General features: G+C 38.8%; 1 protein-coding gene across 1 annotated transcript; it reads right to left on the minus strand.

The window, feature by feature from the left end:
- Positions 1–19,236: 19,236 nt before the first annotated feature.
- LOC123037177 lies at positions 19,237–22,627 on the minus strand. The gene is made up of 3 exons (XM_044456799.1): positions 21,137–22,627; positions 20,082–21,058; positions 19,237–19,597 (listed from the first exon to the last, which is right to left on the minus strand). Exons 1-3 carry the CDS (start codon positions 22,625–22,627, stop codon positions 19,237–19,239), a joined length of 2,829 nt encoding a protein of 942 aa, XP_044312734.1.
- Positions 22,628–72,089: the final 49,462 nt, after the last annotated feature.

Consider the following 72,089-nt stretch of genomic DNA (forward strand, 5'->3'; position numbering starts at 1 on the left):
ACATTGTACGTAAACACTAAGCTTTGAACAAAGAATTATAAAATAAAGAATTCATTCTGATTATACCCGTTACTCGTAGAGTAAAAGGGTATATTGTATTCGTGCAAAAGTATGTAACAGGTAGAAGGAAGCGTTTCCGACCCTATAAAGTACATATATTCTTGTTCAGGATCACTAGCCGAGTCGATCTAGCCATGTCCGTCTGTCTGTCCGTCTGTCTGTCTGTCTGTCCGTATGAACGCTGAGATCTCGGAAACTATAAAAGCTAGAAGATTGGCATTTGGCATGTAGATTTTAGGAGTTCCTACGCAGCGCAAGTTTGTTTCAAAATGGTGCTACGCCCCCTCTGACGCCCACAAGCCACAAGCTGTGGCCACAGTTTTGATGCTATTATGAAAATTTTAATTGATATGTATTTGTTTCGTCAATACCTATCGATTGGCTGAATAAAAGTTTGCCACGCCCACTCTAACGCCCAAAAACCCATTAAACGCTTAAGCCTGGCCAGCGCCTACATTTCCGCCTTTCATGGCGCCATCTAACGGATGACTTTGGAACAGCTGGCGAAGGTGCTCAACAGAGTCAACGTTAATTCTCGATTAAGATTTCTATTAAAGGAAATTGCGATGGTTTTCATTTGTCAATACCGAACTATATCCCAAGAACTATGTAAATCAAATCAAGTTAGTCAAGTTGGAGGTCTGAGTCAAACAGTGGCGTATGTGTGTATGTTTGTAAGCATATACATATATGTATGTATTTACATTGTACACAGTTGCAATTGTTTAGCTGAGTAACGGGTATCTAATAGTCGAGGCACTCGACTATAGCGTTCTTTCTTGTTTTCAACTCGAAACCATCAACTACAATTAATTTATTTGGTCGGGTTATACCCCGGGACATTTATTGAAGAACATACTTAAGTTAACTGGCGCAGTCGGTAGACCTCCGGCTAAAGGACAGATTCTACCCAAGGAACTCAAGGAAGGATCTGTGACGGCGGAGGATGACAGGAATTTGCAACACTATAATTATCCTTATATTGTAAGAGTGAGTAGAGTGAAGTGTGAAATGGAGTTAAATAATAAATTATAAATAAATAAATCAAAAAATGATATAGAAAGGAACATATAAAATAATTAAATGGAGAAGGAATTAAAGTGCAAGAGTAAAATAATTAATAAAATAAAACATAAATAGGTCGAGCCACGTTTAGAGAAGGAAAAAGAGGAAATGTAACAAGAATTGTGCACAGTGTGTGAAGGTAAAAATAACGATGCTAATATTCGAAGCTAGGCAGTAAAGATCAAAAAGTAATGGGAATCAAGTGCGAGATTTTTTAATTTGGTTAAAATAAATTGCAGATGTCTGACGTCGGAGGACGGTTTGAGGTTGTGTCGAGCAGGGCGATCGAGCGGTCGGTTGCCGGGGGCAATGGATCGGTATGACAAGAGAGCGTCGGGCGGCGCCGGTAGACGGTCGGGGGTGCCGAGTGTTCGGTGCTGCGCAGAGCGGGTCGACCAAGCGGACGGTTGCCGACGAGGCGGCAAACGGTTGCCGTTGTCGTTGGTTCGATAAACACCGAGTGGCTTGGTAGACTAAAGATTGTGTTCGTCGTCGGCGGTCGGAGGCGTTGTGAATAGTTCTACGTCGACCCGAGTGGCGGCAGAAGGCAGCCTAGTACAGTGGGTCAAGTTATGTCAGAAAGGAGAAATTGGCTCGATCGGATCAAAGACAGAAAAAATAAGAAGTATTATCAAGACTCATTCACATGTATTAGGCGACGAATTGTAATGCACAGGGCGAAGCTTAGTATGGGATAGTTACAACAGGTTGAAAGTAAATAAATAAATAAATTGTTAAGGTCCAGGCACATGTATTAGGCGACGAACTGTAATACACAGGGCGAAGCTTAGCATGGGATGGCTGCAACAAGTTGGAAATAAAGAAATAAATAAATTGTTGAGGTCCATGCTTACGTATTAGGCAGCGAACTGTAATGCACAGGGCGATGCTTAGCTTGGGGGATCGTAAACAATTAGAAAGTGGCAAAGAACACCCATAGAGCAATGACTGTCCGCAAATGGTTGTGAAGCTGTATCGCACAGTGATCAACTAGCTTCAGCATGCGGGGTGAGAAAATTAAGGAAAGGCAGGCAAAAAAAAACCAAAGAAATAAAAAATGAAAACGAGAAAAATATAAGCAAATAGAAATTATTACGATCCATTTTACTATTTTATCCAAGTATGAGACAAATTACTTATTCAAATTAATTCACAGAACTCCATTTCAACACGGAAACTCGATGCCAAAAACACAAATTGCAGAAGATCACGACTATACATACATACCATACTTATTAAGTAAGAATTTGAAACAAGCTCAGAGAAGAGGTAGACAATCAAGGAAATTATAAGTAACATAAATACCATACATATTTAAGAAGTAAGAATTTTTAAAGAAAAAAAATAAACTCAGAAAGGAGGTAGACAGGAAGAAAATAAAAACAGCCAAGAAAATTACTACAACAGCTAGTTCAGGAGTTGGAATGACAGAAGAAAGAATGTCAACACCAATAGCAACAACGAGTGTATTAGAGGCCATCAAGGTAATAGACCTGGTGGAAATTATTCCAAACAAGAGAGAACGCTATAGTCGGGTGCCCCGACTATCAGATACCCGTTACTCAGGTAAAGGGAGTGCGAGGGAGATGGAGATAGAAACTTTGATCACGCATAACTTTTTAACGAATGGTCCGATTTGAAAAATTTCTTCTACATTTCGATAGGTATTGATAAACACAATAAAACTGCATTTTTACTTTTCCGAAATATTTAAATTTTTAAAATCGTATATAACCGATTGTGGGCGTTAAAGGGGGCGTGGCACCTTTTTGAAACAAACTTGCGCTGCGTGGGAACTCCTAGAATCTGCATGCAAAATGCCAATCTTCTAGCTTTTATAGTTTCCGAGATCTCAGCGTTCATACGGACAGACAGACGGACAGACAGACGGACAGACAGACGGACAGACGGACAGACGGACAGACGGAGATGGCTATATCGACTCGGCTAGTGACCCTGATCAAGAATATATATACTTTATAGGGTCGGAAACGCTTCCTTCTAGCTGTTACATACTTTTGCACGAATACAATATACCCTTTTACTCTACGAGTAACGGGTATAAAAACGAACGAGACTCTGGTAAATTAGATGGTTTTATAGGAGCAGTGGAGCAGGTATTAGGCCTGATCAAAGGAGAGGAAAGTTCGAATGTAGGGGTAATAGCCCTTAGAGCGGTGAGGAGTAAGATTGTAGGAGAGGCGGATAAGGCCCTCGACTTAGACGAATCAGAACTCAATTGGGATCAGATTAAGAAGGTACTAGTTACACATTTCAAGGATAAGAGATCCGAACAGGACCTTATTATGGAGCTGACCCATATTAAGGAGAGGAAGTTAGAATTAGAAGCACTGTATACAAAGGTTATGACCCTTAAGAAAGCCCTGGTGAGTCTGGTCAAGTTTAGCGAACAGGGCATACTACTGAGAAGCGAGAAGATCAAGTGGTATAAGGATATGGCTTTAAACGCCTTTGTTTCGGCCTTAAAGGGTCCTATAGGCGTTACTATTCGAAACATGGGGGTACCGAACATAGCAAAGGCTTATGAAATAGCCTGCAGGGAGAAGAATTTAGGTACCTTAGAAGAAACAGGGGCCGAAGTGGAAGCCCAGGAAATGACAGGTTCACAGGACAAAGAGGTTAAGGAAGCTCCGAAACAGGGGTTAGGGAAACGGGGCAACCCAGTGCCGGAGGCACAGACGGGCCCTTGGTCGCAGTATCGGTGGGCTGCAAATACCCAACCACAGTTTCAGATGCCGTTTTCAATACCCACCATGAATGGATGGCCATTATTTGGATTGCCATATCCAATAATAGGCAATCCATTCAGGACAGATAACATTAATCAGACAGAAGCCCCTAATTATGTTAGACCGTACCGTTATTACCACAACAGGAACACGAAATGGAATTATGGCCAAAATAATCGCGACAGGCAGTGGTATGGCAACAGCTATAACAACAGCAGGCCAAGGGAAGGTCAGTTAGCGATCCAGGCAGCTGGAGATGGAGGTAGTGGACAATCAAGAATGTCTAGGACAATCATATAACTCGAATAATTCGAGACAGTCGAATAATTCGATCAACTCCAAGCGGTCATACAATTCGGCCAATAATTCAGAGAGAGGGAAATAGGCAGTCAATGAACGGTCAACTGCATAATATCCAAGAGGATGAGGCAAATTTTTTGCAATCAGCCTCGAGCAACCAACAGGATATTTAGGAACAAGGAGGGGCCACTCAACCCTACCATATGTAATGATCAGAATTACCCAACACAAAACAATAAAATTACTAATTGATACAGGATCCACTTATTCTTTCATTCGTCCCGAATTAGCTCAACCACAGCATGTGAAAGAGCTGCATGACCCAATAGCCATTAAGACAATTACCCAATCGCACACGATTTTGCAGGAAACACACGTACCAATGTTCAAAGAATTCGGAGGAGTAGGAAAAATGAGATTATTGCTCTTCAGATTTCATCAGTTTTTCGAGGGATTAATTGGTATAGACTTGCTGCAACAAATAAAAGCCGTGATTGATATTGAGAAAAGTTGGTTCCGCACGGCGGACACAGAATTGCAGATACATTCCAATAAGTATAGACCCAGCGAGGTTCACTCAATAGAAGCAGGGACAAAAGCAGTTATTTTTATTCCGGTATGTGTACCCGATGGAGATTTCTTGCTAAACAAAACAATAGTAAAAAAGGATTTGATCATTTCAGAAGGAATCTATAGGGCAGTGGTTGGAAAGAGCCTGGTCGAGATAACGAACTATGCGGAAGAGGATCAGGAATTATTTCTATAAGAACCATTAGAAGTTGTCGAATTCGAAACTGACAAGCATTTCGAGCTCAACAATATGGAGGAGACAGATAATGGAAATAGGAAGATAACATTTTATAAGATCAGAACAGAACACTTAAATAGCGAGGAGCTTAATGAGCTGCAACGAATTTCTAAAAAATACCCGAAAGTATTCCATAAAGAAGGTGACCATTTGTCATTCACTAATGAAGTCAAACACCAAATTAGAACGCATGACGACATACCGGTGTACGCTAGGCCGTTCCCGAAAACTGCTTTCTCGGCGGAAGGGGGACACTTTGAGTATGTCCGAATGCCGTTCGGGCTAAATAACGCCCCAGCAACTTTTCAAAGGTTAATGAACAATATTTTCGGAGAGTTGCTAGGCAAATGTTATCTTATATATATGGACGACATCATGGTGTACTCGACGTCCCTACAAGAACACGTAACGGATTTGGAAAAAGTCTTCAAGAAACTTGCGGAGGCAAACTTCAAGTTACAACTAGACAAGACAGAGTTTTTAAGAAAAGAGGTGGAATACTTAGGACACGTAGTAACCCAACAAGGAATCAGACCGAACCCAGGAAAGATCGAAGCAATAAAAAGATTCGAGATTCCCAAGACTAGGAATCAGATAAAATCGTTCCTAGGTCTGTTGGGGTACTATAGGAAAATATAACAATAACAAAGCCATTGACAAAACAGTTGAAAGGGAAAAAGGCTGTGCAGATAGACCAAGAATACAAGGACGCATTTTAGGTATGCAAGACCTTACTGTGCAATGATCCAATCTTGCAGTTTCTTGACTTCGATAAACCTTTCATACTCAACACAGATGCAAGTAATTATGCTTTTGGCGCCGTCCTATCCCAGGGAAATTTGGGAACGGACAGACCAATAGCATACGCTATCAGAACCCTGTCAGGATCAGAAGTGAACTATGCCACAATAGAAAAGAAAATGCTCGCCATTATATGGGCGATTAAGCATTTTAGACATTACGTATTCGGCACAAAGTTCAAGATATTCACTGACCATAGGCCATTAACATGGCTAATGAGCGTCAAAGAATCCGATTCCAAACTTGTGAGATGGAGACTCCAAATGTTGGAGTACGATTACGAGATCGTATATAAGAAAGGTTCTCTGAATTTAGTGGCTGAAGCACTGAGCAGAATTCAACCAGAGCTCAATGTACTGGAGGATGCCTCAGAGATGGCGACCAATGGAGAGACAATCCACTCTGCTGGAGAAGATCTCCAGTTGGGATTCCCTATATCGAAAAAACCACTAATCGAGTATAACTTCCAGGTGGTCATACAGGAAGGTAGAGTAGCGGGAATACAGAAACAAATTCCGTTCAGGAATAAGTTGAGAATAATTTGGACAGATAACAATTTTGATGAGGAAACAGTTGGCCGGAAGTTAAAAGAAATCCTGAAACCTAAAAGAATGGTAGCACTCCTGATTCCAGACAACTTGGTGATAACAATCCAAGAGGCATATTGCAAGTATTTCGCTTTTAGTAAGTTATATAGGGCAGTAAGATGTACAGTTTTGTTGCCGGATATAACGGAAAAGAGTGAACAGGAACAGGTCATCAAAGACTACCATGAAAGGTCGAATCATAGGGGAATAGATGAAACATTAACACACCTGAAAAGGAGGGTGTTTTTCGTACACATGAAACAGGCAATTAGCCAAACAATTAATAATTGTGACAGTTGTCAAATACAGAAGTACGATAGGAAACCAAACAAGATCAAATACAGCCTTACAGAGACACCAGAGAGACCTATGGAAATAGTGCACATCGACTTGTATTTCGTAAACAAGAAAAGTGTGCTAACCATAATTGACAAGTTCTCTAGATACGCTTGGGGACTAACAGTCCCAGCAAAAGAAAGCGTAAATATCGTTAAGGCAGTAAAAAGTTTCATGGCCTTATTCGGGGTGCCTAAAAAAATAGTCTGTGACCAAGGAGTAGAATTCTCTTCTAACTTGTTCAAGGACTTTTGTAGGCAGTACGAATTAGAGCTACACACGACATCCTTTCAGCAATCATCGAGCAATTCTACAGTCGAGAGACTGCACTCGACGATCACAGAAATATATAGATTAATAGATGAGACCAAAAGGAAAAAGAAACTCGAAATCAAGCATGAGGAAGTCCTGGATGAGGCATTTATAACTTATAATAATGCCATTCATTCAGCGACGAAACTAACACCGCAGGAGTTGTTCACAGGGAGAACGCATAACTTCCTAAATAACGTGTCTTTTAACAACGAAATGCGTTTCAAGCAGAGCTTTATCCAAAAATTAAATAAAAGGTTCAGCAAGAAAAGAACAAAAGAATAGAGGCGGCGAATTGCTAGGGGAAGAACCGCTAGCGCAAATAAATCTAGGCGCTGCGAAGATAATTCAAACTCATAAAACATTAGTACACATAGTAAAATTACAAGAATATCAAGAGGCAATAGAACAGTTAGAACGAACACTCACAGAAGTAGTTGAAGACGCGGAAACAAGGACCTTGTTAAGGTTTTGCAAAACAAATTACAGATGATCAAGAACAGATTAGAGGCAATATGCCCCAGGAAGAGGAAAGCAAGGGGACTAATCAATGGATTAGGATCTGTAGTTAAATCCATAACAGGGAACTTAGACGCGGAAGACGCAGAAAGGCTAGAAGAATAGATAAGAAAAATGCAAGAAGAGGAAAGGAGATTGAAGGAGAATTTAGCCGAAAGTTTATTATTAGCAAAGATTGGGCTAATCTCAAAATGTATTTATGATAAAAAAGAAACAGCTAAATGCATAAAAGAGTTGGAGGAACAAGGAATACAGATCGTATCAGGGGAACATATGTATGATTTTTTGGAGCTAAGAACAATTATGAATAACACAGATATAATTTTCTCGATAAGATTACCAATGTTAAAAAAAGGGGAGTACTACTTACAGAGAATGGTACCCTTACCAATGAATAAAACAGAATTCATAATTGCCCAGAATATGTAGTAAACAATAAAGAAGAAATGTACTATTATAAAGATAAATGTCAGAAGATAAGGAATTTGTATATTTGTAAGAATGATAAGATTGTAAATCAAATTAATGAAGAATGTCTTAAAAGTCTGATTAGCGGAAATGAAGCGGATTGTGAAACAAGGGATGCCGGACTCGTAACCAGGATTTTCAAACCAGACCAACGGAGAAAATGTAAAACTGCAAACAGACTGTGGACAGAACAGAACCCTGAATGGGTCAGCAATAATCACATTTAGCGAGTGCAGAGCCATGGTGAGCAACGTCCAATATGAGGCCGCAGAGAAACTTGGTACGGCAAAACTAAAACTAGAGATACCACAAATTCCAACCATGAAGAAGAACAGAACAACCCAAGAATTGGGAATCCATGAGCTGAAAATGGAAGATCTGGAAACGAAATTACGGATCAATAGGATACAAACGGGAGCAACAATTCGCACGACAACGACATACACCATGTTGTCTGTGATACTAATAATATTATTAGCCGTGGCTTGTTTTTCCAAGCGAACGACCATTTTCACACCAGTCGCCCCACCTGCTAATTTCGCACCAACCATTACTCCACCTGTCACTTTCACACGCTCCACTATGGTCGGTGGTTCAGTCTGAGGAGGGAGGAGTTACCGCTTCAGTACTTTCCCTCGGCGGTCCCCCACCTAAACCCCTCCGGTTGACAAGCGGCTAGAAACCAAACATTTTATTGGCAACTAAGTTGCCAAACGAACAAACATCGCGGCCATTGTTGAGTCTAAGCCCCATATATGCATCCGGTCCAATTACAAATCCATTCCGTTAGGCCAGCACATTGTACGTATACACTAAGCTTTGAACAAAGAATTATAAAATAAAGAATTCATTCTGATTTTCAACTCGAAACCATCAACTACAATTAATTTATTTGGTCGGGTTATACCCCGCGATATTTGTGACGGTTTGTCGTTGTCGGGTGGCTCAGGGATGGCCAGGATTCGTCACAAGAATTTGTTTGTGTCAGGCGTGGTTGCTGAAAGAGAGTTCCGACCCAGCCCAGAGTAGAAGTCGTGGGGAATTACTTAGTAATTGAATTAGAACTAGGTTTTATTCCCGTAAGTATTTTTTTTCCTAAATAACGTGTCTTTTAACAACGAAATGCGTTTCAAGCAGAGCTTTATCCAAAAATTAAATAAAAGGTTCAGCAAGAAAAGAACAAAAGAATAGAGGCGGCGAATTGCTAGGGGAAGAACCGCTAGCGCAAATAAATCTAGGCGCTGCGAAGATAATTCAAACTCATAAAACATTAGTACACATAGTAAAATTACAAGAATATCAAGAGGCAATAGAACAGTTAGAACGAACACTCACAGAAGTAGTTGAAGACGCGGAAACAAGGACCTTGTTAAGGTTTTGCAAAACAAATTACAGATGATCAAGAACAGATTAGAGGCAATATGCCCCAGGAAGAGGAAAGCAAGGGGACTAATCAATGGATTAGGATCTGTAGTTAAATCCATAACAGGGAACTTAGACGCGGAAGACGCAGAAAGGCTAGAAGAATAGATAAGAAAAATGCAAGAAGAGGAAAGGAGATTGAAGGAGAATTTAGCCGAAAGTTTATTATTAGCAAAGATTGGGCTAATCTCAAAATGTATTTATGATAAAAAAGAAACAGCTAAATGCATAAAAGAGTTGGAGGAACAAGGAATACAGATCGTATCAGGGGAACATATGTATGATTTTTTGGAGCTAAGAACAATTATGAATAACACAGATATAATTTTCTCGATAAGATTACCAATGTTAAAAAAAGGGGAGTACTACTTACAGAGAATGGTACCCTTACCAATGAATAAAACAGAATTCATAATTGCCCAGAATATGTAGTAAACAATAAAGAAGAAATGTACTATTATAAAGATAAATGTTGTCGGGTGGCTCAGGGATGGCCAGGATTCGTCACAAGAATTTGTTTGTGTCAGGCGTGGTTGCTGAAAGAGAGTTCCGACCCAGCCCAGAGTAGAAGTCGTGGGGAATTACTTAGTAATTGAATTAGAACTAGGTTTTATTCCCGTAAGTATTTTTTTTTTTTTTTTTTTTTAGAGTCCCACGGCCCACTTACCCGCCCAACCGACCGAGGGGCGCAGCCGTGTATCGTACGGCACGATTCGCGATAGGATAGACGCGAGATAGGAAAATAAAGGTAAAGGTCCGGGGAAAAAAGTAATAGTTAGATCAATCTTGTGCCAATGAAGCAAGTATTAATCGTTTTAGGAGCGGCAGAGAGTCAAGATTTGATATTACAGGAAAAAGTCTATTATAGTCAGAACATAATACTCTGAAAGGCTCATGCAAGGCATAGTTAGATCTACAATGATTTAAAATTAGGGGAATATAATTTCTAGTTAATCTACTTGGCGCAGAAAGTTTAGCCGACTTAACAAGTCGGGGCAGTCAATATCACCATGTATAAGGTTATAAATAAAGATAGTACCAAGCATCGTTCTACGGTTGGCTAGGGGATGGTAAATTAATCAAAAGAAGTCTACTAGAATAAGAAGGTAAGATAAGATTTGCATCCCAGTTTAGGCGCCGTAAAGCAAAAAGAAGGAAGTTTTTTTGTACAGATTCAATACGACCAATATGTATTCCGTATTGTGGACTCCAGACGGGAGACCCATACTCCAGAATCGGACGGACTAGCGAAATAAATAAAGTTTTAGTCAAATAAGGATCATCGAATTCTTTTGACCACCTCTTAATAAATCCAAGCACTCCTCTGGCTTTATTAACCATGGACGAAATGTGATTAGAAAATTTTAGTTTAGGGTCCAAGAGAACGCCAAGATCGTTTACAAGAGTTATTCTATCCAAAGAGCTGCCACTTAACGTGTAAGTCGCGTATATCGGATTGGCCCGATAAAAAGTCATCAGCTTGCACTTGGAGCCGTTTAAATTTAGTAAATTATCTCGGCACCAGTTTTGAAAATTATCTAGATCGGATTGCAAGTCTAAATGGCAGGAAATGTCCTTATACTGCAGGCACAACTTAACATCATCTGCGTACATAAGTACGCGAGAATGACTTATAATTGAGGGAAGATCGTTAATAAATAATGTAAAAAGTAACGGACCCAGATGGCTCCCTTGTGGGACACCGGAGGTAACACGGAGAATTTCAGAAATTGAATTTTTAAAAAGGACCCTTTGTGACCTGCCATTTAGATAACTTGAAATCCATTTAAGCAGATCAACTGGAAAACCTAAAAGGTCAAGTTTATGAATAAGAAGTAAGTGATTTACAGAGTCAAATGCTTTACTAAAGTCAGTGTAAATGACATCTGTTTGAAAACTGCTATTGAAGCCTTTTATCACAAATGTAGTGAGCTCTAGAAGGTTTGTAATTGTGGATCTACGTTTAATAAATCCGTGTTGACACGGAGAAATAATTGATCTGCAAAAGTGCTGCAAATGAGGAGTAATAATTTTTCAAAAAGCTTAGGAATAGCTGACAACTTAGAAATACCTCTGTAGTTACTGGCTTCTAACTTGTTACCTTTTTTGAAAAGAGGAATAACAAATGATTCCTTCCAAATATTTGGGAATTGGGACGTTTCTAGAGATAAGGTAAACAACTTGTGAAGAGGTTTGCACAGGGCCTTAGCGCAATACCTACGCACGCACCCAGGAATACCATCAGGCCCTGGCGAATAAACAGGCTTAATACGAAGAAGATCCAAAAGAAGAGAGCTTTCTGTTAAAGTGGGACAGAATATGAGGTTTGAATTGGGCATGGTGTAAGAATAAGGCTGAGATGAATAATCTAAAGTAGAGTAAGTCGTTTGAAAAAATTGGGCAAATATATCGGCTATTGCCTGATCTGTGGTTCCCGTCATGTTTTCGAACGACAGCGAGGAAGGAAAAGAATTAGATTTACGCTTGGTGTTAACAAAATTATAAAACTGTTTCGGGTCCTGAGAGAACTGGACCTTACAACGGTTTAAGTAACTATTATAACACTGAGCATTAAGCACGGTAAATCTTGACCGAGCACTTAGATAACTAGTAAAAACAGATTGAGAACCGGTATTTTTATATTTCCTAAAAAGTCTGGACTTTACATTTCTTAAGTGTGTCAACTCTTTGCTAAACCAAGGTGATTTATTGGAAGTTGACGGATAGTACCACGGAACACAGGAATTAAAAAATGAGTTTATTGCAGTATAAAAAACATTAACTGCATCGGAAATATTATTGCATAAGTAAAGATCAGACCAATTAAAGCCAGAAATAAAATTATTAAGCCTCAGAAAGTCTGCCTTGCGAAAACAATGTATTCGTTTGGATTTTTCTGATTTTTCTTCTATAACTCTACCCGTATCAAATGAAAGTTCGATTGTTGGGTGATATGGATCTTCAGGTTGCGTGAGTGGTGCTACTCTGGACAGAAACACACCTTCAGGATTCGATACAAAACACAAATCAAGTAGGCGACCTAATGAATTTCGAACATGGTTTACTTGAGATAGAGATATGTCAAGCAGGCCATCAATAAAATCATGTTGTGCTATAGGTAGTAAGACATTCGATCCATCCTCAGTGGACCAAGTAACTCCAGGTATATTAAAATCACCTAGAACTATCAACTGATCCCTATCGGAAAGCTTATTTGCAACGGACTTAATAACGGATAGGTGATTTAAATAATCAGGAAGTATAGACAACGGCGGAATATAAGAGCAAGTTATGTATATAAAGTTACCAGGAAGCGATAACTTTACACAAATAAATTCAATGGTATTGAATTCATCAAAAAATAACTCAGACGGGAAGTTTGAATCAACTCCAATTAAGACTCCACCTCCCCGTCTAGAGGGACGGTCATACCTATATATTGTGTACTTACCTGGAAAAACTTCGGAGCTAAAGATCTCCGGCTTTAACCAGGTTTCTGTGAACACAATAATATGAGATGCAAAGGAAAGGCTATCAGAATACAATTTAGTGAGTTTGCTACGCAAACCTATTGCATTCTGATAGGAAAGAAAGAGGTTATAAGTTAGTTTTTTGAAATTGGTACACTGGTTTGGCCTCGACTAGGAAGTTTTACTCCTACGGGCCCCTTCTTCTTTATCTTAGCCTCGAACTCTTTTACAACCATATTATCCGGCCAAAAGTCGCCCGAGCATATGGCTTCAAAAAGCTCGTTAGGGACAGTTATCTTGAAAGATGAAATGTCTCTAGCATAAGAAAACTTAAACTTTTCCACCTTTACACTATTACAATCGGCTTTAGTTTTGTCTTGTATATAAGACAATACATCAGAAGATGTTTGATCAGGGGAAAGCCGAGAAACGAAAATTTGTTTCTTTAGTGGAACCACTAAAAGGGATTTTGGTGGAGCAGACATTGCTTCTGCAAAACCAACTTGAGCCGGTTGTCCGGACTCAGTAGTCCCTTGTGGTGGTGATACTACATTCTGAGAGATAGGTGGATCCACTAATTGTGAAACCACTACGGACAAATCGGAATTCTTAGAAGTCCCTGGTTGCATGCATTCTGTAACGGATTGTTCGGATACCGAATCTTTTTTAGCTGCTGATCTTAGCAACTTTTGAGGGTTTGCTGAAATCAGCTGCTGATCCGCCGGAATGCTCTGTTGTTCTTTTGATTTCGGTTGCGGGGTGTTCCCCTTTTGCTCCTTACCACCAGCGGCCTTTTTGCGCTTAGGGGACTCTTCTAATAGCTTACGACTATTAAACTGCGAGTCCAGCGCAGATAGGAGATCATCAGCTCGGCGAAAACTATCTCTAGCCACTCCGAAACAGCTAATCAGTCCCATCAGGCCGCCTTTAGTTTGGCGCATGAACGATTTCATCTCGTTCGCAACCTCGACACAAGCGTCACAACAAAACTGCAAATTGGGCCCCTTTGAAAGGTCATCACTTGTCCGGCCAGTAAAACCGGCGCACTTGGTGTGCACCATATTTTCACAATGCCAGCAAGTCATATTAGACTGGTCAGCCCTGATTACGAGGCTGCATTTTTTGCAGAAGCAGACTAAATTTTTATTATTCATTTTATTTATTTACCACTGTACCAAGAAAGCGAAATTGAAATTTATAAGCGAGCAGTTATAAGACCCGCAAGAGCGCAGAAACTGCACGCTTAGAACTTTCAAAAGCAAAGAGAGCAAGAGAGCGGGAGCGTAAATAAGTTAAAGTGCATGCACAAAAGAGAAACAGCGTGGATATAAATAGGATAGAAAACACAGATAAGAATTACGAAAAACTAAAACAATTTATTAGTATCAATACAAAGTGCACTCGCGAAGCGAACGGAGTTTAAATTTATGTTTAAATAACCGAAAGAAAATTTAATGTTGTTTTTATAAAACCCACCGATGGGAATAAACGAAAACAAAATACAAAATTCGAAGCGCAGAAAAAAAACACGACCGTTCACTTTGAAAGTCAAAGACGATTTTCGCCTGGGGACCCTGAAGTCAGCCACGAGCGAGAGAGATCGATTCAGTGCTTGGGGACCCGAAAGTCGACCGCAAGAGAGAGAATGTTTGCTTGGGGACCCGGAGGTCAGCCACATGAGAGAGAATTTGTTGCTCGGGGACCCTGAAGTCAGCAGAGAGAGAATTGGTTGCTTGGGGACCCTGAGGTCAGCCGCAAGAGAGAGAGAAGTTGGTGCTTGGAGACCCTGAGGTCAGCCGCAAGAGAGAGAAGTTGGTGCTTGGGGACCCTGAGGTCAGCCGCAAGAGAGAGAAGTTGGTGCTTGGGGACCCTGAGGTCAGCCGCAAGAGAGAGAGAGAAGTCGGTGCTTGGGGACCCTGAGGTCAGCCGCTAGAGAGAGAAGTCAGTGCTTGGGGAACCTGAGGTCAGCCGCAAGAGAGAGAGAGAAGTCGGTGCTTGGGGACCCTGAGGTCAGCCGCAAGAGAGAAGTACGATAGGAAACCAAACAAGATCAAATACAGCCTTACAGAGACACCAGAGAGACCTATGGAAATAGTGCACATCGACTTGTATTTCGTAAACAAGAAAAGTGTGCTAACCATAATTGACAAGTTCTCTAGATACGCTTGGGGACTAACAGTCCCAGCAAAAGAAAGCGTAAATATCGTTAAGGCAGTAAAAAGTTTCATGGCCTTATTCGGGGTGCCTAAAAAAATAGTCTGTGACCAAGGAGTAGAATTCTCTTCTAACTTGTTCAAGGACTTTTGTAGGCAGTACGAATTAGAGCTACACACGACATCCTTTCAGCAATCATCGAGCAATTCTACAGTCGAGAGACTGCACTCGACGATCACAGAAATATATAGATTAATAGATGAGACCAAAAGGAAAAAGAAACTCGAAATCAAGCATGAGGAAGTCCTGGATGAGGCGTTTATAACTTATAATAATGCCATTCATTCAGCGACGAAACTAACACCGCAGGAGTTGTTCACAGGGAGAACGCATAACTTCCTAAATAACGTGTCTTTTAACAACGAAATGCGTTTCAAGCAGAGCTTTATCCAAAAATTAAATAAAAGGTTCAGCAAGAAAAGAACAAAAGAATAGAGGCGGCGAATTGCTAGGGGAAGAACCACTAGCGCAAATAAATCTAGGCGCTGCGAAGATAATTCAAACTCATAAAACATTAGTACACATAGTAAAATTACAAGAATATCAAGAGGCAATAGAACAGTTAGAACGAACACTCACAGAAGTAGTTGAAGACGCGGAAACAAGGACCTTGTTAAGGTTTTGCAAAACAAATTACAGATGATCAAGAACAGATTAGAGGCAATATGCCCCAGGAAGAGGAAAGCAAGGGGACTAATCAATGGATTAGGATCTGTAGTTAAATCCATAACAGGGAACTTAGACGCGGAAGACGCAGAAAGGCTAGAAGAAGAGATAAGAAAAATGCAAGAAGAGGAGAGGAGATTGAAGGAGAATTTGAATTCACAAGAGAGGACCGGAGCTAAAATCACGATAATGTTTAAGAACTTGACGAAATATATAAACGATGACCAAAGTCGAGTAACGACATTTATTAATAATTACAAAAATGGAATCAGCAAGACGTTCTTAGAGGAAGACAAGAGGATTTATAGGATAGAATATATCGATAGAATTGCGATAACAATAGATTTGCTAGGGCTAAATTTGAATGAATTAGCCGAAAGTTTATTATTAGCAAAGATTGGGCTAATCTCAAAATGTATTTATGATTAAAAAGAAACAGCTAAATGCATAAAAGAGTTGGAGGAACAAGGAATACAGATCGTATCAGGGGAACATATGTATGATTTTTTGGAGCTAAGAACAATTATGAATAACACAGATATAATTTTCTCGATAAGATTACCAATGTTAAAAAAAGGGGAGTACTACTTACAGAGAATGGTACCCTTACCAATGAATAAAACAGAATTCATAATTGCACCAGAATATGTAGTAAACAATAAAGAAGAAATGTACTATTATAAAGATAAATGTCAGAAGATAAGGAATTTGTATATTTGTAAGAATGATAAGATTGTAAATCAAATTAATGAAGAATGTCTTAAAAGTCTGATTAGCGGAAAGGAAGCGGATTGTGAAACAAGGGATGCCGGACTCGTAACCAGGATCTTCGAACCAGACCAACGGAGAAAATGTAAAACTGCAAACAGACTGTGGACAGAACAGAACCCTAAATGGGTCAGCAATAATCACATTTAGCGAGTGCAGAGCCATGGTGAACAACGTCCAATATGAGGCGGTAGAGAAACTTGGTACGGCAAAACTAAAACTAGAGATACCACAAATTCCAACCATGAAGAAGAACAGAACAACCCAAGAATTGGGAATCCATGAGCTGAAAATGGAAGATCTGGAAACGAAATTACGGATCAATAGGATACAAACGGGAGCAACAATTCGCACGACAACGACATACACCATGTTGTCTGTGATACTAATAATAGTATTAGCCGTGGCTTGTTTTTCCAAGCGAACGACCATTTTCACACCAGTCGCCCCACCTGCTAATTTCGCACCAACCATTACTCCACCTGTCACTTTCACACGCTCCACTATGGTCGGTGGTTCAGTCTGAGGAGGGAGGAGTTACCGCTTCAGTACTTTCCCTCGGCGGTCCCCCACCTAAACCCCTCCGGTTGACAAGCGGCTAGAAACCAAACATTTTATTGGCAACTAAGTTGCCAAACGAACAAACATCGCGGCCATTGTTGAGTCCAAGCCCCATATATGCATCCGGTCCAATTACAAATCCATTCCGTTAGGTCAGCACATTGTACGTATACACTAAGCTTTGAACAAAGAATTATAAAATAAAGAATTCATTCTGATTTTCAACTCGAAACCATCAACTACAATTAATTTATTTGGTCGGGTTATACCCCGCGATATTTGTGACGGTTTGTCGTTGTCGGGTGGCTCAGGGATGGCCAGGATTCGTCACAAGAATTTGTTTGTGTCAGGCGTGGTTGCTGAAAGAGAGTTCCGACCCAGCCCAGAGTAGAAGTCGTGGGGAATTACTTAGTAATTGAATTATAACTAGGTTTTATTCCCGTAAGTATCTTGACAATTTATTAACAACTAACGAATTCACCGGTTTGGCGGGATGCTGCCCTTGCAGCCTTCGTTTTCTTCTTACGCTTAGAATACCTGGTCTCGGGAGCCGTCCAGCTGCTCGATAGGACCAGCACGGGTTGAGTTACCTGAAATGAGAATAGGGTGCCTGGGGACCCTGAAGTCAGCCACGAGCGAGAGAGATCGATTCAGTGCTTGGGGACCCGAAGTCGACCGCAAGAGAGAGAATGTTTGCTTGGGGACCCGGAGGTCAGCCACATGAGAGAGAATTTGTTGCTCGGGGACCCTGAAGTCAGCAGAGAGAGAATTGGTTGCTTGGGGACCCTGAGGTCAGCCGCAAGAGAGAGAGAAGTTGGTGCTTGGAGACCCTGAGGTCAGCCGCAAGAGAGAGAAGTTGGTGCTTGGGGACCCTGAGGTCAGCCGCAAGAGAGAGAGAGAAGTCGGTGCTTGGGGACCCTGAGGTCAGCCGCTAGAGAGAGAAGTCAGTGCTTGGGGACCCTGAGGTCAGCCGCAAAGAGAGAGAGAAGTCGGTGCTTGGGGACCCTGAGGTCAGCCGCAAGAGAGAGAGAAGTCGGTGCTTGGGGACCCTGAGGTCAGCCGCAAGAGAGAGAGGTCAGCCGGTTAACCGTGCTGTAAGGAGGTGTGATCCTAAAATCAGCCGTCTCCTAGGGATACCTTCAGCTCGGCAAGCCGGGAAGGTTAGAGGGGGAGGAAGTAGTGCGGGAACTAACTACAATGTATAGAAGCGGACTTTGATCGAATGATTTAGTCCACCAAAAAAATGACTTTGATGCTTACCACCACTGGGGAAATGCCTCTGCACCCTTAGACGGTTGTCTGCTAAGTGCCTTTCCATGGCCCGTGGCCCGTCTTATATAGGGCTCGGCGAGATCTAGTGTGCCCGTTGTCTGTGGGGTATGCCGGGCTAAGTGTGACCATCTCTCTCTCGGTCTAGTGTGCCCCTATATGCGCGATCGTTGGCGGTTTGAATTTGAAATTAAATACTTCTTTTGTTTCATGCTTTTATTCTTATTTGTTTAATTCATTTAATTCATGCATTTATTCTTATTTATTGTGCGCGCAGCGTCACACTCCCCCCCGTCATGGATTCGAGTGGTGTCGTAAAATTGTTACGTAATGCTGTGGAGTAGTGGCATTTGTGTAATGTTTGGTTATGTGTATTCAATGATAGATTGTGCTTTTTATGTGGTGATAGTGCATCGTGTTCGTTCTGTATTGTACTGTTTGATGTTTCCGATGTATACTCTCTTTGTTTTTCGGGTGTTCTGGTCTCTCACTGTCATGATCACTGGTGACACGAAATTGGTTACCTTCCAGGGGCCGTCGTACTTTGGTGCTAGTTTGGCGTTAAATTTTTCTGCCGCTTTTGACAGATAGTGCGTCCTGCACCATACCAAGTCCCCGACATCTGGTTTCCAGTCCCTTTTCCGTAGATTGTAGTGTTTTTGTTGTTCCGCGGCTTCTTCTGTATACTGCGTTGCCTCTTTTCGTACGCCCTTTAACCGGTTCCATCTTGGTTTTATACTTTCCTCCTGTAGCCCCGATCCTTTTGTTACCATGTCGAACATCGTGTTTGGTAATCTTAACTCTTTCCCGAATACTAGCTGTGCAGGGCTATATTTTGTAGATTCCGAGACACTACTATTCTATGCTAGCATTAGCTCTGGTAAATGTTCGTCCCACGTGGTCTGATCTTCTCCTGCTAACTGTGCGATCATCGTTTTAACTGTTCGATTCGTTCGCTCGGTAGGGTTCTCCTGGGGCGTGTACGGTGCCGTCAACTGTTGCCGTATCCCCCATTTTTCCATGGCCTTTCTTGTTTTTCCTCCTGTGAACTGGACCCCATTGTCCGAGATCAGAGTTTTTGGTGATCCAACTCTCGCAATTACCCTTTCTCTAAAGACTCGTAGGAATGTGTCCGCTGTAGCCTGTCTGATTGCTGCAAGTTCTACCCACTTCGAGAATTTGTCCACGATTACTAATAGTGTGGTGTTCCCGTGTTTTGATCTGGGTAGAGGTCCCACGAAATCCACACATATGGTTTCCCACGGTGCTTCTGCCACTTTTGCACAATTTCCATGGTTGTGTGTCTCTCCGATTGCTACCCAGTTTATATAGCCTGCCTGCCTCTATTTTGAATTCCGTGTTTTTTGGGTCTCTTTCCAGTTCCTTGTATTTTTCCTCAATCCATGTCTCCGTGTACTGTATTGTTTTTAACTCGTTCTGTGGTGCTCTGGATAAGGCGTCTGCTACCGCATTCCATTTTCCCTTTCTGTACTGGACTTCAAACTGGAATGGTTGTAGGCCTAGCGCCCATCTGACTACTCTTCCCGACGGGCTTTCTATTGAGTTTAGCCACTTCAAAGCCATGTGGTCTGTTATCACTATGAACCGATAGCCTTCGAGGTACATCTTATACTTGTTGATGCCCCAATATATTGCTAAGCATTCTTTTTCAGTTGCACTGTAATTTTTCTCTACTTTACTCAACCTCCTGCTGGCAAACGCTATCACATGCTCGCCGTCCTCTCCGTCCTGCGTTAAGACCGCGCCTACGCCTAAGTCGCTGGCATCCGTTTGCAGTTTAAATTGCCTTGTGAAATCGGGGCATGCCAGTACTGGTGCCTTTGTTAGGCTCGTTTTCAGTTGGTCAAACGATTCCTGTTGTTCCTTGGTCCATTCAAGTTTTTGTCCTTTCCTGATTAAACCTTGCAACGCTCCTGCCTGTTCGGTGAAATTTGGTATGAACCGTCGGTACCATGACGCCATTCCTAAAAAGCTGTGTAATTCCTTTGTGGATCTCGGCGCTGGTAAGTCTCGAATTGCCGCTACTTTGTCCGGGTCTGTCCGTATGCCCCGATCGCTTATGACGTGTCCCAGGTACTTTAGCTCCTTTTGGAAGAAGTGGCATTTGTCTGGATTAATCCGCAGGTTCGCGTTCTGTAGTCTCCCGAATACCTCTGTTAGTTTCTCCAGATGTTCACGTTTGCTCCGGCCAATAACCACTATGTTGTCCAGATATGCAAATGCAAACGGTTCCATTTCTGGCCCTATTATTGAGTCCAGTGCTCTTTGAAACGTTGCGGGAGCTGTGGTTAGCCCAAATGGCATAACTTTCCACTGGAACAGTCCACGTCCGGGGACTGTGAATGCCGTGTATTGTCTACTATCCCTATCCATTGGGATTTGCCAGTATCCTGACTTGAGATCTATTGTACTGATGAACTTTGCCTCTCTTAACTGGTCCAATATGAAATTCATTCTTGGTACCGGATAGGCGTCTTTTTCCGTCTTGTCGTTCAGTTGTCGGTAGTCCACACACATTCTCCACTCGTTGTTCTTCTTTCTCACTAGCACTACTGGCGCGCTGTACGGGCTACGTGAGGGTTCTATGAGTCCCAGTGCCAACAACTCGTTCACCTGTTCATTGATGATTGCCTGCTGTTTCGGATTTCGAGGATAGTACCTCTGTTTAATCGTTTTATCATCCTTGAGGTAAATCTTATGCTTTGTTATATTACTTGTTCCCTGCATTCCTTAAAATACTTGCCTTTGTGTCTCCAGAAAGTCCTGTACTTCCTTTTCGGATGGTTCCCCTGTCGTGTCTTCTTGCTCTGTACTCGTCTCCGGTTGTTCTTCTTCGCCTCCGGGCTCTCTTATTTCCAGCTCTAAGTTTCCACACCTCAGCGTGCTGTGTACCCCTGCCAAAAAGTCCATCCCTAGCAGTATTCCTCCTGCTACTTCTGTCAGTATCATAAACGACACCCTGAACAATTTTCCTCCAAATTGGACTTCTGCTGTGAACTCTCCTATCGCCTTCTGCGTCGTTCCGTTGGCCATTGTTATTTCTGCACGGGCTCCACACCATTTGCCCTGGTGTTTCAGATCTTGATATCTGTTTCTGCTTATAGCGCTCCTGGATGCTCCTGTATCCACGATTCCTTTCGCTGTCCTGTTTCCGACCCTTATTCGGGCTACTATTTGGAACCCGTCGCAACACAACTGTTCCCCTGCTGCTGGATCTTTTGTTGCCCCCTGAGCTGCCAGCTTTATCTGCTCAGGCCTCCTGCGTGGCCCTGCCCTGCAGCACTCCGTGGTTCTCGTACCGTTTTTTCCACAGACCCAGCAAAACAGCCTCGGTGGATTGTTGCACGTGCGTGCACCATGTCCGGTTCCTCCGCAGCGCATGCATATCTCTGGTCTTAGCTGCTGCACAGGTTGGATTGCCAGTGCCCGGTCCTCTGCCTCTATTCCTTCTACCTCCTCCGCTAGTTTGAGGAACTCTGTCAACGAGTTGATTCCTGCCCTCCTAGCGTACAGCTTTATCTTGCTCCTGCTGTTTTTGTACACTCGGTCCAGTTTGGCCTCTTCTGAGAGTTTCGTGAATTGCATCAGTTTTCGTAGCCCCATTGCGTATTCTCTTACGGGCTCCGTTTCTCTCTGTTTCATCTGTGCAATCTGATTCTCCAACTGTTCCTCATACCTCGGCGGCAAAAAGTATTCTAGAAGTTCTGTTCTGAGCTGAGTCCATGTTACGATCCTGCTCGGCGTGGTGTTCCACCAATCACTCGCGATCCCCTCCAGGATGAATGGCATCGTCTGTATCAGCTGGTCCTTAAGTATTCCGTATCCGCCTGCCCACTGTTCCATTTTGCTTAGGAACTCCAGTGGGTTTGTTGTTCCTTGGTACCGGATGCCCCATCCGCGTACCCGGTCTATGACTTCTGTTTCCATTTTTATTTCTGTCTTTCCTTCCGTTTCGTCCCCTCGACTTGCTCCTTTGGTGTCCGTTATCTCCTCCCTTTCCCTGGTTACCACGATCGCCGGAATTGTTTCCTTCGCCGGGCTTTTTTCTCTCCTATATTTTTCTGTCAGTTCTGCGAGTCTTTGTCTGACCGTTTCCGTACGATCCGTTCTTTTGGCGAACGCTGCCAACAAACGTCTTAAGTCTTCACTTTTTTCTGCCGTTCCTAATCCGAACTCTTCCGTGTATTTCGTTAGTTCGCTCTTTGGTGCCAGATATACCCAGCTCGACATTACTCCGCTGGTGTCGGTTTATCTCTTGCAACCACTTTAACCTGTTCGGGCGCCACTGTGACGGTTTGTCGTTGTCGGGTGGCTCAGGGATGGCCAGGATTCGTCACAAGAATTTGTTTGTGTCAGGCGTGGTTGCTGAAAGAGAGTTCCGACCCAGCCCAGAGTAGAAGTCGTGGGGAATTACTTAGTAATTGAATTAGAACTAGGTTTTATTCCCGTAAGTATCTTGACAATTTATTAACAACTAACGAATTCACCGGTTTGGCGGGATGCTGCCCTTGCAGCCTTCGTTTCCTTCTTACGCTTAGAATACCTGGTCTCGGGAGCCGTCCAGCTGCTCGATAGGACCAGCACGGGTTGAGTTACCTGAAATGAGAATAGGGTGCCTGGGGACCCTGAAGTCAGCCACGAGCGAGAGAGATCGATTCAGTGCTTGGGGACCCGAAAGTCGACCGCAAGAGAGAGAATGTTTGCTTGGCGACCCGGAGGTCAGCCACACGAGAGAGAATTTGTTGCTCGGGGACCCTGAAGTCAGCAGAGAGAGAATTGGTTGCTTGGGGACCCTGAGGTCAGCCGCAAGAGAGAGAGAAGTTGGTGCTTGGAGACCCTGAGGTCAGCCGCAAGAGAGAGAAGTTGGTGCTTGGGGACCCTGAGGTCAGCCGCAAGAGAGAAGTTGGTGCTTGGGGACCCTGAGGTCAGCCGCAAGAGAGAGAGAGAAGTTGGTGCTTGGGGACACTGAGGTCAGCCGCAAGAGAGAGAAGTCAGTGCTTGGGGACCCTGAGGTCAGCCGCAAAGAGAGAGAGAGAAGTCGGTGCTTGGGGACCCTGAGGTCAGCCGCAAGAGAGAGAGAGAAGTCGGTGCTTGGGGACCCTGAGGTCAGCCGCAAGAGAGAGAGGTCAGCCGGTGAGCCGTGCTGTAAGGAGGTGTGATCCTAAAATCAGCCGTCTCCTAGGGATACCTTCAGCTCGGCAAGCCGGGATGGTTAGAGGGGGGAGGAAGTAGTGCGGGAACTAACTACAATGTATAGAAGCGGACTTTGATCGAATGATCTAGTCCACCAAAAAAATGACTTTGCTGCTTACCACCACTAGGGAGATGCCTCTGCACCCTTAGACGGTTGGCTGCTAAGTGCCTTTCCATGGCCCGTGGCCCGTCTTATATAGGGCTCGGCGAGATCTAGTGTGCCCGTTGTCTGTGGGATATGCCGGGCTAAGTGTGACCATCTCTCTCTCGGTCTAGTGTGCCCCTATATGCGCGATCGTTGGCGCGCGCGCGTTCTCGGTTTGAATTTGAAATTAAATACTTCTTTTGTTTCATGCTTTTATTCTTATTTGTTTAATTCATTTAATTCATGCATTTATTCTTATTTATTGTGCGCGCAGCGTCACACATTTATTGAAGAATCTACCTAAGTTAACTCGCGCAGCATCCACTTCGCGTTCCGACTCTCTATAACTCGGATCTTACCTTCTAATAACGTGCTCCCTGGTATTTCTTTCCTGATCTATTATCCTATAATTCTCGAAAGAGCGCATCAGAGCGTGACGCCCAGCATCCTCTTCGCGTTCCGACTCTCTCTCTCTCGGTTTCCAATGAAGTCTTGAAAAAGACTGACGAAAGCATCAAATCGATTTTTTCCACACAAACACTTCACCACAAAACTAAACTCCGAGAAAAAGCTAAATTACGAATATCGCAGCCCAACACCCCAACGTTTTTGTGAGAATCGAGGAGAACAGCACCTGCATCAAAAAAAGTTCGATTAACATGGCCAAAAATCAGACAATTCCTTCAGGTTTAAAATACATGGCGCATACATAAACCTTTTATGAGAATCGAGGAGGACAGCGCTGATAGTATCAAAACAAAATGTAAGAATGAGACAATTCCTTCAGGTTTAAAGTTTTTGGCGTCATAATAAAGCCTTTTAACGTACATATTGAAACCTTAAAAAAAATATTACGATTGGAGCGATTCGAAAATTTTTTGGAACGTAGAATTTACAAATAAAACAACAGTGAATGCTATAGTCAGGTGTCCCGACTATCATATACCAGTTACTCAGCCAAGGGTCCGATTTGAACAATTTTGAATGAGTATATTGGTATCGATTTACAATTTTAGAAAATCATTTGAAATGCGGCTGCTAGTAAGATTTTAGTGGGCGTGGCACTTGGCTGAAGCAAAAATGGTCTTCATGGTCACTAGTAGAATGCGTATGAAGAATTTTTATTCTCTCTCTCCTTAAAAAATGTGGTTGCCAGAGCAACCGATTCCGATTTTTAAACTAGCGCCATCTATTGGGGAAAACTTTGATTGCTTATAACTCATTAAAAACTTATGAGCAATTAAATTTAAAAATATTCTGGTGTTAGATGGATATTAATAATCAAAATAAAATCTAAAGCGCTAGACAGACCTTAGCTTAGTTAGCGATTGTGGGCGTTAGAGTGGGCGTGGCATGGAAAACAAAGGAAACTAAATCTAAAACCCCAACCCTCGAAATATTATAGCTTCCGAGATCACAGCGTTTATAAAAAAAAGTATAATCATGATGGTCAAAAATGAGTCAATTTCTTCAGGTTTAAAATGCATGGCGCATATACAAGGCTTTTATGAGAATCGAGGAGGACGGCACATGTACGATAGAAAAACATAATCAAAAACGAGCCCAGTTGTGGTGATACTCCAAACTTTCAATCAAATATTAAAAAATAATATAAATGAATAAATATGTTTAATTATATAGAAGAACTAATACCATTTTATTGACGACCAACATAAATGCGACATATATGTTGGAATATATCAACTATTAATTTCTTGTAATTATATAAAATCAAATACTAAATATATATATGAAATACATTTTGTGTAATTATATATAAAAAAATTAAGTTTTCTGTAATTATACATAAAACAAAGATTAGCTATACGTAATTAATTTCATTTTTAAATAGCGGCTATAGTATGTACTTGTCGGATTGGCAGCAACTTTTACCCTGAGCAAGGTATACATAAATAAATTAGATAAATTGCATAGTTTCATGCCAATAGCTTTTATACTGCAAAATTGTCATATACAAATAGGAAAAAAAGGGAAAAATTGTTAAAGGCGTCGATGCCTTTAACAATTTTTCCTACGGGACCTATACGATATAAACGTCCGATCGGCAAGCGCTTTTACCTTGATCAAGGTATGCGTAAATAAATAAGACTTGGAAAAATGTATGTCAATAGCTTATACACTGCGCGAAATATTCTTAAAAACATGAAATTTTGACCGATTTCACCGTATTGTTCCTATGGGAGCTATATGATATAGACGTCGGATCAGCACGCGCTTTTACCTTGATGAAGGAATGCATAAAAAAATACGATTTGAAAAAAAATTTATAGCAATAGCTTTTACACAGCGCGAAATATTCTGAAAAACATCAAATTTGGACTAAAATTGGTCCTATGGGAGCTATAGGATATAGACGTCCGGTCGGGGATTTTCGATTTTTCGATTTTCAAACTTGATCTGCGTACACATGTTTTAGGACGAGTGTGAAAGTTTCAGATCGCAAGCTTTTAAACTGAGCTCGCAAACGGTATTGAAACAGACGGATAGACGGACAGACAGACATGGCTATATCGACTCCCCTTTTGATCCTGATCAAGAATATATATACTTTATAGGGTCGGAAACGACTCCTTTACTGCGTTACAAACTTCTGACCAAAATTATAATACCCTCTGCAAGGGTATAATGATGACCCTCACCCTTATGACAACTCCAAAATCCAAAGAAAATCACCATGATTTTCGGTATTTTAATCAAAACCCTGGGAAATAGTGGTCGAATGTTGGAATTGCGCTACAATTCGTTACAAAATTTCAAACAAAGTGGAATTTACAGAAAAAAATATCATTTGAACATTTTTTTCGAAAACGCCCTTATGACAAAGCCCAAGTCCGGAGAAAGTCACCTCGATTTATCGGTTTTTTAATGAAAACCATGGGAAATAGTGCTCGAATGTTGGAATGGCATACCTCGTTGAATTCGTTACAAAATTTCTAACAAAGTGGAATATACAGAAAAAAAATATCGTTGTTTTTTTTTTTTATTTGTTAAATGGGTTATGCGTCTTAAACTAGTTTTCTGCTACCTATGGGGCAGCTTAATCTAATTATATATTGCGCATTCGGGTGACTTGTTAGGCGTCGAACATAGCTGGCTGCATTGATTTGACGGGCATCGCTTACCTTGGGAACCCGTAGGTCCCGTTCAATGTTCCTGTTCCTCATGTACATTTAAATTTTTGTAAAAAATTTTTGTTTGGGCAATTCTGATTTTTTTGATGTTGCTTTTGGATGCAACACCGTAGATCTGAAATGCATACTTCCATATTGGGCTTAGAATCATTTAATAGATCGCTACTTTGCTGTGTAATGACAGTTTATTTTTGGGAGCAAGCAGACTAGCCATATTACCAGCATTCGCCAAAACCGATTTCTTTACCATAGTCGTATGGGCTTGAAAGTTCGGGAGTCTGTCCAGTAATACGCCTAGATACTTGTGTGAGGTCATGTGCGCCAAAGTGGAGCCCAGCATATTGATGCCTTCGGAGGATAAGGGTCTAGTTGTAAAGGTGGCACTCGCGCATTTGGTGCTATTTATGCAATGTTACACTTCTGCGCCCAGTCCTCAAAGCTACAAACATCTTGCTGTAAGGATTCCGTAGCTAACTTTACGTCTACGCTTCTGGTCAGTATCGCCGTATCGTCGGCGTAATCTGTACGTCGTGATCTTCTATTCCAGTTATTACGCTAGAGCTGATGATTTTGCTCCATCTACGACAACTCTGAAGCTTCTACCTTTTAGGAAACTGCTAACTAGCTGGTAGAGCTAAACAGCAGACCATCATGCCACACCCTGTCGAAAGCTTGCTGAATATCCGTGAAAACAGAAGCTGTGTACATTTTGCGTTCCATTGCTTCTAGGGCGAAATTCACAACGATGTAGCTGTTCCGGCGTGCCGTGTTTTGGCCTAAAACCAAATTGCCAATTTGGAATTCTGCTAGACACAGAATTTAGCTTCATAATTCTGTTCAGAATCACCCTTTCCAACATCTTGCCCAGTGTTGAGATAAGGCTGATTGGCCTATATCCATTTACTTCGGTATGCTGTTTACCTGGCTTTGGAACCATTGTGATGAGTGCTGTCTTCGAAATCATTGGAAAGTGGCCTATCCTAAAAGTACTATTTAACAGCAGCACAATAAAAAGTAGAGCTCTTTTGGGGAGGAGTTTAAGGGTCCGGTTATCCCAGAGATCTTCTCCAGGAGATTTTATACTTTGAAGCTTTTTAATTTGATTAACCACCTCTTGCAATGTCACCGGGTTCGCAGGAGGGGCCATTTGAAACGGCATTTCTAATTGATCTTCAACAAGCTTTCTTATGAACTCTGAGGAAAAATTAAAAAGCTTAAAATATCGTTTGAAATTTTTTTTCGAAAACGCCCTTATGACAAGTCTCAAGTCCGGAGAAAATCACCTCGATTTATCGGTTTTTTATTCAAAACTCTGAGAAAAGTGGTCGAATGTTGGAATGGCATACCTCGTTGAATTCGTCACAAAATTTCCAACAAAGTGTCATTTGCAGAAAAAAATATCATTTGAAACAATTTTTGGAAAAAAATGAGACTCCCACCCTTATGACAACGCCAAAATCCGAAGAAAATCACCTCGATTTTCGGTATTTTAATCAAAACCCTGGAAAATAGTGGTCGTATGTTGGAGTGGCATACTTCGTTGAGTTGGAATTTACAGAAAAAATAATATACCTCGATTTATCGGTTTTTTAATAAAAACTCTTGGAAATAGTGGTCGAATGCTGGAATGGCATACCTCGTTGAATTCGTTACAAAATTTCCAACAAAGTGTCATTTACAGAAAAAATATGTAATTTGAACAAAGTTTTGGAAAAAAAAGGGGTCCCCCAACCTAATGACAACGCCAAAATCCGAAGAAAATCACCACGATTTTGGGAATTTTAATTAAAACCCTGGGAAATAGTGGTCGAATGTCGGAATGGCATACCTCGTTGAATTCGTTACAAAAATTCCAACAAAGTGTCATTTACAGAAAAAAATATCATTTGAAACAATTTTTGGGAAAAAATGATGACCCCCACCCTTATGACAACGCCAAAATCCGAAGAAAATCACATCGATTTTCGGTATTTTAATCAAAACCCTGGGAAATAGTGGTCGTATGTTGGAGTGGCATACTTCGTTGAGTTGGAATTTACAGAAAAAAATATCGTTTGAAAAATTTTTTCGCAAAACCCAAGTCCGGAGAAAATCACCTCGATTTATTGGTTTTTTAATCAAAACCCTGAGAAATAGTAGTTGAATGTTTGAATGGCATACCTCGTTGAATTCGTTACAAAATTTCGAACAAACTGGTAATTTACAGAACAAAAATATCGTTTGAAAAAATTTTTCGCAAAACCCAATTCCGGAGAAAATCACCTCGATTTATCGGTTTTTTAATCAAAACCCTGGGAAATAGTGTTCGGATGTTGGAATGGCATATCTCATTGAATTTGTTACAAAATTTCGAACAAAGCGGAATTTACAGAAAAAAAATATAATTTGAAACATTTTTTCGAAAAAAAAATACATTAATTTTTGATTTTTCGGTTTTTTATTCAAAACTCTGGGAAATGGTGGTTGAATGTTGGAATGGCATACCTCGTTGAATTTGTTACAAAATTTCCAACAAAGTGGAATTTACAGAAAAAAAATATCGTTTAAAAAATTTTTTCGAAAACGCCGTTATGACAATGCCGAAATCCGGAGAAAATCACCTCGATTTATCGGTTTTTTAATCAAAACCCTGGGAAATTGGCTTCGGATGTTGGAGTGGCATACCTCGTAAAATTCGTTACAAAATTTTGAACAAAGTGGAATTTACAGAAAAAAAATATAATTTGAAACATTTTTTCGAAAAAAAAAAACACCTTAATTTTTGATTTTTCGGTTTTTTATTCAAAACTCTGGGAAATGGTGGTTGAATGTTGGAATGGCATACCTCGTTGAATTCGTTACAAAATTTCCAACAAAGTGGAATTTACAGAAAAAAAATATCGTTTGAAAAATTTTTTCGGATAAAATCACATTGATTTATCGGTTTTTTTATCAAAACCCTGGGAAATAGTGGTCGAATGCTGGAATGGCAAACCTCGTTGAATTCGTTACAAAATTTTCAACAAAGTGTCATTTACAGAAAAAAATATCCTTATGACAACGCCAAAATCCGAAGAAAATCACCTCGATTTTCGGTATTTTAATCAAAACCCTGGGAAATAGTGGTCGTATGTATTTTATGACAATGCCCAAGTCTCGAGAAAATCACCTTGATTTTTCGGTTTTTTATTCAAAACTCTGGGAAATAGTGGTCAAGTGTTGGATGGCATATATCGTTTGAAAAATTTTTTCGAAAACGCCCTTATGACAAGGCCAAAGTCCGGATAAAATCACCTCGATTTATCGGTTTTTTAATCAAAACCCTGGGAAATAGTGGTTGAATGTTGGAATGGCATACCTCGTTGAATTCGTTACAAAATTTCCAACAAAGTGTCATTTACAGAAAAAAATAACATTTGAAACAATTTTTGGAAAAAAATGATTACCCCAACCTTATGACAACGCCAAAATCCGAAGCAAATCACCTCGATTTTCGGTATTTTAATCAAAACCCTGGTCGTATGTTGGAATCGCATACCTCGTTGAATTCGTTACAAAATTTCGAGCAAAGTGGAATATACAACGCCCTTATGAGAAGACCCAAGTCCGGAGAAAATCACCTCGATTTATCGGTTTTTTAATCAAAACCCTGGGAAATAGTGTTCGGATGTTGGAATGGCATATCTCGTTGAATTCATTACAAAATTTCGAACAAAGCGGAATTTACAGAAAAAAAATATAATTTGAAACATTTTTTCGAAAAAAAAAACACCTTAATTTTTGATTTTTCGGTTTTTTATTCAAAACTCTGGGAAATGGTGGTTGAATGTTGGAATGGCATACCTCGTTGAATTCGTTACAAAATTTCCAACAAAGTGGAATTTACAGAAAAAAAATATCGTTTGAAAAATTTTTTCGGATAAAATCACCTTGATTTATCGGTTTTTTAATCAAAACCCTGGGAAATAGTGGTCGAATGCTGGAATGGCAAACCTCGTTGAATTCGTTACAAAATTTTCAACAAAGTGTCATTTACAGAAAAAAATAACATTTGAAACAATTTTTGAAAAAAATGATGACCCCCACGATTTTCGGTATTTTAATCAAAACCCTGGGAAATAGTGGTCGTATGTTGGAATGGCATACCTCGTTGAATTCGTTACAAAATTTCGAACAAAGTGAAATTTACAAGGCCCTTAATCAAAACCCTGGGAAATAGTGGTCGTATGTTAGAATGGCATACCTCGTTTAACACGTTACAAAATTTCCAACAAAGTGTCATTTACAGAAAAAAAATTGCATTTGAGCAAATTTTTTCGAAAAAAACCATGACACTCACCCTTTTGACAAAGCCAAAATCCGGATAAAATCACCTCGATTTTTCGGTTTTTAATCAAAACCCTGGGAATTAGTTGTCGGATGTTGGAATGGCATATATCGTTTGAAAATTTTTTTCGAAAACGCCCTTATGACAAGGCCTAAGTCCGGAGAAAATCACTTCGATTTATCGGTTTTTTAATCAAAACCCTGGGAAATAGTGCTCGAATGTCGGAATGGCATACATCGTTGAATTCGTTACAAAATTTTCAACAAAGTGTCATTTACAGAAACAAATATCATTTGAAACAATTTTTGGAAAAAAATGATGACCCCCACCCTTATCACAACGCCAAAATCCGAAGAAAATCACCTCGATTTTCGGTATTTTAATCAAAACCATGGGAAATAGTGGTCGTATGTTGGAGTGGCTTACTTCGTTGAGTTGGAATTTTATAACAATGCCCAAGCCTGGAGAAAATCACCTTGATTTTTCGGTTTTTTATTCAAAACTCTGGGAAATAGTGGTCAAGTGTTGGATGGCATATATCGTTTGAAAAATTTTTTCGAAAACGCCCTTATGACAAGGCCAAAGTCCGGATAAAATCACCTCGATTTACCGGTTTTTTAATCAAAACCCTGGGAAATAGTGGTCGAATGCTGGAATGCCAAACCTCGTTGAATTCGTTACAAAATTTCCAACAAAGTGTCATTTACAGAAAAAAATAACATTTGAAACAATTTTTGGAAAAAAATGATGACCCCCACCTTATGACAACGCCAAAATCCGAAGAAAATCACCTCGATTTTCGGTATTTTAATCAAAACCCTGGTCGTATGTTGGAATCGCATACCTCGTTGAATTCGTTACAAAATTTCGAGCAAAGTGGAATTTACAACGCCCGAATGAGAAGACCCAAGTCCGGAGAAAATCACCTTGATTTTTCGGTTTTTTATTCAAAACTCTGGGAAATGGTGGTCGAATGTTAGAGTGGCATACCTCGTTGAATTCGTTACAAAATGTCCAACAAAGTGTCATTTACAGAAAAAACTATCATTGAAATAAATTTTGGAAAAAAATGATGACCCCCACCCTTATGACAACGCCAAAATCCGAAGAAAATCACCTCGATTTTCGGTATTTTAATCAAAACCCTGGGAAATAGTGGTCGTATGTTGGAATCGCATACCTAATTGAATTCGTTACAATATTTCGAACAAAGTGGAATTTACAACGCCCTTAATCAAAACCCTGAGAAATAGTGGTTGTATGTTGGAATGGCATACCTCGTTGAACACGTTACAAAATTTCCAACAAAGTGTCATTTACAGAAAAAAAATTGCATTTGAGCAAATTTTTTCGAAAAAAAACCATGACACTCACCCTTCTGACAAAGCCAAAACCCGGATAAAATCACCTCGATTTTTCGGTTTTTAATTAAAACCCTGGGAATTAGTGGTCGGATGTTGGAATGGCATATATCGTTTGAAAAATTTTTTCGAAAAAGCCCTTATGACAAGGCCCAAGTCCGGATAAAATCACCTCGATTTATCGGTTTTTTAATCAAAAGCCTGCGAAATAGTGGTCGAATGCTGGAATGGCAAACATCGTTGAATTCGTTACAAAATTTCCAACAAAGTGTCATTTACAGAAAAAAATAACATTTGAAACAATTTTTAAAAAAAATGATGACCCCCACCCTTATGACAACGCCAAAATCCGAACAAAATCACCTCGATTTTCGGTATTTTAATCAAAACCCTGGGAAATAGTGGTCGTATGTAGAAATCGCATACCTCGTTGAATTCGTTACAAAATTTCGAACAAAGTGGAATTTAAAACGCCCTTAATCAAAACCCTGGGAAATAGTGGTCGTATGTTGGAATGGCATACCTCGTTGAATTCGTTACAAAATTTCGAACAAAGTGGAATTTACAACGCCCTTAATCAAAACCCTGGGAAATAGTGGTCGTATGTTAGAATGGCATACCTCGTTGAACACGTTACAAAATTTCCAACAAAGTGTCATTTACAGAAAAAAATTGCATTTGAGCAAATTTTTTCGAAAAAAACCATGACACTCACCCTTTTGACAAAGCCAAAATCCGGATAAAATTACCTCGATTTTTCGGTTTTTAATCAAAACCCTGGGAAATGTTGGTCGAATGTCGGAATGGCATACCTCGTTGAATTCATTACAAAATTTCCAACAAAGTGTCATTTACAGAAAAGATATCATTTGAAACAATTTTTGAAAAAAATGATGACCCCCACCCTTATGACAACGCCAAAATCCAATGAAAATCACCTCGATTTTCGTTATTTTAATAAAAACCCTGGGAAATAGTGGTCGTATGTTGAAGTGGCATACTTCGTTGAGTTGTAATTTACAGAAAAAAAATATCGTTTGAATAATTTTTTCGAAAACGCCCTTATGACAAGGCTCAAGTACGGAGAAAATCACCTCGATTTATCGGTTTTTTAATCAAAACCCTGGGAAATAGTGTTTGGATGTTGGAATAGCATACCTCGTTGAATTCGTTACAAAATTTCCAACAAAGTATCATTTACAGAAAAAACAAGAGAGAACGCTATATTCGGGTGCCCCGACTATCAGATACCCGTTACTCAGGTAAAGGGAGTGCGAGGGAGATGGAGATAGAAACTTTGATCACGCATAAGTTTTTAACGAATGGTCCGATTTGAAAAATTTCTTCTACATTTCGATAGGTATTGATAAACACAATAAAACTGCATTTTTACTTTTCCGAAATATTTAAGAATATTAAGAAGACCCAAGTCCGGAGAAAATCACCTTGATTTTTCGGTTTTTTATTCAAAACTCTGGGAAATGGTGGTCGAATGTTAGAATGGCATACCTCGTTGAATTCGTTACAAAATGTCCAACAAAGTGTCATTTACAGAAAAAAATATCATTGAAATAAATTTTGGAAAAAAATGATGACCCCCACCCTTATGACAACGCCAAAATCCGAAGAAAATCACCTCGATTTTCGGTATTTTCATCAAAACCCTGGGAAATAGTGGTCGTATGTTGGAATCGCATACCTAATTGAATTCGTTACAAAATTTCGAACAAAGTGGAATTTACAACGCCCTTAATCAAAACCCTGAGAAATAGTGGTTGTATGTTGGAATGGCATACCTCGTTGAACACGTTACAAAATTCCCAACAAAGTGTCATTTACAGAAAAAAAATTGCATTTGAGCAAATTTTTTCGAAAAAAAACCATGACACTCACCCTTCTGACAAAGCCAAAACCCGGATAAAATCACCTCCATTTTTCGGTTTTTAATTAAAACCCTGGGAATTAGTGGTCGGATGTTGGAATGGCATATATCGTTTGAAAAATTTTTTCGAAAACGCCCTTATGACAAGGCCCAAGTCCGGATAAAATCACCTCGATTTATCGGTTTTTTAATCAAAAGCCTGCGAAATAGTGGTCGAATGCTGGAATGGCAAACCTCGTTGAATTCGTTACAAAATTTCCAACAAAGTGTCATTTACAGAAAAAAATAACATTTGAAACAATTTTTAAAAAAAATGATGACCCCCACCCTTATGACAACGCCAAAATCCGAACAAAATCACCTCGATTTTCGGTATGTTAATCAAAACCCTGGGAAATAGTGGTCGTATGTAGAAATCGCATACCTCGTTGAATTCGTTACAAAATTTCGAACAAAGTGGAATTTAAAACGCCCTTAATCAAAACCCTGGGAAATAGTGGTCGTATGTTGGAATGGCATACCTCGTTGAATTCGTTACAAAATTTCGAACAAAGTGGAATTTACAACGCCCTTAATCAAAACTTTGGGAAATAGTGGTCGTATGTTAGAATGGCATACCTCGTTGAACACGTTACAAAATTTCCAACAAAGTGTCATTTACAGAAAAAAATTGCATTTGAGCAAATTTTTTCGAAAAAAACCATGAAACTCACCCTTTTGACAAAGCCAAAATCCTGATAAAATCACCTCGATTTTTCGGTTTTTAATCAAAACCCTGGGAATTAGTGGTCGGATGTTGGAATGGCATATATCGTTTGAAAAATTTTTTCGAAAACGCCCTTATGACAAGGCCCAAGTCCGGAGAAAATCACCTCGATTTATCGGTTTTTTAATCAAAACCCTGGGAAATAGTGTTTGGATGTTGGAATGGCATACCTCGTTGAATTCGTTACAAAATTTCCAACAAAGTATCATTTACAGAAAAAAATATCATTTGAAAAATTTTTCGAAAAACAACCCCTTAATGACAATGCCCAAGTCTGGAGAAAATCACCTTGATTTTTCGGTTTGTTATTCAAAACTCTGGGAAATAGTGGTCGAATGTTGGAATGGCATTCCTCGTTGAATTCGTTACAAAATTTCGAACAAAGTGGAATTTACAACGCCCTTAATCAAAACCCTGGGAAATAGTGGTCGTATGTTGGAATGGCATACCTCGTTGACTTCGTTACAAAATTTCAAACAAAGTGGAATTTAAAACGCCCTTAATCAAAACCCTGCGAAAAAGTGGTCGTATGTTGGAATGGCTTACCTCGTTGAATTCGTTACAAAATTTCGAACAAAGTGGAATTTACAACGCCCTTAATCAAAACCCTGGGAAATAGTGGTCGTATGTAAGAATGGCATACCTCGTTGAACACGTTACAAAATTTCCAACAAAGTGTCATTTACAGAAAAAATTGCATTTGAGCAAATTTTTTCGAAAAAAACCATGACACTCACCCTTTTGACAAAGCCAAAATCCGGATAAAATCACCTCGATTTTTCGGCTTTTAATCAAAACCCTGGGAAATGTTGGTCGAATGTCGGAATGGCATACCTCGTTGAATTCGTTACAAAATTTCCAACAAAGTGTCATTTACAGAAAAGATATCATTTGAAACAATTTTTGAAAAAAATGATGACCCCCACCCTTATGACAACGCCAAAATCCAAAGAAAATCACCTCGATTTTCGTTATTTTAATAAAAACCCTGGGAAATAGTGGTCGTATGTTGAAGTGGCATACTTCGTTGAGTTGTAATTTACAGAAAAAAAATATCGTTTGAATAATTTTTTCGAAAACGCCCTTATGACAAGGCTCAAGTACGGAGAAAATCACCTCAATTTATCGGTTTTTTAATCAAAACCCTGGGAAATAGTGTTTGGATGTTGGAATGGCATACCTCGTTGAATTCGTTACAAAATTTCCAACAAAGTATCATTTACAGAAAAAACAAGAGAGAACGCTATATTCGGGTGCCCCGACTATCAGATACCCGTTACTCAGGTAAAGGGAGTGCGAGGGAGATGGAGATAGAAACTTTGATCACGCATAAGTTTTTAACGAATGGTCCGATTTGAAAAATTTCTTCTACATTTCGATAGGTATTGATAAACACAATAAAACTGCATTTTTACTTTTCCGAAATATTTAAATTTTTAAAATCGTATATAAGCGATTGTGGGCGTTAAAGGGGGCGTGGCACCAAACTTGCGCTGCGTAGGAACTCCTAGAATCTGCATGCAAAATGCCAATCTTCTAGCTTTTATAGTTTCCGAGATCTCAGCGTTCATACGGACGGACAGACAGACGGACAGACGGACATGGCTACAATATACCCTTTGACTCTACGAGTAACGGGTATAAATATCATTTGAAAAATTTTTCGAAAAACAACCCCTTAATGAAATAGTGGTCGAATGTTGGAATGGCATACCTCGTTGAATTCGTTACAAAATTTCCAATAAAGTGTCATTTACAGAAAAAAAATCATTTGAAACAATTTTTGGAAAAAAATTATGACCCGCACACCGAAGAAAATCACCTCGATTTTCGGTATTTTAATCAAAACCCTGGGAAATAGTGGTCGTATGTTGGAATCGCATACCTCGTTGAATTCGTTACAAAATTTCGAACAAAGTGGAATTTAAAACGCCCTTAATCAAAACCCTGGGAAATAGTGGTCGTATGTTGGAATGGCATACCTCGTTGAATTCGTTACAAAATTTCGACCAAAGTGGAATTTACAACGCCCTTAATCAAAACCCTGGGAAATAGTGGTCGTATGTTAGAATGGCATACCTCGTTGAACACGTTACAAAATTTCCAACAAAGTGTCATTTACAAAAAAAATTGCTTTTGAGCAAATTTTTTCGAAAAAAACCATGACACTCACCCTTTTGGACAAAGCCAAAATCCGGATAAAATCACCTCGATTTTTCGGTTTTTAATCAAAACCCTGGGAATTAGTGGTCAGATGTTGGAATGGCATATATCGTTTGAAAAATTTTTTCGAAAACGCCCTTATGACAAGGCCGAAGTCCGGAGAAAATCACCTCGATTTATCGGTTTTTTAATCAAAACCCTGGGAAATAGTGTTTGGATGTTGGAATAGCATACTTCGTTGAATTCGTTACAAAATTTCCAACAAAGTATCATTTACAGAAAAAAAAATCATTTGAAAAATTTTTCGAAAAACAACCCCTTAATGACAATGCCCAAGTCTGGAGAAAATCACCTTGATTTTTCGGTTTGTTATTCAAAACTCTGGGAAATAGTGGTCGAATGTTGGAATGGCATACCTCGTTGAATTCGTTACAAAATTTCCAACAAAGTGTCATTTAGAGAAAAAATATCATTTGAAACAATTTTTGGAAAAAAATTATGACCCACACACCTATGACAACGCCGAAATCCGAAGAAAATCACCTCGATTTTCGCTATTTTAATCAAAACCCTGGGAAATAGTGGTCGTATGTTGGAATGGCATACCTCGTTGAATTCATTACAAAATTTCCAACAAAGGGTCATTTACAGAAAAAAATAACATTTTATGACAACGACAAAATCCAAAGAAAATCACCTTGATTTTCGGTACTTTAATCAAAGCCCTGGGAAATAACGGTCGTATGTCGGAATGGCATACCTCGTTGAATTCGTTACAAAATTTCCAACAAAGTGTCATTTACAGAAAAAAAATATCATTGAAATATTTTTTTGGAAAAAAATGATGACTCCCACCCTAATGACAACGCCAAAATCCTAAGAAAATCACCTCGATTTTCGGTATTTTAATCAAAACCCTGGGATATAGTGGTCGAATGTTGGATTGGCATACCTCGTTGAACACGTTACAAAATTTTCAACAAAGTGTCATTTGCAGAAAAAAATTGCACTTGAACAAATTTTTGAAAAAAAAATAACTACCCCCACCCTTATGACAACGCCAAAATCCGAAGAAAATCACCTCGATTTTCGGTATTTTAATCAAAACCCTGGGAAATAGTGGTCGTATGTTGGAAACGCATACCTCGTTGAATTCGTTACAAAATTTTGAACAAAGTGGAGTTTAGAACGCCCTTATGACAAGGCCCAAGTCCGGAGAAAATCACCTCGATTTATCGGTTTTTTAATCAAAACCCTGGGAAATAATGGTCGAATGCTTGAATGGCATACCTCGTTGAATTCGTTACAAAATTTCGAACAAAGTGGAATTTACAGAAAAAAAATATCGTTTGAAAAATTTTTTCGAAAACGCCCTTATGACAAGGCCCAAGTCCGGAGAAAATCACCTCGATTTATCGGTTTATTAATCAAAACCCTGGGAAATAGTGGTCTAATGTTGGAATGGCATACCTCGTTGAACATGTTTCAACATTTTCAACAAAGTGTCATTTGCAGAAAAAAATTGCACTTGAACAAATTTTTGAAAAAAAAAAATATCGACCCCCACCCTTATGACAACGCCAAAATCCGAAGAAAATCACCTCGATTTTCGGTATTTTAATCAAAACCCTGGGAAATAGTGGTCGTATGTTGGAATGGCATACCTCGTTGAATTCGTTACAAAATTTCGAACAAAGTGGAATTTACAGAAAAAAATATCGTTTGAAAAATGTTTTCGAAAACGCCCTTATGACAAGGCCCAAGTCCGGAGAAAATCACCTCGATTTATCGGTTTTTTAATCAAAACCCTGGGAAATAGTGGTAGAATGTTGGAATGGCATACCTCGTTGAATTCGTTACAAAATTTCCAACAAAGTGTCATTTACAGCAAAAATTATCATTTGAAACAATTTTTGGAAAAAAATGATGACCCTCACCCTTATGACAACTCCAAAATCCGAAGAAAATCACCTCGATTTTCGTTATTTTAATCAAAACCCTTGGAAATATGGTCGTATGTTGAAATCGCATACCTCGTTGAATTCGTTACAAAATTTCGAACAAAGTGGAATTTACAGAAAAAAATATCATTTGAACAATTTTTTCGAAAAAAAAACCCCCAAATGACAACGCCTAAGTCTGAATAAAATTACCTTGATTTTTCGGTTTTTTATTCAAAACTCTGGGAAATAGTGGTCGAATGTTGGAATGGCGTTACAATTCGTTACAAAATTTCAAACAAAGTGGAATTTACAGAAACAAATATCATTTGAAAATTTTTTTCGAAAACGCCCTTATAACAAGGCCCAAGTCCGGAGAAAATCACCTGGTTTTTCAGATTTTTAATCAAAACCCTATGAAATGGTGTTCGGATGTTGGAATGGCATACCTCGTTGAATTCGTTACAAAATTTCCAATAAAATGTCATTTACAGAAAAAATATCATTTGAAACAATTTTTGGAAAAAAATTATGACCCACACACCTATGACAACGCCACAATCCGAAGAAAATCACCTCGATTTTCGGTATTTTAATCAAAACCCTGGAAAATAGTGCTCGAATGTTGGAATGGCATACCTCGTTGAATTCGTTACAACATTTCGAACAAAGTGGAATATACAGAAAAAAAAATTTGTTTTTTAGTTATTAGTTAAATGAGTTATGCGTCTTAAACTAGTTTTCTGCTACCTACGGGGTAGCTTAATCTAATTATACATTGCCCATTCGGGTGACTTGTTAGGCGTCGAACATAGCTGGCTGCATTGCTTTGAAGGGCATTGCCTTCCTTGGGAACCCGTAGGTCCCGTTCAATGTCCCTGTTCCTCATGTACCAGGGAGCATCGCATATTTTTCTTAAAATTTTTGTTTGGGCAATTCTGATTTAATTGATGGCTGCAACACCGTAGATCTGGAATGAATACTTCCATATTGGGCTTACAATCATTTTATAGATCGCTACTTTGCTGTGTAATGACAGTTTATTTTTGGGAGCAAGCAGCCAAGCCATATTACCAGCCTTCGCCAAAACCGATTTCTTTACCATAGTCGTATGGGCTTGAAAGTTCAGGAGTCTGTCCAGTAATACGCCTAAATACTTGTGTGAGGTCATGTGCGCCAAAGTGGAGCCCAGCATATTGATGCCTTCGCAGGATAAGGGTCTAGTTGTAAACACTCGCGCATTTGGTGCTATTTATGCAATGTTCCACTTCTGCGTCCAGTCCTCAAAGCTAAAAACATATTGCTGTAAGGATTCCGTAGCTAACTTTACGTCTACGCTTCTGGTCAGTATCGCCGTATCGTCGACGTAAGTGGCACGACGTACTGATGTCGTGATCTTCTATTCCAGTTATTACGCTAGAGCTGGGCATGTCAGCAGTATATAACGTATACAAAGTAGGGTCAAGGACGCTGCCTTGCGGAACTCCTGCACAACTTTGGCGTTCAGATGATTTTGCTCCATCTACGACAACTCTGAAGTTTCTACCTTTTAGAAAACTGCTAACTAGCTGGTAGAGCTGAGGTGTTAGAATACTCCTCAGTTTAAGCAGCAGACCATCATGCCACACCTTGTCGATAGCTTACTGAATATCCATGAAAACAGAAGCTGTGTACATTTTGCGTTCCATTGCTTCTAGGGCGAAATTCACAACACGATGTAGCTGTTCCGGGGTGCCGTGTTTTGGCCTAAAACCAGAATCACCCTTTCCAACATCTTGCCCAGTGTTGAGAGAAGGCTGATATATCCATCTACTTCGGTATGCTGGCTTTGGAACCATTGTGATGAGTGCTGTCTTCCAAATCATAGGAAAGTGGCCTATCCTAAAAATACTTTTTAACAGCAGCACAATAAAAAGTAGAGCTCTTTTGGGGAGGAGTTTAAGGGTCCGGTTATCCAAGAGATCTTCACCAGGAGATTTTTTACTTTGAAGCTTTTTAATTTGATTAACCACCTCTTGCAATGTCACCGGGTTCGCAGGAAGGGCCATTTGAAACGGCATTTCTAATTGTTCTTCAATAAGCTTTCTTATGAAATGTAAGGAAAAATTAAAAGGCTTAAAATATCGTTTGAAAATTTTTTTCGAAAACGACCTTATGACAAGGCCCAAGTCCGGAGAAAATCACCTCGATTTATCGGTTTTTTAATCAAAACCCTGGGATATAGTGTTCTGATGTTGGAATGGCATACCTCGTTGAATTCGAACAAAGTGGAATTTACAAAAAAAAAATATCATTTGAAAAATATTTTCCAAAAAAACCCCAAATGACAACGCCTAAGTCTGAAGAAAATTGACCTTGATGTTTTTATTCAAAAACTCTGGGAAATAATGGTCGAATGTTGGAATGGCATACCTCGTTGAATTCGTTACAAAATTTCCAACAAAGTCTCATTTACAGAAACAAATATAATTTGAACAAATTTTTTGAAAAAAAAAATTACTTCTCCCTTATGCCAACGGCAAAATCCGAAGAAAATAACCTCGATTTTCGGTATTTTAATCAAAACCCTGGGAAATAGTGGTCGTATGTTGGAAGAGCATACCTCGTTCAGTTAGAACTTACAGAAAAAAATACCGTTTGAAAATTTTTTTCGAAAACGCCCTTATGACAAGGCTCAAGTCCGGAGAAAATCACCTCGATTTATCGGTTTTTTTAATCAAACCCTGGGAAATAGTGGTCGAATGTTGGAATGGCATACCGCGTTGAATTCGTTACAAAGTAGATTTTCGAACAAAGTGGAATTTACAACGCCCTTATGACAAGGCCCAAAAAAAAATATCATTTGAAACAATTTTTGAAAAAAATGATGACCCCCACCCTTATGACGACGCCAAAATCCGAAGAAAATCAGCTCGATTTTCGGTATTTTAATGAAAACCCTGGGAAATAGTGGTCGTATGTTGAAATCGCATACCTCGTTGAATTCGTTACAAAATTTCCAACAAAGTGTCATTTACAGAAAAAATTAACATTTGAAAAATTTTTTCGAAAAAAAACTATGACCCTTTTGACAAAGCCAAAGCCCGGATAAAATCACCTCGATTTATAGGTTTTTAATCAAAACCCTGGGAAATAGTGGTCGAATGTCGGAATGGCATACCTCGTTGAATTCGTTACAAAATTTCCAACAAAGTGTCATTTACAGATATAAAACTTAATTTGAACAAATTTTTGAAAAAAAAAAATAACGACCCCCACCCTTATGACAACGCCAAAATCCGAAGAAAATCACCTCGATTTTCGGTATTTTAATGAAAACCCTGGGAAATAGTGGTCGTATGTTGGAATGGCATACCTCGTTGAAATCGTTACAAAATTTCCAACAAAGTGTCATTTACAGACAAAAAATATCGTTTGAAAATTTTTTTCGAAAACGCCCTTATGACAAGGCCCAAGTCCGGAGAAAATCACCTCGATTTTCGGTATTTTAATCAAAACCCTGGGAAATAGTGGTCGTATGTTGGAATCGCATACCTCGTTGAATTCGTTACAAAATTTCGAACAAAGTGGAATTTAAAACGCCCTAATGACAAGGCCCAAGTCCGGAGAAAATCACCTCGATTTATCGGTTTTTTAATCAAAACCCTGGAATGGCATACCTCGTTGAACACGTTACAAAATTTTCAACAAAGTGTCATTTACAGGAAAAAATTGCATTTGAACAAATAAAAAAAAAAAAATAACGACCCCCACCCTTATAACAACGCCAAAATCCGAAGATAATCACCTCGATTTTCGGTATTTTAATCAAAACCCTGGGAAATAGTGGTCGTATGTTGGAATGGCATACCTCGTTGAATTCGTTACAAAATTCCCAACAAAGTGTCATTTATAGAAAAAAAATATCATTAAAAAAAATTTTTTCGAAAAAAAACCATGGCACTCACCCTTTTGACAAAGCCAAAATCCGGATAAAATCACCTCGATTTTTTGGTTTTTAATCAAAACCCTGGGAATTAGTGGTCGGATGTTGGAATGGCATATATCGTTTGAAATTTTTTTCGAAAACGCCCTTATGAAAAGGCCCAAGTCCGGAGAAAATCACCTTGATTTAACGGTTTTTAAATCAAAACCCTGGGAAATATGGTCGTAGGTTGGAATCACATACCTCGTTGAATTCGTTACAAAATTTCGAACAAAGTGGAATTTACAACGCCCTTATGACAAGGCCAAAGCCCGGATAAAATCACCTCGATTTATAGGTTTTTAATCAAAACCCTGGGAAATAGTGGTCGAATGTCAGAATGGCATACCTCGTTAAATTCGTTACAAAATTTCCAACAAAGTGTCATTTACAGATATAAAACTTAATTTGAACAAATTTTTGAAAAAAAAAAAATAACGACCCCCACCCTTATGACAACGCCAAAATCCGAAGAAAATCACCTCGATTTTCGGTATTTTAATGAAAACCCTGGGAAATAGTGGTCGTATGTTGGAATGGCATACCTCGTTGAAATCGTTACAAAATTTCCAACAAAGTGTCATTTACAGACAAAAAATATCGTTTGAAAAATTTTTTCGAAAACGCCCTTATGACAAGGCCCAAGTCCGGAGAAAATCACCTCGATTTTCGGTATTTTAATCAAAACCCTGGGAAATAGTGGTCGTATGTTGGAATGGCATACCTCGTTGAATTCGTTACAAAATTCCCAACAAAGTGTCATTTATAGAAAAAAAATATCATTAAAAAAATTTTTTTCAAAAAAAAACCATGGCACTCACCCTTTTGACAAAGCCAAAATCCGGATAAAATCACCTCGATTTTTTGGATTTTAATCAAAACCCTGGGAATTAGTGGTCGGATGTTGGAATGGCATATATCGTTTGAAAATTTTTTCGAAAACGCCCTTATGAAAAGGCCCAAGTCCGGAGAAAATCACCTTGATTTATCGGATTTTTAATCAAAACCCTGGGAAATAGTGGTCGAATGCTGGAATGGCATACCTCGTTGAATTCGTTACAAAATTTTCAACAAAGTGTCATTTACAGGAAAAAATTGCATTTGAACAAATTAAAAAAAAAAAAAAATAACGACCCCCACCCTTATGACAACGCCAAAATCCGAAGAAAATCACCTTGATTTAACGGTTTTTAAATCAAAACCCTGGGAAATATGGTCGTAGGTTGGAATCACATACCTCGTTGAATTCGTTACAAAATTTCGAACAAAGTGGAATTTACAACGCCCTTATGACAAGGCCCAAGTCCGGAGAAAATCACCTTGATTTATCGTTTTTTTTTTATCAAAACCCTGGGAAATATGGTCGTAGGTTGGAATCGCATACCTCGTTGAATTCGTTACAAAATTTCCAACAAAGTGGAATTTACAACGCCCTTATGACAAGGCCCAAGTCCGGAGAAAATCACCTCGATTTATCGGTTTTTTAATCAAAACCCTGGGAAATAGTGCTCGAATGTTGGAATGTCATACCTCTTGAATTCGTAACAAAATTTCCAACAAAGTGTCATTTACAGAAAAAATATCATTTGAAACAATTTTTGGAAAAAAAAATGACCCCCACCCTTATGACAACGCCAAAATCCGAAGAAAATCACTTCGATTTTCGGTATTGTCATCAAAACCCTGGGAAATATGGTCGTTTGTTGGAATCGCATACCTTGTTGAATTCGTTACAAAATTTTGAACAATGTGGAATTTATAACGCCCTTATGACAAGGCCCAAGTCCGGAGAAAATCACCTAGATTTATCGGTTTTTTAATCAAAACCCTGGAAAATAGTGCTCGAATGTTGGAATGGCATACCTCGTTGAATTCGTTACAAAATTTCCAACAAAGTGTCATTTACAGAAAAAATATCATTTGAAACAATTTTTGGAAAAAAATGATGACCCCCACCCTTATGACAACGCCAAAATCCGAAGAAAATCACCTCGATTTTCGGTATTTTAATCAAAACCCTGGGAAATAGTGGTCATATGTTGGAATGGCATACCTCGTTGAATTCCTTACAAAATTTCCAACAAAATGTCATTTATAGAAAAAACAAGAAAGAACGCTATAGTCGAGTGCCTCGACTATTAGATACCCGTTACTCAGCTAAACAACTTTAGATTTTGCATTAACATAATGTGAATTTGAGTGACCACAGTAAAAAAGGACAAAAAGTTCAAATTATCAATTTGAATTCGGCAATCTCTTAGAGATGGCAGCTTTACAGCACGAGCATCAGCACCAGCGCTGCTTTAGCGCAGGCAGCTTTTGTCCTGCACCAGCATACACACATATGCCATTGTTTGACTCAGACCTCCAATTTGGCTAACTCGATTTGATTTGCATAGTTCTTGGGATATAGTCCGGTATTGACAAATGAAAACCATTGCAATTTCCTTTAATAGAAATCCTTATCGAGAATTAACGTTGACTCTGTTGAGCACCTTGGCCAGCGCCATCTACCCCAATACATTGGTACCACGGGCCATGAAAGGCGGAAATGTAGGCGCTAGCCAGGCTTAAGCGTTTAATGGGTTTTTGGGCGTTAGAGTGGGCGTGGCAAACTTTTATTGACGAAACAAATACATATCAATTAAAATTTTCATAATAGCATCAAAAATGTAGCCACAGCTTGTGGCTTATGGGCGTCAGAGGGGGCGTGGCACCATTTTGAAACAAACTTGCGCTGCGTAGGAACTCCTAAAATCTACATGCAAAATGCCAATCTTCTAGCTCTTAAAGTTTTCGAGATCTCAGCGTTCATACGGACAGCCAGACGGACAGACATACGGACAGACGGACAGACAGACGGACAGACAGACTGACAGACAGACGGACAGACAGACGGACAGACAGACGGACAGACAGACGGACAGACAGACGGACATGGCTAGATCGACTCGGCTAGTGATCCTGAACAAGAATATATATATATATATATACTTTATAGGGTCTGAAATGCTTCCTTCTACCTGTTACATACTTTTACACGAATACAATATACCCTTTTACTCTACGAGTAACGGGTATAAAAATCATTTGAAAAATTTTTTTTGAAAAAAAAACATGACACTCACCTTTTTGAGAAAGCCAAAATCCGGATAAAATCACCTCTATTTTTCGGTTTTTAATCAAAACCTTGGGAATTAGTGGTCGGATGTTGGAATGGCATACCTCGTTGAATTCGTTACAAAATTTCGAACAAAGTGGAACTTACAGAAAAAAAATATCACTTGAAACAATTTTTGGAAAAAATGATAACCCGCACCCTTATGACAACGCCAAAATCCGAAGAAAATCACCTCGATTTACAAGATCGACCACCACCAACCTTCTTGAATTGTCATCTATTGTAATAAATGGGTTTCAGAAAAAAATTCAGACTGACGTTATATATACAGATTTTAGTAAGGCCTTTGACTCCGTCAACCACTCTCTTCTCTTATTCAAATTAGATCTGCTTGGGTTCCCTGGTAATCTATTAACTTGGATTTTAGGTTACTTGAATGGTAGGACTCAGAGGGTTATATTCAAGAATTGTGTTTCAAAATTTATCTACGTGACATCTGGAGTCCCTTAGGGAAGTCATCTGGGCCCTTTGCTGTTTACTTTGTTTATCAACGATCTTCCCTCTATCATAACACATTCTCGTGTACTAATGTATGCTGATGATGTTAAGCTTTGTTTATCATATAATGATATAGCGTCGAGATTTAACTTACAGTCAGATATTGATTGTTTTCATGAATGGTGTGAGTATAACCTTTTAAAGTTGAACTACCTTAAATGCAACGTTATGACTTTTTATAGGGGTACTCCTACGTTTATTAGTTATTTTCTTGAAAATACGTCACTCGACCGTATATATTCAGTTAACGATTTAGGTGTTCTTCTGGACCCTAAACTTAAATTTGACTGCCACATAATGTCCACTGTTAATAAAGCCATGAGTGTTCTTGGCTTTATAAAGCGTTGGTCTAAAGAATTTGATGACCCTTATACGACCAAATTATTATTTACCTCCCTTGTCCGTCCTATTTTGGAATATTGTTCGTCGGTTTGGAGTCCACAATATCAAGTGCACATTGACCGTATTGAGTCGGTACAAAAAAAAATTCTTCTATTTGCCCTTCGTAGTTTGAACTGGGATCAAAACGTAAGGCTACCTTCCTACCTGTTGCTTAATTTACCTACACTCGTAAATCGTAGAAAAATGCTTGGTACTATTTTTATGCATAATCTTATAAGAGGTGATATTGATTCTGCAGAACTTGTAAACCGCCTAACTTTCAATGTTCCTGTTAGACTAACACGAAATTATATCCCTCTAAATTTGCCACGATGTTCATCAAATTTTTGTCTGCACGAGCCCTTTCGCGTTCTATGCAATACTTATAACAACCTTTATCATCTAATTTGCATATCCACTTCTATCCCGTTATTAAAAACTAATATTTTAACTTATTTGCTTTTCTCTTAATTGTGCCTTTTATTTTCACTTGTGCCTTGTCTTTTTTTAATTTATGTATTTTCCTCGCGAACTCGCATTTTTTGCCCATATTGATAATAGGGCCCGCGCGTAACGTTTGGTGCTTGGTCTCGTTGGGCCACTTGTTTGTACTGCTCGTAGTGCATCAACGTCCATCAGAATTAAAATTTCCAAAGTGTCATTTACAGAAAAAAAAAACATTGAAATAATTTTTGTAAAAATATTATGACCCCCCCATCTGACACCGCCAAAATCCGAAGAAAATCACCTCGATTTTCGGTATTTTAATCAAAACCCTGGGAAATTGTGGTCGTATGTTGTTGGAGTGGCATACTTCGTTGAGTTGGAATTTACAGAAAAACGAGGACGGAAGCTAACTTCGGCAAGCCGAAGTTTTAATACCCTTGCAGACTTTGACGAAATTGCTAAAAGTTAAAAAGTAGCGAAAGGAATAAGGTATACATAAGTAAACTAGATTTGCATCGTTTCAAGTCAATTGCTTTTATACTGCAAAAATGTCATATACAAATAGAAAAAAAGGGATACTTTCGCAGCCTTTAACAATTTTTCCTATCTCCTTTAAGATATAGACACTGCGCTTACACACTGCGCGAAATATTCTGATAATCATCAAATTTGGACCGATTTCACCCTATTGTTCCTATGGGAGCTATAGGATATAGACGTCCGATCGGCACGCGCTTTCACCTTGATCAATGTATGCATAAAAAATAGGATTTGGAAAGATTCATGTCAATAGCTTGTATACTGCGTGAAATATCCTAAAAATCATTAAATTTTAACCGATTTTACCCTTTTGTTCCTATGGGAGCTATAGGATATAGACGTCCGATCGTCACGCGCTTTTACTCTGATCAAGGTACGCATAAAAAAATAAGATTTGGAAAGATTTATGTCAATAGCTTTTACACTGCGCGAAATATCTTCCATTCTTGCAAGTTATATCCGATTGTTCCTATGGGAGCTATAGGATATAGACATCCGATCGGGGCGGTTTTCAAACTTAATCTGCGTACACTTGTTTTAGGACGACTGTGAAAGTTTCAGATCGCTAGCTTTTAAACTGAGCTCGCAAACGGTATTGAAACAGACGGACAGACGGACAGACGGACGGACGGACAGACGGACAGACGGACATGGCTATATCGACTCCCCTATTGATCCTGATCAAGAATATATATACTTTATAGGGTCGGAAACGTCTCCTTCACTGCGTTACAAACTTCTGACCAAAATTATAATACCCTCTGCAAGGGTATAAAAATATCGTTTGAAAATTTTTTTTGAAAACGCCCTTATGACAACCCAAATCCGGAGAAAATCTCCTCGATTTATCGGTTTTTTAATCAAAACCCTAGGAAATAGTGTTCGGATGTTGGAGTGGCATACCTCGTTGAATTCGTCACAAAATTTTGAACAAAGTGGAATTTACAGAAAAAAATATCGTTTGAAAAATTTTTTCGAAAACGCTCTTATGACAATGACCAAGTCTGGAGAAAATCACCTTGATTTTTCGGTTTTTAATTCAAAACTCTGGGAAATGGTGGTCGAATGTTGCAATGGCATACCTCTTTGAATTCGTTACAAAATTTCCAACAACGTGTCATTTACAGAAAAAATATCATTTGAAACAATTTTTGGAAAAAAATGATGACCCCCACTCTTATGACAACGCCAAAATCCGAAGAAAATCATCTCGATTTTCGGTATTTTAATCAAAACCCTGGGAAATATGGTCGAATGTTGGAATTGCATACCTCGTTGAATTCGTTACAAAATTTCCAACAAAGTGTTGGAACAATTTTTGGAAAAAAATTATGACCCCCACCCTTATGACAACGCCAAAACCCGAAGAAAATCACCTCGATTTTCGGTATTTTAATCAAAACCCTGGGAAATAGTGGTCATATGTTGGAATGGCATACCTCGTTGAATTCCTTACAAAATTTCCAACAAAGTGTCATTTATAGAAAAAAAAATCATTAGAAAAATTTTTTCGAAATAAAACATGACACTCACCTTTTTGAGAAAGCCAAAATCCGGATAAAATCACCTCGATTTATCGGTTTATTAATCAAAACCCTGGGAATTAGTGGTCGGATGTTGGAATGGCATACCTCGTTGAACATGTTACAACATTTTCAACAAAGTGTCATTTGCAGAAAAAAAAATTGCACTTGAACAAATTTTTGAAAAAAAAAATAACGACCCCCACTCTTATGACAACGCCAAATTCCGAAGAAAATCACCATGATTTTTCGGTTTTTTGTTCAAAACTCTGGGAAATGTTGGTCGAATGTTGGAATGGCATAACTCGTTGAATTCGTTACAAAATTTCGAACAAAGTGGAATATACAGAAAAAAAATATCGTTTGAAAATTTTTTTCGAAAACACCCTTATGACAAGGCTCAAGTACAAAGAAAATCACCTCGATTTTCGGTATTTTAATGAAAACCCTGGGAAATAGTGGTCGTATGTTGGAATGGCATACCTCGTTGAAATCGTTACAAAATTTCCAACAAAGTATCATTTACAGAAAAAACAAGAGAGAACGCTATATTCGGGTGCCCCGACTATCAGATACCCGTTACTCAGTTAAAGGGAGTGCGAGGGAGATGGAGATAGAAACTTTGATCACGCATAACTTTTTAACGAATGGTCCGATTTGAAAAATTTCTTCTACATTTCGATAGGTATTGATAAACACAATAAAACTGCATTTTTACTTTTCCGAAATATTTAAATTTTTAAAATCGTATATAAGCGATTGTGGGCGTTAAAGGGGGCGTGGCACCAAACTTGCGCTGCGTAGGAACTTCTAGAATCTGCATGCAAAATGCCAATCTTCTAGCTTTTATAGTTTCCGAGATCTCAGCGTTCATACGGACGGACAGACAGACGGACAGACGGACATGGCTATATCGACTCGGCTAGTGACCCTGATCAAGAATATATATACTTTATAGGGTCGGAAACGCTTCCTTCTAGCTGTTACATACTTTTGCACGAATACAATATACCCTTTGACTCTACGAGTAACGGGTATAAATATCATTTGAAAAATTTTTCGAAAAACAACCCCTTAATGACAATGCCCAAGTCTGGAGAAAATCACCTGGATTTTTCGGTTTGTTATTCAAAACTCTGGGAAATAGTGGTCGAATGTTGGAATGGCATACCTCTTTGAATTCGTTACAAAATTTCCAATAAAGTGTCATTTACAGAAAAAAAATCATTTGAAACAATTTTTGGAAAAAAATTATGACCCACACACCGAAGAAAATCACCTCGATTTTCGGTATTTTAATCAAAACCCTGGGAAATAGTGGTCGTATGTTGGAATCGCATACCTCGTTGAATTCGTTACAAAATTTCGAACAAAGTGGAATTTACAACGCCCTTAATCAAAATCCTGGGAAATAGTGGTCGTATGTTAGAATGGCATACCTCGTTGAACACGTTACAAAATTTCCAACAAAGTGTCATTTACAAAAAAAATTGCTTTTGAGCAAATTTTTTCGAAAAAAACCATGACACTCACCCTTTTTGACAAAGCCAAAATCCGGATAAAATCACCTCGATTTTTCGGTTTTTAATCAAAACCCTGGGAATTAGTGGTCAGATGTTGGAATGGCATATATCGTTTGAAAAATTTTTTCGAAAACGCCCTTATGACAAGGCCGAAGTCCGGAGAAAATCACCTCGATTTATCGGTTTTTTAATCAAAACCCTGGGAAATAGTGTTTGGATGTTGGAATAGCATACCTCATTTACAGAAAAAAAAATCATTTGAAAAATTGTTCGAAAAACAACCCCTTAATGACAATGCCCAAGTCTGGAGAAAATCACCTTGATTTTTCGGTTTGTTATTCAAAACTCTGGGAAATGGTGGTCGAATGTTGGAATGGCATACCTCGTTGAATTCGTTACAAAATTTCCAACAAAGTGTCATTTAGAGAAAAAATATCATTTGAAACAATTTTTGGAAAAAAATTATGACCCACACACCTATGACAACGCCAAAATCCGAAGAAAATCACCTCGATTTTCGCTATTTTAATCAAAACCCTGGGAAATAGTGGTCGTATGTTGGAATGGCATACCTCGTTGAATTCATCACAAAATTTCCAACAAAGGGTCATTTACAGAAAAAAATAACATTTTATGACAACGACAAAATCCGAAGAAAATCACCTTGATTTTCGGTACTTTAATCAAAGCCCTGGGAAATAACGGTCGTATGTCGGAATGGCATACCTCGTTGAATTCGTTACAAAATTTCCAACAAAGTGTCATTTACAGAAAAAAAATATCATTGAAATAATTTTTGGAAAAAAATGATGACTCCCACCCTTATGACAACGCCAAAATCCTAAGAAAATCACCTCGATTTTCGGTATTTTAATCAAAACCCTGGGATATAGTGGTCGAATGTTGGATTGGCATACCTCGTTGAACACGTTACAAAATTTTCAACAAAGTGTCATTTGCAGAAAAAAATTGCACTTGAACAAATTTTTGAAAAAAAAATAACTACCCCCACCCTTATGACAACGCCAAAATCCGAAGAAAATCACCTCGATTTATCGGTTTTTTAATCAAAACCCTGGGAAATAATGGTCGAATGCTTGAATGGCATACCTCGTTGAATTCGTTACAAAATTTCGAACAAAGTGGAATTTACAGAAAAAAAATATCGTTTGAAAAATTTTTTCGAAAACGCCCTTATGACAAGGCCCAAGTCCGGAGAAAATCACCTCGATTTATCGGTTTATTAATCAAAACCCTGGGAAATAGTGGTCTCATGTTGGAATGGCATACCTCGTTGAACATGTTACAACATTTTCAACAAAGTGTCATTTGCAGAAAAAAAAATTGCACTTGAACAAATTTTTGAAAAAAAAAATAACGACCCCCACTCTTATGACAACGCCAAAATCCGAAGAAAATCACCTCGATTTTCGGTATTTTAATCAAAACCCTGGGAAATAGTGGTCGTATGTTGGAATGGCATACCTCGTTGAATTCGTTACAAAATTTCGAACAAAGTGGAATTTACAACGCCCTTATGACAAGGCCCAAGTCCGGAGAAAATCACCTCGATTTATCGGTTTTTTAATCAAAACCCTGGGAAATAGTGGTCGAATGCTGGAATGGCACACCTCGTTGAATTCGTTACAAAATTTCGAACAAAGTGGAATTTACAGAAAAAAATATTGTTTGAAAATTTTTTTCGAAAACGCCCTTATGACAAGGCCCAAGTCCGGAGAAAATCACCTCAATTTATCGGTTTTTTAATCAAAACCCTGGGAAATAGTGGTAGAATGTTGGAATGGCATATCTCGTTGAATTCGTTACAAAATTTCCAACAAAGTGTCATTTACAGCAAAAAATATCATTTGAAACAATTTTTGGAAAAAAATGATGACCCTCACCCTTATGACAACTCCAAAATCCGAAGAAAATCACCTCGATTTTCGTTATTATAATCAAAACCCTTAGAAATATGGTCGTATGTTGAAATCGCATACCTCGTTGAATTCGTTACAAAATTTCAAACAAAGTGGAATTTACAGAAAAAAATATCATTTGAACAATTTTTTCGAAAAAAAAACCCCCAAATGACAACGCCTAAGTCTGAATAAAATTACCTTGATTTTTCGGTTTTTTATTCAAAACTCTGGGAAATAGTGGTCGAATGTTGGAATGGCGTTACAATTCGTTACAAAATTTCAAACAAAGTGGAATTTACAGAAACAAATATCATTTGAAAATATTTTTCGAAAACGCCCTTATAACAAGGCCCAAGTCCGGAGAAAATCACCTGGTTTTTCAGTTTTTTAATCAAAACCCCATGAAATAGTGTTCGGATGTTGGAATGGCATACCTCGTTGAATTCGTTACAAAATTTCCAATAAAATGTCATTTACAGAAAAAATATCATTTGAAACAATTTTTGGAAAAAAATTATGACCCACACACCTATGACAACGCCATAATCCGAAGAAAATAACCTCGATTTTCGGTATTTTAATCAAAACCCTGGGAAACAGTGGTCGTATGTTGGAATAGCATACCTCGTTCAGTTAGAACTTACAGAAAAAAATACCGTTTGAAAATTTTTTTCGAAAATGCCCTTTTGACAAGGCTTAAGTCCGGAGAAAATCACCTCGATTTATCGGTTTTTTTAATAAAACCCTGGGAAATAGTGGTCGAATGTTGGAATGGCATTCCGCGTTGAATTCGTTACAAAGTAGATTTTCGAACAAAGTGGAATTTACAACGCCCTTATGACAAGGCCCAAAAAAAAATATCATTTGAAACAATTTTTGAAAAAAATGATGACCCCCACCCTTATGACGACGCCAAAATCCGAAGAAAATCAGCTCGATTTTCGGTATTTTAATGAAAAGCCTGGGAAATAGTGGTCGTATGTTGGAATCGCATACCTCGTTGAATTCGTTACAAAATTTCCAACAAAGTGTCATTTACAGAAAAAAATATCATTTGAAAAATTTTTTCGAAAAAAAACTATGACCCTTTTGACAAAGCCAAAGCCCGGATAAAATCACCTCGATTTATCGGGTTTTAATCAAAACCCTGGGAAATAGTGGTCGAATGTCGGAATGGCATACCTCGTTGAATTCGTTACAAAATTTCCAACAAAATGTCATTTACAGAAAAAAATATCATTTGAAAAAATTTTTGGAAAAAAATGATGACCCCCACCCTTATGACAACGCCAAAATCCGAAGAAAATCACCTCGATTTTCGGTTTTTTAATCAAAACCCTGAGAAATAGTGGTCGTATGTTGGAATCGCATACCTCGTTAAATTCGTTACAAAATTTCGAACAAAGTGGAATTTACAACGCCCTTATGACAAGACCCAAGTCCGGAGAAAATCACCTCGATTTATCGGTTTTTTAATCCAAACCCTGGGAAATAGTGGTCGAATGTTGGAATCGCATACATCGTTTAATTCGTTACAAAATTTCGAAACAAAGTGGAATTTACAACGCCCTTATGACAAGGCCCAAGTCCGGAGAAAATCACCTCGATTTTCGGTATTTTAATGAAAACCCTTGGAAATACTGGTCGTATGTTGAAATCGCATACCTCGTTGAATTCGTTACAAAATGTCCAACAAAGTGTCATTTACAGAAATAAAACTTAATTTGAACAAATTTTTGAAAAAAAAAAATAACGACCCCCACTCTTATGACAACGCCAAAATCCGAAGAAAATCACCTCGATTTTCGGTATTTTAATGAAAACCCTGGGAAATAGTGGTCGTATGTTGGAATGGCATACCTCGATGAAATCGTTACAAAATTTCCAACAAAGTGTCATTTATAGAAAAAACAAGAGAGAACGCTATAGTCGAGTGCCTCGACTATTAGATACCCGTTACTCAGCTAAACAACTTTAGATTTTGCATTAACATAATGTGAATTAGAGTGACCACAGTAAAAAAGGACAAAAAGTTCAAATTATCAATTTGAATTCGGCGATCTCTTAGAGCTGGCAGCTTTACAGCACGAGCATCAGCACCAGCGCTGCTTTAGCGCAGGCAGCTTTTGTCCTGCACCAGCATACACACATATGCCATTGTTTGACTCAGACCTCCAATTTGGCTAACTCGATTTGATTTGCATAGTTCTTGGGATATAGTCCGGTATTGACAAATGAAAACCATTGCAATTTCCTTTAATAGAAATCCTTATCGAGAATTAACGTTGACTCTGTTGAGCACCTTGGCCAGCTGTTCCAAAGTCATCCGTTAGATGGCGCTATTGTATTGCGCCATCTACCCCAATACATTGGTACCACGGGCCAGGCTTAAGCGTTTAATGGGTTTTTGGGCGTTAGAGTGGGCGTGGCAAACTTTTATTAGGCCAATCGATAGGTATTGACGAAACAAATACATATCAATTAAAATTTTCATAATAGCATCAAAAATGTAGCCACAGCTTGTGGCTTGTGGGCGTCAGAGGGGGCGTGGCACCATTTTGAAACAAACTTGCGCTGCGTAGGAACTCCTAATATCTACATGCAAAAAGCCAATCTTCTAGCTCTTAAAGTTTTCGAGATCTCAGCGTTCATACGGACAGCCAGACGGACAGACATACGGACAGACAGACGGACAGACAGACGGACATGGCTAGATCGACTCGGCTAGTGATCCTGAACAAGAATATATATATATATATATATACTTTATAGGGTCTGAAATGCTACCTTCTACCTGTTACATACTTTTACACGAATACAATATACCCTTTTACCCTACGAGTAACGGGTATAAAAATCATTTGAAAAATTTTTTTTGAAAAAAAAACATGACACTCACCTTTTTGAGAAAGCCAAAATCCGGATAAAATCACCTCTATTTTTCGGTTTTTAATCAAAACCTTGGGAATTAGTGGTCGGATGTTGGAATGGCATACCTCGTTGAATTCGTTACAAAGTTTCGAACAAAGTGGAATTTACAGAAAAAAATATCACTTGAAACAATTTTTGGAAAAAATGATAACCCGCACCCTTATGACAACGCCAAAATCCGAAGAAAATCACCTCGATTTACAAGATCGACCACCACCAACCTTCTTGAATTTTCATCTATTGTAATAAATGGATTTCAGAAAAAAATTCAGACTGACGTTATATATACAGATTTTAGTAAGGCCTTTGACTCCGTCAACCACTCTCTTCTCTTATTCAAATTAGATCTGCTTGGGTTCCCTGGTAATCTATTAACTTGGATTTCAAGTTACTTGAATGGTAGGACTCAGAGGGTTATATTCAAGAATTCTGTTTCAAAATTTATCTACGTGACATCTGGAGTCCCTCAGGGAAGTCATCTGGGCCCTTTGCTGTTTACTTTGTTTATCAACGATCTTCCCTCTATCATAACACATTCTCGTGTACTAATGTATGCTGATGATGTTAAGCTTTGTTTATCATATAATGATATAGCGTCGAGATTTAACTTACAGTCAGATATTGATTGTTTTCATGAATGGTGTGAGTATAACCTTTTAAAGTTGAACTACCTTAAATGCAACGTTATGACTTTTTATAGGGGTACTCCTACGTTTATTAGTTATTTTCTTGAAAATACGTCACTCGACCGTATATATTCAGTTAACGATTTAGGTGTTCTTCTGGACCCTAAACTTAAATTTGACTGCCACATAATGTCCACTGTTAATAAAGCCATGAGTGTTCTTGGCTTTATAAAGCGTTGGTCTAAAGAATTTGATGACCCTTATACGACCAAATTATTATTTACCTCCCTTGTCCGTCCTATTTTGGAATATTGTTCGTCGGTTTGGAGTCCACAATATCAAGTGCACATTGACCGTATTGAGTCGGTACAAAAAAAAATTCTTCTTTTGCCCTTCGTAGTTTGAACTGGGATCAAAACGTAAGGCTACCTTCCTACCTGTTGCTTAATTTACCTACACTCGTAAATCGTAGAAAAATGCTTGGTACTATTTTTATGCATAATCTTATAAGAGGTGATATTGATTCTGCAGAACTTGTAAACCGCCTAACTTTCAATGTTCCTGTTAGACTAACACGAAATTATATCCCTCTAAATTTGCCACGATGTTCATCAAATTTTTGTCTGCACGAGCCCTTTCGCGTTCTATGCAATACTTATAACAACCTTTATCACCTAATTTGCATATCCACTTCTATCCCGTTATTAAAAGCTAATATTTTAACTTATTTGCTTTTCTCTTAATTGTGCCTTTTATTTTCACTTGTGCCTTGTCTTTTTTTAATTTATGTATTTTCCTCGCGAACTCGCATTTTTTGCCCATATTGATAATAGGGCCCGCGCGTAACGTTTGGTGCTTGGTGTCGTTGGGCCACTTGTTTGTACTGCTCGTAGTGCATCAACGTCCATCAGAATTAAAATTTCCAACAAAGTGTCATTTACAGAAAAAAAAAACATTGAAATAATTTTTGTAAAAATCCGAAGAAAATCACCTCGATTTTCGGTATTTTAATCAAAACCCTGGGAAATTGTGGTCGTATGTTGTTGGAGTGGCATACTTCGTTGAGTTGGAATTTACAGAAAAAAAATATCGTTTAAAAATTTTTTTTGAAAACGCCCTTATGACAACCCAAATCCGGAGAAAATCTCCTCGATTTATCGGTTTTTTAATCAAAACCCTAGGAAATAGTGTTCGGATGTTGGAGTGGCATACCTCGTTGAATTCGTCACAAAATTTTGAACAAAGTGGAATTTACAGAAAAATTCTGGAGAAAATCACCTTGATTTTTCGGTTTTTAATTCAAAACTCTGGGAAATGGTGGTCGAATGTTGCAATGGCATACCTCTTTGAATTCGTTACAAAATTTCCAACAAAGTGTCATTCACAGAAAAAATATCATTTGAAACAATTTTTGGAAAAAAATGAGAAAATCACCTTGATTTTTCGGTTTTTAATTCAAAACTCTGGGAAATGGTGGTCGAATGTTGCAATGGCATACCTCTTTGAATTCGTTACAAAATTTCCAACAAAGTGTCATTTACAGAAAAAATATCATTTGAAACAATTTTTGGAAAAAAATGATGACCCCCACTCTTATGACAACGCCAAAATCCGAAGAAAATCACCTCGATTTTCGGTATTTTAATCAAAACCCTGGGAAATATGGTCGAATGTTGGAATCGCATACCTCGTTGAATTCGTTACAAAATTTCCAACAAAGTGTTGGAACAATTTTTGGAAAAAAATTATGACCCCCACCCTTATGACAACGCCAAAACCCGAAGAAAATCACCTCGATTTTCGGTATTTTAATCAAAACCCTGGGAAATAGTGGTCATATGTTGGAATGGCATACCTCGTTGAATTCCTTACAAAATTTCCAACAAAGTGTCATTTATAGAAAAAAAAATCATTAGAAAAATTTTTTTCGAAATAAAACATGACACTCACCTTTTTGAGAAAGCCAAAATCCGGATAAAATCACCTCTATTTTTCGGTTTTTAATCAAAACCCTGGGAATTAGTGGTCGGATGTTGGAATGGCATACCTCGTTGAATTCGTTACAAAATTTCGAACAAAGTGGTATTTACAACGCCCTTATGACAAGGCCCAAGTCCGGAGAAAATCACCTCGATTTATCGGTTTTTTAATCAAAACCCTGGGAAATAGTGGTAGAATGTTGGAATGGCATACCTCGTTGAATTCGTTAGAAAATTTCGAACAAAGTGGAATTTACAGAAAAAAAATATCGTTTGAAAATTTTTTTTGAAAACGCCCTTATGACAACCCAAATCCGGAGAAAATCTCCTCGATTTATCGGTTTTTTAATCAAAACCCTAGGAAATAGTGTTCGGATGTTGGAGTGGCATACCTCGTTAAATTCGTTACAAAATTTCGAACAAAGTGGAATTTACAACGCCCTTATGACAAGGCTCAAGTCCGGAGAAAATCACCTCGATTTATCGGTTTTTTAATCAAAACCCTGGGAAATAGTGTTCGAATGTTGGAATGGCATACCTCGTTGAATTCGTTAGAAAATTTCCAACGAAGTGTCATTTACAGAAAAAAATATCACTTGAAACAATTTTTGGAAAAAATGATAACCCGCACCGTTATGACAACGCCAAAATCCGAAGAAAATCACCTCGATTTTCGGTATTTTAATCATGTCGTAGTTGGAGTGGCATTCTTCGTTGAGTTGGAATTTCCAGAAAAAAATATCGTTTGAAAAACTTTTTCGAAAATGCCCTTATGACAAGGCCCAAGGACGGAGAAAATCACCTAGATTTATCGGTTTTTTAATCAAAACCCTGGGAAATAGTGTTCGGATGTTGGAATTGCATACCTCGTTGAATTCGTTACAAAATTTGGAACAAAGTTGAATTTACAGAAAAAAAATATCATTTAAAACAATTTTTTCGAAAAAAAACCCCTTAATGACAATGCCCAAGTCTGGAGAAAATCACCATGATTTTTCGGTTTTTTATTCAAAACTCTGGGAAATGGTGGTCGAATGTTGGAATGGCATACCTCGTTGAATTCGTTACAAAATTTCAAACAAAGTGTCATTTACAGAAAAAAATTTCGGTATTTTAATCAAAATCCTGGGAAATAGTGGTCGTATGTTGGAATCGCATACCTCGTTAAATTCGTTATAAAATTTCGAACAAAGTGGAATTTACAACGCCCTTATGACAAGGCCCAAGTCCGGAGAAAATCACCTCGATTTATCGGTTTTTTAATCAAAACCCTGGGAAATAGTGGTTGAATGTTGGAATGGCATACATCGTTGAATTCCTTACAAAATTTCCAACAATGTGTAATTTACAGAAAAAAAATTGCATTTGAACAAATTTTTGAAAAAAAAAATATAACGACCCCCACCCTTATGACAACGCCAATATCCGAAGAAAATCACCACTATTTTCGGTATTTTAATCAAAACCCTGGGAAATAGTGGTCGTATGTTGGAATGGCATACCTCGTTGAATTTGTTTTTTCGAAAAACCCTTATGACAAGGCCCAAGTCCGGAGAAAATCACCTCGATTTATTGGTTTTTTAATCAAAACCCTGGGAAATAGTAGTTAAATGTTGGAATGGCATACCTCGTTGAATTCGTTACAAAATTTCGAACAAAGTGGAATTTACAGAAAAAAACCAGAGAGAACGCTATAGTCGAGTGCCTCGGATATTAGATACCCGTTACTCAGATAAACAACTTAATATCAATATGCCTACTGTTTTTTTTTTTTTTAACATAATGTGAATTATAGTGACCACAGGTAAAAGGACAAAAAGTTCAAATTATCAATTTGAATTCGGCGATCTGGAAGCTTTACAGCACGAGCATCAGCACCAGCGCTGCTTTAGCGCAGACAGCTTTTATCCTGCATTAGCAGCTGTGTTTATGTTTATGTTTTTGAGTTTAATAAATTGACTAGAAATATTAAACATACATACTTATATTGGCTAAACACATAGATTCTTAAATAATATTATGTATATTAAAGTCTTAATGTTTGCACAACACGAGTAACGGGTATAGCGAATAGCTTTCTTTGAAAGGAGTTATCTTTGCCGGGCAATTGCAACTGCGTACAATGTAAATACATACATATGTATATGCTTACATACATACACACATACGCCATTGTTTGACTCAGACCTCCAATTTGGCTAACTAGATTTGATTTACATAGTTCTTGGGATATAGTTCGGTATTGACAAATGAAAACCATCGCAATTTCCTTTAATAGAAATCCTTATCGAGAATTAACGTTGACTCAGTTGAGCACCTTGGCCAGCTGTTCCAAAGTCATCCGTTACATGGCGCCATGAAAGGCGGAAATGTAGACGCTAGCCAGGCTTAAGCGTTTAATGGGTTTTTTCATATCAATTAAAATTTTCATAATATCATCAATCCTGTGGCCACAGCTTGTGGCTTGTGGGCGTCAGAGGGGGCGTGGCACCATTTCGAAACAAACTTGCGCTGCGTAGGAACTCCCAAAATCTACATGCAAAATGCCAATCTTGTAGCTTTTATAGTTTCCGAGATCTCAGCGTTCATACGGACAGACAGACGGACAGACGGACATGGCTAGATCGACTCGGCTAGTGATCCTGAACAAGAATATATATACTTTATAGGGTCGGAAACGCTTCCTTCTACCTGTTACGTAAATAAATATCATTTGAAAATTTTTTTCGAAAACAAAACCCCTTAATGACAATGCCCAAGTCTGTAGAAAATCACCTTGATTTTTCGGTTTTTTATTCAAAACTCTGGGAAATGGTGGTCGAACGTTGGAATGGCATACCTCGTTGAATTCGTTACAAAATTTCCAACAAAGTGTCATTTACAGAAAAAATATCATTTTTTGGTTTTTAATCAAAACCCTGGGAATTAGTGGTCGGATGTTGGAATGGCATATAAGTTTGAAAAATTTTTTCGAAAGCGCCCTTATGACAAGGCCCAAGTCCGGAGAAAATCACCTCGATTTATCGGTTTTTTAATCAAAGCTCTGGGAAATAGTGTTCGAATGCTGGAATGGCATACCTGAATTCGTTACAAAATTTCGAACAAAGTGGAATTTACAGAAAAAAAATACCGTTTGAAAATTTTTTTCGAAAACGCCCTTATGAAAAGGCCCAAGTCCGGAGAAAATCACCTTGATTTATCGGGTTTTTAATCAAAACCCGAGGAAATAGTGTTCGGATGTTGGAATGGCATACCTCGTTGAATTCGTTACAAAATTTCGAACAAAGTGGAATTTACAGAAAAAAAATATCATTTGAAAAATTTTTCCAAAAAAAACCCCTTTATGACAATGCCCAAGTCTGGAGAAAATCACCTTGATTATACCCGTTACTCGTAGAGTAAAAGGGTATATTGTATTCGTGCAAAAGTATGTAACAGCTAGAAGGAAGCGTTTCCGACCCTATAAAGTATATATATTCTTGATCAGGATCACTAGCCGAGTCGATCTAGCCATGTCCGTCTGTCCGTCTGTCCGTCTGACTGTCCGTCTGTCTGTCCGTCTGTCCGTCTGTCTGTCCGTATGAACGCTGAGATCTCGGAAACTATAAAATCTAGAAGATTGGCATTTTGCATGTAGATTTTAGGAGTTCCTACGCAGCGCAAGTTTGTTTCAAAAAGGTGCCACGCCCCCTTTAACGCCCACAATCGCTTATATACGATTTTAAAAATTTAAATATTTCGGAAAAGTAAAAATGCAGTTTTATTGTGTTTATCAATACCTATCGAAATGTAGAAGAAATTTTTCAAATCGGACCATTCGTTAAAAAGTTATGCGTGATCAAAGTTTCTATCTCCATCTCCCTCGCACTCCCTTTACCTGAGTAACGGGTATCTGATAGTCGGGGCACCCGACTATAGCGTTCTCTCTTGTTTTTCGGTTGTTTTATTCAAAACTCTTGGAAATGGTGGTCGAATGTTGGAATGGCATACCTCGTTGAATTCGTTACAAAATTTCCAACAAAGTGTCATTTACAGAAAAAAATATCATTTGAAACAATTTTTGGAAAAAAAATGATGACCCACACCCCTATGACAACGCCAAAATCCGAAGAAAATCACCTCGATTTTCGGTATTTTAATCAAAACCCTGGGAAATTGTGCTCGTATGTTGGAGTGGCATACTTTGTTGAGTTGGAATTTACAGAAAAAAAATATCGTTTGAAAAATTTTTTCGAGAACGCCCTTATGACAAGGCCAAAGTCCGGAGAAAATCACCTCGATTTATCGGTTTTTTAATCAAAACCCTGGGAAATAGTGGTCGAATGTTGGAATGGCATACCTCGTTGAATTCGTTACAAAATTTCGAACAAAGTGGAATATACAGAACAAAAATATCGTTTGAAAAATTTTTTCGAAAACACCCTTATGACAAGGCCCAAGTCCGGAGAAAATCACCTCGATTTATCGGTTTTTTAATCAAAACACTAGGAAATAGTGTTCGGATGTTGGAATGGCATACCTCGTTGAATTCGTTACAAAATTTCGAACAAAGTGGAATATACAGAACAAAAATATCGTTTGAAAAATTTTTTCGAGAACGCCCTTATGACAAGGCCAAAGTCCGGAGAAAATCACCTCGATTTATCGGTTTTTTAATCAAAACCCTGGGAAATAGTGGTCGAATGTTGGAATGGCATACCTCGTTGAATTCGTTACAAAATTTCGAACAAAGTGGAATTTACAGAAAAAAAATACCGTTTGAAAATTTTTTTCGAAAACGCCCTCATGACAAGGCCCAAGTCCGAAGAAAATCACCTTGATTTATCGGTTTTTTAATCAAAACCCTAGGAAATAGTGTTCGGATGTTGGAATGGCATACCTCGTTGAATTCGTTACAAAATTTCGAACAAAGTGGAATTTACAGAAAAAAAATATCATTTGAAAAATTTTTCCAAAAAAAACCCCTTTATGACAATGCCCAAGTCTGAAAAAAATCACCTTGATTATACCCGTTACTAGTAGAGTAAAAGGGTATATTGTATTCGTGCAAAAGTATGTAACAGCTTTCCTTCTAGCTGTTTCTTCTAGCGTTTCCGACCCTATAAAGTATATATATTCTTGATCAGGATCACTAGCCGAGTCGATCTAGCCATGTCCGTCTGTCCGTCTGTCTGTCCGTCTGTCCGTCAGTCTGTCCGTATGAACGCTTAGATCTCGGAAACTATAAAAGCTAGAAGATTGGCATTTTGCGTGTAGATTTTAGGAGTTCCTACGCAGCGAAATTTTTCAAATCGGACCATTCGTTAAAAAGTTATGCGTGATCAAAGTTTCTATCTCCATCTCCCTCGCACTCCCTTTACCTGAGTAACGGGTATCTGATAGTCGGGGCACCCGACTATAGCGTTCTCTCTTGTTTTTCGGTTGTTTTATTCAAAACTCTGGGAAATGGTGGTCGAATGTTGGAATGGCATACCTCGTTGAATTCGTTACAAAATTTCCAACAAAGTGTCATTTACAGAAAAAAATATCATTTGAAACAATTTTTGGAAAAAAAATGATGACCCACACCCCTATGACAACTCCAAAATCCGAAGAAAATCAACTCGATTTTCGGTATTTTAATCAAAACCCTGGGAAATTGTGGTCGTATGCTGGAGTGGCATACTTTTTTGAGTTGGAATTTACAGAAAAACAAGAAAAGCTAACTTCGGACGGAGACGAAGTTGAAATACCCTTGCAGAATATTCTACAAATTATATTCTCCAAAATTATTCATATGATGCATTCTTAATACTCATAAAAAATCCAAACTTCCTAACTTTAAAAACACCAAAGTTATGGCATTTCCAATCGTTCAGTTATGTATATGGCAGCTATAGAATATAGTCGGCCGATCCTTATGAAATTTGATATGTCGGATTGATTGGGCAAAAATAAAACTCATAGAAAATTCCAACTTCCTAACTTAACAAACTCTAAAGTTATGGCATTTCCGATCAATCAGTTATATGGCAGCTATAAGATATAGTCGTCCGATCCTTATGAAATTTAATGGGTCGGATTAATTGGTCAAATATAAAACCCATAGAAAATCCCAGCTTCCTAACTTTACAAACACCAAAGTTATGGCATTTCCGATCAATCAGTTATATAGCAGCTATAGGATATAGTCGGCCGATCCTTATGAAATTTGGTACGTCGGATTGATTGGCCAAATATAATACCCATAGAGAGTCCCAACTTCCTAACTTAACAAGCAGCAGAGTTATGGCATTTCCGATCAATCAGTTATATGGCAGCTATAGGATATAGTCGGCCGATCCCGGCCGTTCCGACTTATATACTGCGTGCAAAGGAAAGAAGGGTGTGTGCAAAGTTTCAATTCGATATCTTTAAAACTGAGAGACTAGTTCGCGTAGAAACAGACAGACGGACAGACAGACGGACAGAGGGACATGGCTAAATCAACTCAGGAGGTGATCCTGATCAAGAATATATATACTTTATAGGGTCGGAGATGTCTCCTTCACTGCGTTGCACACTTTTGACCAAAATTATAATACCCTCTGCAAGGGTATAAAAATATCGTTTGAAAAATTTTTTCGAAAACGCCCTTATGACAAGGCCCAAGTACGGAGAAAATCACCTCGATTTATCGGTTTTTTAATCAAAACCCTGGGAAATAGTGTTCGAATGTTGGAATAGCATACCTCGTTGAATTCGTTACAAAATTTCGAACAAAGTGGAATTTACAGAAAAAAAATATCATTTGAAAAATTTTTCGAAAAAAAAACCCCTTAATGACAATGCCCAAGTCTGGAGAAAATCACCATGATTTTTCGGTTTTTTGTTCAAAACTCTGGGAAATGGTGGTCGAAAGTTGGAATGGCATACCTCATTGAATTCGTTACAAAATTTCCAACAAAGTGTCATTTACAGAAAAAAATATCATTTGAAACAATTTTTGGGAAAAAATGATGACCCCCACCCTTATGAAAAAGCCAAAATCCGAAGAAAATCACCACGATTTTCGGTATTTTAATCAAAACCCTGGGAAATAGTGGTGGTATGTTGGAGTGGCATACTTCGTTGAGTTGGAATTTACAGAAAAAAAATATCGTTTGAAAAACTTTTTCGAGAACGCCCTTATGACAAGGCCCAAGTCCGGAGAAAATCACCTCGATTTATCGGTTTTTTAATCAAAACCCTGGGAAATAGTGGTCGAATGTTGGAATGGCATACCTCGTTGATTTCGTTACAAAATTTCCAACAAAGTGTCATTTACAGAAAAAATATCATTTGAAACAATTTTTGGAAAAAAAATGATGACCCACACCCCTATGACAACGCCAAAATCCGAAGAAAATCACCTCGATTTTTGGAATTTTAATCAAAACCCTGGGAAATAGTGGTCGAATGTTGGAATGGCATACCTCGTTGATTTCGTTACAAAATTTCCAACAAAGTGTCATTTACAGAAAAAAAATATCATTTGAAACAATTTTTGGAAAAAAAATGATGACCCACACCCCTATGACAACGCCAAAATCCGAAGAAAATCGCTTCGATTTTCGGTATTTTAATATCATTTGAAAAATTTTTTCGAAAAAAAACACCCTAATGACAATGGAGAAAATCACCTTGATTTTTCTGTTTTTTATTAAAAACTCTGGGAAACGGTGGTCGAATGTTGGAATGGCATACCTCGTTGAATTCGTTACAAAATTTCCAACAAAGTGTCATTTACAGAAAAAAATATAATTTGAAACAATTTTTGGAAAAAATGATGACCCTTATGACAACGCCAAAATCCGAAGAAAATCACCTCGATTTTCGGTATTTTAATCAAAACCCTGGAAAATAGTGGTCGTTAAATTCGTTACAAAATTTCGAACAAAGTGGAATTTAAAACGCCCTTATGACAAGGCCCAAGTCCGGAGAAAATCACCTCGATTTATCGGTTTTTTAATCAAAACCTTGGGAAATAGTGGTTAAATGTTGGAATAGCATACCTCGTTGAATTCCTTACAAAATTTCCAACAAAGGGTCATTTACAGAAAAAAAATTGCATTTAAACAAATTTTTGAAAAAAAAAAAATAACGAAATAACGAAAAAAATGATCACCTCCACCCTTATGACAACGCCAAAATCCGAAGAAAATCACCTCGATTTTCGGTATTTTAATCAAAACCATGGGAAATAGTAGTCATTAAATTCGTTACAAAATTTCGAACAAATTGGAATTTACAACGCCCTTATGACAAGGCCCAAGTCCGGAGAAAATCACCTCGATTTATCGGTTTTTTAATCAAAACCCTGGGAAATAGTGGTTGAATGTTGGAATGGCATACCTCGTTGAATTTGTTACAAAATTTCCAACAAAGTGTAATTTACAGAGAAAAAGATGCATTTGAACAAATTAAAAAAAAAAAATATCGACCCCCACCCTTATGACAACGCCAAAATCCGAAGAAAATCAATTTTCGGTGTTTTAATCAAAACCCTGGTAAATAGTGGTCGTATGTTGGAATGGCATACCTCGTTGAATTCGCTAAAAAATTTCGAACAAAGTGGAATTTACAGAGAAAAGTATCATTTGAAAAATCAAAAAAAAAAAAAACCATGACACTCACCCTTTTGACAAAGTAAAAATCCGGATAAAATACCCTCTATTTTTCGGTTTTTAATCAAAACACTGAAAATTAGTGGTCGGATGTTGGAAACCACCGAAACACCGAACCGCGTAGACGTGTCTTTTTGCTCGCCCTGCCGAAAGACTTCTAATAATCTACAAAGTGACCACCAAAAATAAGAAAAATAGCGAAAAGACGCTGGCAGCAATGCCATATCCCAAGGTCAACACCTCCTTGTGATTAAAACTAAATTTAAAACAGATCTAGTTAATCAAAAACAATTAAAAATGTCGAACGCAAATAAAATATTAACAAGTGCAACCGGTAAAGCCACGAAGCCAAGTCGCGATCGGCAACAAATATAACTAGACGAACGGCGGCTGTCTTCTGCACGGAACAATGCTTACATTTCAATTGACTCATCGGAGGCAACAACAAAATCAACGTCACTGACCGCTGCCGAAAGAGCCCGATCACTGTCACCAGCGATTTTATGCTCAAGCAGCGCTGCCGTTACTCAGTCGTGGAGTTCACAATGCCCGTCACCTCTCTCTCTCATCGATGCACCGACTACATCGGCTTGTGCGCCCACCAGCACTGTACCCTCTCTTACTACAGCAACGTCAACGACAACAACAACTTTAACGTCTGCGGCTACCCAGTGGCCTATCTCAACACCACAAGCAAAACTCAGCTCTACTGACCCTCTTACGAATAATACTCTCGTACAGACAGGGATCGATCCGTATGTACAAATAAAAAGAAAGCTTAGTCCACAAAAAAACGTAAACTCAAATTTGCCAAGAGTACCGAAAACTTTAGGCAACACACGAACATCCGAAAACAGATTTGCCATACTTGGCGAGACCGAAGAAGACAAGGGTCAGGCGCCTCAAGTCATGAAAGCTGTAAAGCCACCGCCAATATATATTAGGAAACACAACAGTGTCGATCTGATCAATAAGCTTAAACAAGTAATCGGACCTAATCACTTCTATATCAACACCCTAAATAGAGGAAACATATTAGAAGCAAAACTCCAGGTTAACAACGAAGACAACTTCCGTAATCTTATAAATTACTACACTTACCAACTAAAAAGTAAGAAAGGCCTACAAGTTGTACTTAAAGGTATAGAATCGACTGTTGCGGTAGCAGAAATAGCTGAAGGCCTCACGGAAAAAAGGCTTCGACGTTAAGCACATCGTGAGCATAGTAAACAGGGATAAAATTCCACTGTTTAAGATTGAGCTGGCCCCAGAGACGAAACCTCTAAAGAAAAATGCAACGCATCCTATTTACAATCTGCAATAACTCCTTCACCGAAGAATCACCGTAGAGGAACCGCATAAGCGGAACGGCCCCGTACAGTGTACAAACTGCCAGGAGTTCGGGCATACAAGAACCTACTGCACCCTGCGACCAGTTTGTGTCGCCTGTGGAGATTTGCATTGCATGCCTGGGAAACAAAGAAGACCCTACTCTGAGGAAATTCAGTAACTGTGGGGGAAATCATACTGCCAACTACCGGGGCTGTCCCGTCTACAAAAAACTCAAGAGCCGCCTAAATCAGAGACGCAGTAATCCATTCGCCGCTCAACACTCTGCTCAACCAAACATCTTCACCCCATCAACAACCACTCCTGGTGTCTCCTTCGCCAACGCACTCCGCTACCCTGGAATCTCACAAACATCTACCGCCCAGCCTGCAGCATTGCGTCCACAGCCACCCATACCAAACCTAAATGATTTTCCGCTCTTAAGCCAAAATGGCCAAACAACAACTCAACCTTCTACGCAGCAAAACCAAACTCTTCCCCCACAAACACTTAGCGGTCTAGAATCTACACTAGCTACTCTTGCAAACGTCATGATGACGATTCAAAGTTCCCTTCAAGAACTACTGCGAAACCAGAGCCTTCTAATTGAACTGCTGATCAAACAAAAGTCTGTCCTTAAGAATATGCTTCTGGAACGCAAACGGCGTTTCCCGGCACAAAAACGAACTCCTACAGTTCCTAAACAGCCTCAATATCGATATCATGCTACTTTCTGAAACCCATCTAATTAATAAAAACTACTTCCATATCATCGGATATATATTCCACGCGACCAACCACCCGGACGGTAAAGCACACGGAGGTACCGGTATACTCATAAAACAACGCGTAAAACATCATCCCTTGGAGACATTCGCTACTAACTACCTGCAGGCCACATCCCTACGTATAAACCTAATTGGCGGCCCACTTACCCTATCCGCCATATATTGCCCCCCACGCTTCAGTATTGCAGAAAATGAGTTTATGAATTTCTACAACTCACTAGGACGCTGCTTTATAGCTGCCGGTGATTATAACGCAAAGCATCCCCACTGGGGATCTCGTCTTATCAACCCCAAAGGCCGCCAATTATACAACGCTATCATCACTCCTGGTAATACGCTTGACTTTGTCTCACCAGCTATGCCTACATACTGGCCCACAGATCCAAATAAACAACCTGACATTATCGATTTCGCTGTTATTAGAAGAGTCTCGCACAGGGTGATAAAAGTAAAAACCTTAGAAGAGCTTACATCGGACCACTCGCCAGTTCTCCTCTGTCTATCTGAACAGCCGCAGCTCCTGGAACGCCCCCAACATCTAACATCAAACAAAACAAACTGGCTGAAGTACAAAAAATGTGTAAGTGCACACATCGAACTTGATCCTGAAATTTCCTCTGAATCTGACGCCGAACATTCTACGCCAGAACCCCCAGAACGCTCAAGTATCCAGATCGAATTTCTCCTACTTGAAAAACGTAGACTCCGCAGAGACTGGCAGACTCATCGGTCCCCAGCTACTAAGAAAAGACTTAATGAAGCATCTCGAAAATTGTCGAAGGCCCTCTCTACCGAAAAGAACCAGGCCCAACGGGCCTACATTGCAAAACTATCCCCGACGGATAATAAATTCCCACTATGGAGAGCTCACCCAAACATGCAACCACCAATAGATCCCGATTGGCCAATTCGATCACAAACAGGTACCTGGGCGCGCAGTGACGAAGAAAGAGCTAACACTTTTGCCCATCACTTGGAAAACGTCTTCAAGCCTCACCCGCCATCCAACCAATTCACTCTACCGAATGTCTCGCTAGCGTCGCCGTCCTCCCCAGTTACCCTTGAAACCAGCACAATACTTAAGGCTATTAAAGAACATATAAACCCAAAGAAAGCTCCTGGTCACGATTTTATTTCTCCAAAAATGATAATTGAATTACCTGCATGCGCAGTCAGATGCATCGCATTTATATTTAACTCAATATTGAAATGGGGCTACTTTCCTGACCCATGGAAAAAGTCTGTCATTACAATGATCCCGAAGCCAGGAAAAGACAAATCCCAGCCTTCCTCGTACCGGCCCATCAGTCTGCTCCCATGTCTATCAAAGCTATTTGAAAAACTGCTTCTTGTTCATCTAGTAACACATCTTCAAAACAACAGAACGATCCCTCTGCACCAATTCGGATTTAGGGAAAAGCATGGAACTATCGAACAGGTAAACCGCTTAACATCTGAAATTCGCACGGCTTTCGAACACAAGCAATATTGCAGTGCCTTATTTCTGGACGTATCACAAGCATTTGATCGCGTCTGGATCGACGGTCTGGTATACAAAATCAAAACCCTCCTACCGGAAAACACTCACAAGTTGCTTGAGTCATACCTCAGAAACAGAGTTTTCACCGTGAGATGTAAAACCTTTACTTTAACCATCCGTAACATCGAAGCTGGAGTACCCCAAGGAAGTGTGCTTGGTCCAATCTTGTACATCCTTTACACGGCAGACATTCCAACAAGCCGCCAGACCCTCATCTCAACCTTTGCTGACGACACTGCTATTGTCAGCCGCTCGAAATGCCCAAAAACAGCTACAGCCCATTTAAAAAGAACACCTGGTAGCTGTAGAAAAATGGCTCGCAGACTGGCGTATCAAAGTCAACGAGCAAAAGTGTAAGCACATTACGTTTACACTAAACTTGTCGAAATGCCCACCACTGGCGCTAAACAACAAGCCGGTTCCACAAGCAGACGAAGTTACCTATCTCGGCAAACACTTAGACAGGAGGCTTACCTGGAGAAAGCATATAGAAGCAAAGAAAACCCATTTAAAACTAAAGGCCAGAAGCCTTCACTGGCTCATGAACTAATGTAATGTAAATATGCCCTTCCACTCGAATATAAAGTACTACTGTATAACTTGTGCTTAAAGCCGATCTGGACCTACGATTCCGAGCTCTGGGGAAACGCAAGCAGCAGCAATATAGAAATTATTCAAAGAGTACAATCAAAGACACTACGAACAATAACTGGAGCCCCCTGGTACATCCGCAACGCAAACATCCAGAGAGACCTGGATATAAATCCCGTAGAAGAAGAAATTGTTTCCAGAAAAATTAAATATGAAGCCAGATTATCAAATCACCCAAACCTGCAAGCCAGACAACTCAACCGGTTAAGCTATCATTCCCGTCTACAGCGGAATGATTTCCCATCCCTCTTTAATAACATAAATTAACGTAACATAGATTAAGATTTGAAAACTTATTGTTAGTCTCTTAAGTAATAGAGAAGATCCCATAAATAAG

Source organism: Drosophila rhopaloa, unplaced genomic scaffold, assembly GCF_018152115.1.
Source record: "Drosophila rhopaloa isolate 14029-0021.01 unplaced genomic scaffold, ASM1815211v1 contig_152, whole genome shotgun sequence".
In the NCBI taxonomy this organism is placed as follows: domain Eukaryota; kingdom Metazoa; phylum Arthropoda; class Insecta; order Diptera; family Drosophilidae; genus Drosophila; species Drosophila rhopaloa.

Coding starts and splice junctions, on each gene's coding strand:
- LOC123037177 (XM_044456799.1), bottom strand. CDS start 22,627: ATGTCGAGCTGGGTATATCTGGCACCAAAGAGCGAACTAACGAAATAC. Junction 21,059..21,136: donor TTCTGGAGACACAAAGGCAA/GTATTTTAAGGA, acceptor ACGATTAAACAG/AGGTACTATCCTCGAAATCC. Junction 19,598..20,081: donor ATAGCGTTTGCCAGCAGGAG/GTTGAGTAAAGT, acceptor ACCTCTACCCAG/ATCAAAACACGGGAACACCA.